We start from the raw sequence: 58687 nt of genomic DNA, 5'->3' as shown, positions 1-58687 counted from the left end.
TCATCTCCTTGTGCAGCAGAGTGTGCCCCCACCTCCAAGCTAAAGAGCTCAGCTGCTGTTGCAATGCAGTGTGCTGATTACCTGCATAGGTGAGATGAGTATGAAAGGCGAACACTAATGTAAGCAAGAATGGTAGAAGTCCAGATACCATTACTCGGCTGAGGAAAGCCAGCTTGAGGTGCTGTGAATTGAATACAATATGAATTAATAACTGCAGCAGTACTATGAATAAATAAATAATCATCAGGTTTTGTTCGATTATTTCAAACCCAATTTTAAGTCATTAAAGGACCCAAATGAAAAACAATACAAATAATAGAATACATATGTATGTAAAAAGCTGTCAAGAGGTAATCAACTTACTGCAGCTCCACCAAGGACGTTCAAGGCAAGGGAAAAGCAGGGTGGTTTTTCTTTGTCTTTCTCTGCAAAGCTTTCTCTGGAAGTCTCCCATCCAAGAACTGACCCTGCTTAGCTTCTGAGATCTGACGATATCAGGCTACCATATTGCCTTCCCTCCCATCATAGAATATACTGGTGATATAGAATGAATATGCACCAGCATATTCAGGGGGAAAAAAGGTAATTTCTAAAAAGGAAACGATGTGGACAGGAAATTTCTAAAAAGGAAACAACTGGACCTTAGAAAGATTTTTTTCTACAGTAACAGTTGTTTGGTGGTGGAATTGGCTACCTGGAGAGGTGGTGAGCTCTCCCTCACTGGCAGTCTTCAGGCAGCAACTGGATAACACTTTTCCAGGATGCTCCAGGCTGATCCTGCATTGAGTAGGGGGTTGGACTAGATGGCGTGTACGGCCTTTTCTAACTCTATGATTCAGTAGTTTATGAAGAAGTGCAGAATGACAGAATGGATTAAATAGGTTGTCATTTATCATGCAGAAGTTAGAATTCAAATGACTGTGATCTGCTCCACACTTTAGGGATAGGATATGACAGTATCAGAATCACACTAACCCACAAATACTGGGAATTCCTCCCCCCCCCCCCTTGAAGTATATTTAATACCACTCTGATATAGGTAGATATGGTTTTGTATGACTGTCCTGGGCAACTATTGGATAGTGCCCATGACATCGCCAATGGCATGCATGCTCGGGCTCGTACAAACCAGTGCCTATAGGGTTTGCATGTATTTTTATATGCACATATACCACAGCTTATCTTGACTGACCTTCAAGCAGTCTCAAGCACTGAAACTGGAGCGGATTCCGCATGGGTCCAAAACAGTGGTGTGAAAACGGTGTAAAATGGTTTAAAGTGGTGTAAAAGGGTTTACACTGTTTTCACACCATTTTCACACAGCTGTTTTTGGCCCATGCAGAATCCGCCTGGGATAATGGGCAAAATGAGCTATTTTGCTGCTCCGTGCAACAATAAAGGTCACATCTGGGTTAAACTGATTTACTCGGCCCCTGTGAAATCAGTAGGGCTGCTGGTGGTGCATGCACAACCCCTGCCAGCTGGTAGCTGAGGGAGGGTTTGAGCAGTGCTTTGCAAGTGACATTCAGAAAGGTGAACTTGGAGGAAAGATGGAACCTGACTCTCCCTCCCTTCTCCTTGCCGTCTTTCTCAGAAATATCAGAAAAGAGATCTGGAAAGAGATCAGTGGGAGAAATGCATTTCTGGATCCGGGGCATGCCTAAAAGATGGAAATCCTTGCTCTCTTCATATCACCACTAGAATTCCCATTGCTTTCTAGCTATATTTAGTGAAAAGAGAATACTTAGTCCAACCCTTTCCTTTCCAAAGGCCAAAGCAATGGTTTAAGATCTGCAGGGATGGACTGCCGTTCAAGTTTCCTATCTTTAACCATCTTGAGTGCTTTCAGGGACTGGTGCCTCCAACTTTCTAGAATTAGAGAACAGGCTTTACCCATGCACCCCCAGAACAGCACATCTCCCATCCTTTCCCACAACTGTTGCATTAATGTAGTGTGTCAAAGCAAAAAGTACTGGCTCCAATCCAGAGAAGCCAACAATCAGGACCGAATGCCACACACATGCATTCTCAAAGCGATGAGGGCTGAAGAGTGGACCCCGGCCCATGGTGCTGATCTGCTGCTGAAGGACAGAAGGAAGGGGCAGCTTTTTCTCCTCCTGCCTCACCCAGCAGCAAATGAACAAATGTGGTATTGGGATAGCTGCTAAATGGACTGTGCAGTCCTAAACAGAGCGACAACCTTCTCAGGCCATTGAAGTCAATGGGTTGGGAAGGATGGAACTCTTCATCAGATGGCATTGGAGCCACCTAGACAGCTGTGCCTAGTGTACATTGCCAGTTGTTCAATGGCCAGCTGAATTTTTCACACTTTGCAGGCTGGATACACGTGCAAAAATTGCTCACAGATACAGATGGCTATAGCTTGATTGGAAAGAGTGAATATATGTGATGTGTTCAGACTGTATCTAGTCTAAGCTACTTGGTTGATTTTAAAAATCTTACTAGTCTGAGAAATTCATAGCTGCAATCTCTACATTCTGTTTCTAACTTGTAACCTTTAGAAATGTAAAGGTTCATGTCCCCAGTTTCCCTCTCTGTAATGTTTACTTATCTATTATCTCATGGGCAAATTGCTGGGATAGATTACACTGATGAACGTGCATTCAGAGATCACAAACGTCACTCATTACATGCAAAATTAACTGATCTTGACTGAGTGCTTTATAACTGCAGCTATTTCCAAGTTGCCTAGATAATAACACTCCCTTATCAGTAGCAGTCCCTGAATAGTATTTAAGAAATTAAGATAGCAGAGAAGCTGAGTTGAGAAAGTGAGCTGGCAGCTGGGGCAAAGGAGACAGTATGATGTGGTGACCGGTGGAGGGCATTCAAGCAAGCCTTATCCAACCAGCGATTGTCAACTCAGCATGAACTCACTTAAGACATACATTGCTGGGTTGCACTGTCAATTGAACTGAACAGCAGGTCAACAACAAATACTTATTGCTAAAGAACTTCTCTACTTTTGCCAGCTGTAGGTTGGGAGATACTTGAATATTTTGGGGTATAATGCCATACAGTCCACTTTCCAAAGTGGTCATTTTTTCCAGGAGATCTAATCTCAGTCCCCTGGAGCTCCGTTGTAATTGCAGGAGATCTCTAGCCACCACCTGGAAGTTGGTGACCCTCCAGCTAATCCTGCAATGGGGCAGGGTGGAGGTGGGGAATGCTGCCCCAGTGAAAAGTATGTTGTGTGGTGGTAAGGCATGCCTACATTCAGTGTCCTCCATCTATCCATATTGGCTGGAGTGAAGAAGACTTGCTGCCTCAGCAACCTGCTGCTGGAGCTATCTGTTTCCTTCCCTCAAAAGCAGCAAGGACAACTGTCAAGGCTGACCATGCTTTGCAGAAGTAATGTAGCCAAACTTCATCTGAACTTGGTCTCAGTAACTCAGTAACATGCACCTTAAAGCAAAAGAAAACTTTATAGAATAAACTGAATAGAATATTAAAAGAAGGCACATAGTTTGGTGGCAATGAAATGTACAAAAATAATAAAACTGACTTGCTTTCTTACTTTCTGCAATCTCAGTACAATGTAGTTGGTTCTTAAAGTGAAGTGTTCCAGAGCATAATATAAATATCTTCTTGGCAGCAAGGAGGGGTAGTGAGGAAAAGGAAAAAGATCAGGATTCTTCTCTAACGATACTTACAGAAAAATGCTGGCTATAACCTGACTTCCTTAACCAATCACTGGGCAGTATCCTTGGTACTTTCCAGAGTGAAAGTAAGTTTTCCCTCCCATACTATATTCATAGCCGAACTGTGTGAGCTAATTAACAAGCCTGAATAGATGGTTTTTATAAGTACCACCACTATGGAGAATGTGTGTGTGTGTAAAGTTCCTTTTAAGATGGTTTCTCTCTTGACAAAAACCACTCACGCTCAAATAGGTTGACTGGGGAGAGAGTATTTTCCCATTAGAATGGTTAAAGGCCAAACTATATGATATATAGTTTGTTAAGGGGGGGAGGGGTGGCTGTGTTTGTAGTTTGTCTCTCTGTGTGAAATGTCATCAAGTTGCAGATGACTTATGGTTACGGCTACCAGCCTCCAGGTGGTGGCTGGAGATCGTCTGCTATTACAATTGATCCCCAGGTGACAAAGGTCCGTTCACTTGGAGAAAAATGGCACCTTTGGAAGATGAAGGTATTACACTGAACTGATGTCTCTGCCCTCCTTAAACCCTGTCTTTCTTAGGCTTCATCCCCAAAATCTCTATTTTCTCCCCCGGAGCTGGCAACCGTACTTATTGTGACCCCTGCAAGAGGCTTCCAAGACAAGTGATTAGGCAGAGGTGGTTTGCCATCGCCTTCCTCTGCAGAGCCTTCCTTGGAGGTCTCCCTTCCAAGTATTGACCTTGGAGGTCTCCCTTCCAAGATCTGACATGATCAAGCTATACTATGCTGCCAACAAAATCCACGAATACCTTAAAGACCAACAAACTGTTCTAGCTGAGATGAGTCAAAGCTCACTTCATTTGCACAAATTCACAAAGTGATCATTCTCACGAAAGCTTAAACTTTGGAAAATCTTGTTGATCTCTAAGATGCTGTTGGGCTCCAATATTGTTCTACTGCTCTGTAGAGGCATTTCATTCACAAGAAGATATAATAAGAGGCTCTTGGAAATTGCTCATTCATTTGTCCCCTGCAGCAAGGAAAAAGCATCCTAGATGAGCATCTTGGATCTTGAAATAGCTGAGAAAAATATTGCAAGGGTGGGGGAGGGGGAGGGTCCACGGAACCATGCTTATGGCATTAGATAACCAAAAGGAAAGAGATAACAGAGTATAGAAATTACAAAAGGCTGTGCAAATCATTCCAGAAAAATATAATTGAATGTCATCAAAATAGATGAGATATTCAATACCAAAACAACCAAGAGAAGAGCTGAGTTTTAAGAACTCAATCTACAACCAGAACTCTGCATCAATAATGCAAATTTCCACCTTTCCTGTCCTTAAATCAAGATCTGCAGAACCATCCTAATAGAGGCAGCTTTTCCAACTTACCACAGTGTTGGGTCCTGTCATTCATAAGCCTCCTCCCCAAAGCCTCTGAAGGCCTTGCAAGGTCTGAGGCTTTCTCCCAGCTGCCTTTCTTTTATTTGCTGGACTCTAAAGAGGCATTTTCAGAATGTTATCACCTTGCCAGAAGAAAACCCTTTTAAGGTGACTTCAAAGAGTTTTAATTAATTTCATAGAGCTTGGGGATATTCTATCTTCTTGCATTCCTCTCCCCCTCCCCCACATTGGAAGCAAAAATTCATGTCTCTTGGTAAAATAACACAAGGTCAAATACGAGGTTCTATAAAGACACAGATATTTGGAAAGGGTCAAAAACAATGTGTAAGCAGGAGTGAGCAGCAGAAGCTAGCAGGGGGAACTTCAGTCAGTGGGAGAATGTGGTGATGTAACCATATTACTGTTCCCCAAATATATTAGGACCATTTCTTAAAAATGGGTTCAGTCTTTTAATCTAGAATAATGATCATAATTCACTGAGCCCAGGGCTCTATTCCAGGATCCTCAGTGAACAATTTGAAAGCCAAGGAAAAGGTATTAATTACCAGTGCCGACAACTTTGTGAGAGATGGCTGATTTGAAAGACAGAGAAGTTGCTTATAAACTATTTTTCAAATATGTGGGTTGGATGCAGATTAAAGACTCACAAACCACTGGCACAGATTTAATGAACAAAAAGCCCCAAAAGCAGGTGTTGTGACCTGTAGTAGCCTCAACTAATACTCTCCCCTCTTTTCCAGTACCAACAGGGATTTTTTATTATGAGAGCATCTATCACCTCATCATACCTACAATAGAAGAATGATTCAAGAAGATACTGGAATTGGAGGAAATGTCTAAGTTTACTTCTTCGATTAGAGAAAATAACTTAGCTAAATTCATTGATAATTGGAAACCCCTGATAGACATTTTCTGTAAAATAGCAAAAAATGAACTGATGATTTGTGGAACTGAAGAATAAAAGAACAAAATATAGAAATAATGGAGACAAGAGTGGATTTTATTAATATAGACATAATGGAGAAAATGTAGACATAATGGAGAAAAGAGTGGATTTTATTAGTAATAATAATAATCAACTTTATAGTTGTAACTGGAGAGCAAATGGTAAAGTTTTAATTTTGTTTATATTTGGTGGGAAGGGAGGAGTCCTTCCTGTAGTATGATTTTTGTTATTGTTTGTTGGTTTTTGTTTGTATGTCTTTTAAAAGTCTTAACAATAACAATTATTCATTGAGGATTGTACAGCATGGTAGCTTTCATTGGCAGTCCTGGTGAGAGTCCCAGGAGGCAGTTAAGGGGAGAACATGCCATGTAATATACTCAATTACAAACTAAAGTTTAAAGGAGGATGCTGAACTGAACAATTGGTGCAACACCTAAACAGCCACATCTGACAACTTTGTTTGAATTTAGAAGCCTATATGGTGTTCCAGAGCTGATTACTGAGATGCAAAAAAACTGGGAGTGTGCTGTGAAATTACAGTTAAAGCTGAGGTTTTCTGTACATCTTAACTCTGATGAATACAGTGGGACTTCTGCTGATTATAGGACCAAGACAAGGTAGGCTCCTGTACACCAAAATGCTTCTCCCCCCCACAGAAGGCTGCTCACTGCCTTTCAACATCTGTCACAGTTTTGGCTCCCCATCTTTTCAAGCCTCAGCCACATGTGGCTGATGATTCTGGCACATCTCTGAAATCACTGGATTGTTAAAACTCTTTTGATGCAGAGATGTAGCATAGCAGTATTTCCTGTCTTCATAGGAGACCTGTTCAGAACTGTGGCTCATATGGAAGAAACATCAGTAGTATAACAGGTACCTTGTGAAAAGAGTCTGTTTTTACTGACAAAAGGGATTTTTTTTTTACTGACAAAGAAGGAATGAGGAATGTACTCCCCAGCCACCATGCTTTTCCTTGGATGAGCTCTGCCTAGGGAATTGTACTTATACTGTAGAAAGGATCTTGCTGGGTGTAGGACTTTTGCAGTTAAAAATGGCCCTCTGTCTTCACATTTCTGCAGAACTATATTTAAATACCCGTATCTGCAAACGTCAACGCTACTTTGACCATAAAATCATCCATAAAATAAGAGAGAAGCATGTCTGAGTTTAAGTGGGAAAAGAACATGTTCCAGAGATATCAGAAGACTGGAAAAGTGTTTGTTTATTTTGCTCAGTGGCCAGCAGGCAAAACCAAGAGACACTGCTGCTTTGCTTTTTTTCAACTTTAGTAAACTAATCCTCTTTCCCTACCATAAAGAATATTCTTATCAAGATTTCTCACTAGGATTAGACTTATTTGTATTGTGAATCATGTCTTCTACCACCTCCACTGCCCAGCACAACACTTCTTAAGGAGAAAGCTGACAGTGCAATTTTTTTAAAAAATAATCTTCTTAACAGAATAATTAGTCTTCCCTCTTTTCTCCCTGGGAGCAGTTTTTATATACACTGTAAGGGATCACGTGTCCTTTTAAGAGGATTACAGGGACCAGATGCACAAAAGGACCATGTACCTTTAACGAGGAAGTGTAGTCAGTTCCCGTGAAGAACCTATCTGAACAGCATTTTTAACAATATATTTTACTGGGTTGGTTCTCTTATTAGAAAGTTATAGTTAAATACTCCTTCTGAGGTTGCTTTAGCGTGAAGGTGAGTCCTCATTTCCCATTCATCACCACCACCATGAATGCAAAAGCATCTGTGATGGTGGTTCAGTGTAGAGATTTTTTTCCTTCTGCCCACCATCCAGTATAAGAGGGCTTTTTGCATTTACTGCTCACTAATATGTTCTTCTATCAATAATTTTGAACAGGCAAAAAATTGCAGCAGAAAGGCAGCAGGGTAATGGAAGTGACATCGGAATGTTGGTTAACACCAAAGAAACCTGCACCTTTCCTTCCAATGAGGGTATAATCTCTGGATACCCTCAGTTTGCTTCTGTGGTATGAGTAGGGGTTGGGTTTCCCAGCTCATGGTCCAACACCTTAACAACGAAGGCACGCTTGATGTCATACCTTACTTGTTACATCTTGTTAAACCTTAATACCCACCTATCTTTATCACAAGTAGTGTTACCAGCTGTGAACTGAGAAATAGCTGAATATGTTGGGGGTGGAGCCTGAGAAGGGCAGGGTTTGGGGGAAGGGAAGGACTTCAGTGGGATATAATGCCAAAAAGTTCATTTTCCAAAGCTGCCATTTTCAGCAGGTAAACTTTGCTTCCTGAAAACCAGTTGTTAGCTCAGGAAATCTCTAGCCACCACCTAGAAGATGGCACCACTAAAAGTGATTTGTTCTTAGATATCCTAGTATAAACCTAAAAAAACAGCATCTGGCAAGAATTTCAGCCCTGAAAGTAGTGGCTGGTAGCTGACACTAATCCTCTAGAATGATCTTGGCTGCCCAGGCTGCCTCCTCTCAATGATGCTGAGGATTTGAATAGATTCTAAAGCAGGCAAGCTCTATTAAGTAGGTCAAGTTGTCCCTGGAGACGCAGACCGGAGATCTGTGTTACAGAAAAGCTTGGGATTTATTGTACAGTAAAAGTGGGAATAATCAGAAAGAGGAATGAGTAGCATTTGCTGCTGCTAAACATGAAGGCCAGGGGCTATATTTGTTTTAAATTTTGACAAATCACTTATCCTTAGATTAACAGTGCAATCAAGTGCAAAATCTTAGCCTTCAAACTCCATTACTTCATCAAATTCCTGAAATCTGCTTGGGAATATATTACAAGTCACCCTAGTTTAGATCTTAACTTTGTGACTGTAGAGAAAATGTGATGCTGGTTTTCCCTAGACCAGCAGTCTACAACCCGCAGCTCTGGAGCCGCATGCAGCTCTTTCAGCCTTATACTGCAGCTCTGCATGGCCTGGAGGTCAGAAGGTAGTGTGGACGTGTCCCTCCAGCCCTCCAGAGCAGCACTGGAAGGAAAGGTGAGTGGAGGGGCTGAACCGGAGGCTGCTCCATGTGGATCTCTCTGGCTCAGTAGATTTTTGGGGCCATGGAAAATGGATCCAAATGTCTCTTTGGGTGGTAAAGGTTGCCGACCCCTGCCCTAGACAGATCTATGGAACAGGAATGCCCATCCATTGAGTCCTCACAATCTACTTTGTTCTACAGAAAGGAGTGCTCTCAGGTACTGGAAGCATCTTGAGATCATAGTGTAATATACACAATATGAAAGAGACACATAAACTTCAAAAGCTTTTTTCTTCCTTGAGTGGGATCACAGGCAATTTTTTTTAATATATCCAGATTCAAATCTGGTAGGATCATTAGGCCAAGATAAATAAAAATTGTTCACAGGCAATCCCTGATGTGGAAAGGTACTTTTAGTTTGAAACTGAACTCGGCTTTATTTTTATATTTTTAATAGATTAAAAAAAACTTTATTAATGGAAATTACGCAAGCCCAAATCAAGACAAACCCAGTTTTAATTTCAGGATAAATTATGAAAAATGATGGTTTATCATTCTGTGGATGTAATACTAAACACTCCAACCTACCTGCCCATGGAAAGTTAAAAAGTGATTCAATGAACAAGTTCAGAGGGTGTCACCAAGTAAGAAGGCTGAACATTAACAATATCATGTTTTGAAAAGAAAGTTAAAGTGTGATCAGCAGTGCAGTCCTAAACAGAGTTACATTCTTCTAGGGCCAATGGGATCCGAATAATATAACTCTTCTTAGGGTTGCACTGTAAATCATCTCACATGCCTGGGTTGTTGATGAGACAGGAAGTGGAAAATGGGATTTCCCTTTCCATTACTGAGATTTGTTGAATACGTGTGGCACCCAACCATCAGACTGAATTGTAATGAAAACCTGGGCAGTAATGCCAGGAAGCAGTAGTGTCCTGTGAAAAGAGAGTGCTTTGGCACACTTGCCCCTATGTTTGGTGTAATTGTCATGTAAAAGGTTTATGAACCATGAATCTAGCTCAGCCGAGACATTAGCCAAGGATATTTCCAGAATTTGTATTGCAGCCAGATGATTGAAAGCCCTTATTAGCTATTTTGCTTGGATTAGAAGGTTAGACTGGAAACATTTCACAGTTTCCTAATAACTGAGACATGATTGCCTGGCAAATCTGGAAATGGCTATGAGCATGCTTTGTTTTTGTGATACCAGAGTTCCCTCCAGGTTGTGATCATGAAGATGTGCTTTCTTCTTAAATGAAATTAGAGGTTACTTAATTGTCACAGTTCTGCATCGCCACCCTAAGCTATGTTTTTTTTGTGTGTGTGCAAAGTGCTGTCCCATCACAGCCGACTTTTGGCAATCCTTTAATGTTTACAAGGCAAGAGTCCACTGATGGCAATGAACTGCAAACAATGTGATTGTTTAGGATGGCAATTAAGAATATGAGAACATAAGAATAACTGTCCTTTGGAGGAGTCCATCCATAGCGGGGAGCTGGTGATGGGAGCCCCTACGCAACAGCGGGTACCTTTTTGGCGGCAAATACAATTTTGCTATGGTGAGGAGCTGGTGGTAGGAGTCCCCTCCAATAGAAGAACGGAGCCGCCATGTGCAGTCTGCGATGAGAGCCCCATCTACGATTAGCTCTCGTTGGAAACAGAGGGGGATGCGGGCACCCCTTTTGCGGGTCCATAACTTTGGATCCTCTGAACCAAACTCCAGAAAACCTGGGCAATATCAGCAGGAGTCTCTTCTGATGAAACCACCCAGGTTTAGTGAAGTTTGATTCAGGGGGTCCAAAGTTATGGACCCTCAAAAGGGTAGCCCCATCTACTATTAGCTCCCATTGGAAACAATGTAGATAGGGGCACCCCCTTTGGAGGTCCATAACTTTGGACCCCCTGAACCAAACTTCACCAAACTTGGCTGGTATCATCAGGAGTGTCATCTGATGATAGCCTGAAATTTTGCCGCTATCCTAAAAACTGCACCCCCTGCTGGCTGACAAAATAAAAACACTAAAAATACCCCCCAAAAAGAAATGAGCCCAAATTTTTCTGCACCCCCAATGGTGGGTGCCTGGTACATTTGTCCCCGGATGTCCCCATTGTAGCTACACCTCTGGGTTGGAGGATCCCTGTGTACAGAAGATTGCAACAGAGAGTGGGTAAGATTATTCATTGCTCCTGCAGGAGCAGAGCTAGCTAGTTCGACCTAACCCAGCAACTATTGCAGCAACTTTTAAATTTTTATTTTATTTGTCCTTGTATTTATAATCTGTCCCAGGGCACAGAATGGGTAACAACAATTTAAAATACACTAAGTAAATACACAGATTAAAACTAAATTAAAACAGAACAATAGATGGCGCTAAAAAAGCAGCAGTGTGCAGAGTCTAGTAGTACTCCCAGCCCAAATACAACGGCCAGTTCAGACACTGGAAGCAAATGTGTTGGGATTTTGCAGGTGTCTGTCACAACTCAGTTATAAAAGGATTAACTGTTCATATGTAAACAAGTTGCTGAAGTCATTGTTTATGACCTGGTCATTGATTAGCTATTGGTCAGTCAGATAGCCATTGCTTATATGTAGGTGAGCACATGCATCTGAAGTTATAAAGCTAACTCTGTTTCTTTGTTTGAGCAGACATGGCACCAGAGAGGAGACACAAGGTACACAACATCATGTGAGACAGCAGATGGGTAGCAAGATGTAACCAAACATACAGTAATGCAGATATGTAACAGGAAATGGTTATTATCCTTTACTGTACTATAATTGTGCCTTGGAATAGGCTGCAGATTAGAAGACCAAGCATACACATATCCCCTTTCCCTTCTATATCCATATCTGCTCCCGCTGCCATCTCTCTCACATCCCCTAATCACTGGGATGTTGTTCTGGGGACGTGTATCACCCACCTCCACTCACATATAGCCAAATAGCCATGCATATTATTCTACAATAAATGCTCCACTATTTTTACTGAGCTTACACTATCATCCCTTCCCTTTCTAATCCTGTCTTATCATAAAACCCACCCCATATGCAATGGCTATAAAACAAAATGGTCAAAGACCAACAAACGAATAAAAAGTAAGAACAGGAAAAAGCAAACAGGGGAAGGAAGGAAGGTTGAGCAACCAATCTACAGGAGCCTCACAGTGACCAGCAGGTCCAAAGAGTGTCATCCAGGATCAACTCTACTACAAAATATTAATACCAAGATGTCCAGAGGTGAACAGGAGACCTGCCCCAGTGTTAATTGACCTTGACAGAACTGTTCCACTCTCCAGTGGAAGGGTCTTCCCAACCAAGGCCCCAGTCCTGTCACACTCAGAAGATGTCCCCAAAGTATGAACCAACATTTCATATTGCAAATCAAGACTTGCATAATTTAACAGTTCAGTGCAACAGCTTTCTAATTGCTCTACAGGCTTCCACAGCTTTCAGGATTTCCACAGCTTCTGTAGCTTCATAATTGCCAGTAATGCTAAATGAATTCTCATTAACTCACTCCCAGCTGTTTTCAATAGCTTACTACAGGTCCCCACAGGGTTCAGCAGGGTTTGATAGTATTCAGTAGGATTCAGGCCATTTAAGAATTTCATATCACTTCCCAGAGGCTTTCCAGAGCCATCCCAAACTTTTCACTATGCCAGCTGCACAAGTGAAAGTGAGCAGTCAGAACAGTCAGAGCTGTTGGACACCATACCATGAAAACCCCTGCAGCACTGTAGGCTCTTTTAGCACTGAAGGATCCAATAAATCATGCTTGTCACACACCAAAGAAACGAGAGAGGTCTCTCAATCACAGTGAGGGGGAGGCAAAATCCAAACAAAGGTAAGCAGTGAAGTTCAATAATTCACTAGTTCTCAGTGAAGCATAGTGTTAAATTTAGTTACAGCTCTGGGGCAACTAGCAGCAGCATTTCCCATTTCAGCCACTCAATGGTCTTTTTCTTATGAGGCAGGGCAAACAGAATTTTAATTTTATTCCAAAAGGGGAGAGAGAGACAGACAGGACAGCTACAAGAGTATCCAAACTGTTCAAATAGTGGGGTATGTCATGAGCTGGAATAGCAACTCCTCTTCACCAGGCAAAGAGGCAGATGATGATGAGGAGATTGAGGTCCAGGGACTATCCCTGAAGGAAGGATCCAAGGCTTCTAGAATATGCCTTGGATGTTCAGGAGGAGGAATTGTCCTGAGAGGCTGTGCACTGTCTTTCTCTTACACTGGGATACAGCTGTGCCTTCCTCCCTGGGCTCAGATTCTGAGCCTCCAGACAGGATTAATGTCTCTGGGTTGGGAAATTCCTGGAAATGTGGGTGTGGAGTTTGGGGAGGGCAATGCAGTCTACTATCCCAAACTCCCGTTTTCTCCAGGGGAACTGCTTTTCATTATCAGCAGTGAACTTCAGATACTACTACCACCTGGAGAACGGGAACCCTACTCTCAAAGCCTGCTCCTGAGGTCTCTCTCCAACTAACCTGTTAAGCCCCAGAAGGCCAAAAAACATCCCAACCCCATCAGAATATTCACCATGGTAACCAGACATCTTTAACTGCTGCCAGCATTTTTGAGTGCTGGTAGCCTGTTCCTAAAGGATTGGTTCTAGCATCTCCACCTCTTTTCTGTAGTTCTTATGGTCTCAGTCCACCTGTAGCCGTTTCTGTTGGCTTTTGGGCACAAGTTTGGGGAGAGGAAGGGAGTCTCCAGGACATCACCAGAATCTGATGCCCAGGCCAGAGGATTATGATGGACATGGGCTAGCAGCCTTAATAGCAATACCCCACTGAAGGCTAGGAGACCAGGAAAGTACAAGTCTATGTCATTGCCTAGTACCATTCTAATGGTACTGTTCCTTGTCCCATCATCTGCTTGAGCAAGAGATCAGTGAGGTGTTTAAACAAGAGCTATTGAGTTATTTATCTAGCAGATAAAAGACTGATAAGACACTACTGAAATGGAGAGGTCATCCTACCTATCAAGGCAGCTGGACTTTGGGCTATCGCATAACAGTTCTCTAAAAGGCCGAAGTCAATGGTTAAAGTTGAACAGGGATTTATGTAAATGTGCAGTCACTCCACCAAAACCAGCCAACGGCACCTTTGGAAGAGGAAAAAAATCCCTTGAGCCATAGTAACCTTCACATCAAGATAATCTTTACATTGCTGCAAATAAGCCACCTGCTTACAGCTATTTCCCAAGAGTTGGGGAATTTGGAATTGGCAACAGTGTGTATTTGCTCTTTCTAGGTAACTTCTGTTTTTTCTCAGATGAGAGATCAAAGAAGGTTACTTTCCAAAAGGAAAACAGTACAGCCAATCCATCAGCAGTAATGGAACAAATTAGAATCTGTAAGATGAGAGATAGTAGCATTTACAGTGAGTTATGGATCCAAAGTCCTTGTTAAACCCTGTCCTGAATTATTTGTGAAACACCTTTAAAAAACCCATGCTGTATGAAACGTGTGAAGAACAGACTGTGTCCAAACTTGAGGTTACTGTTCTCCTTCTAAAGAACTTAACTAATAAGATCTGGCAGTGAATAGTAGCACAAGAAAGAGTACCACTATGTGAAGAGTTCCAAAATAAGGAACACATGAAATAAGGGCTTGCCTCAGGAGGCCAGAAAGGTTCCAACTCTTCGGTTGTCCCAGATGACGTGTAAAATGATGTTTTCCAAGAGGATACTTTTGTAAAAGTAATAAGGTGTAGGTAATGTCTATGGAATTTTAAACAGTCTTAATTGTATAGATGTTGCTGCATTTAGTGTGTTTTATCTAATATCATAATCAGCTTTATTTCAAAATTAGAGAACAAAGTGAGTTCTCTGATTTTGTTGGTTACACATACTATACTGTGACTACTGCATTGTTTTAAAATGCAATCTGCCTTGAATCTCAGAAAGAAAGGTATAAAAGGTATTAAAAAATAAAGAAGGAAATGATGTATTGGCCTACAAGAAATCTTTATCTAACAGTTTGTGATCAAAGCTGCATCCCCTATTACTGCAGTCCCTACACAGCATTGGAAATGGGCAAATTATTATTACTATTTTGGACAGAAAATGTTTGCAGAGTATGTGCCTAATTCTGGGTTGGTTTTTCCTGTAGCTCTTATATACCTCCACCTGTAAACTTCCTTCCTGAAAGGCCAGAGATAAATGTAGCTGAGGAGAAGTCTCCTTTGTTTTACAGTTCCCTTCTTTACAGAGAGATAATCTACCTTAATCATATTATCATATTAACCTTGATATTCCTTCTCAGTGGAAATGTCAGTTAGGATTTTGACAATCCTCATCTCACTCCATCAGCATGCCAAGTACATCCATTGTTCCTGTCAGGGACCATTTTAACTGGGAAGGTAAATACAATTATTATGTATATGTATGTTTTAATAAATTGGATACATTTTTGGCATAGATACAATTTAACTCTTTAACTTCAGCTGCTGTTGTTGACATGAGTGGCAAAATACTCCTTCACTGTGACATAATTTGAAACTTAGAGTCTAGTATTTCATACCATGTTTAGATATGTGTGCAAATGTAGCTTATGGTTTGCTGCCAGACCAAGCTGAGCTGTCTGTCTCCATAAAGAACCTATGAGGTAGGCCAGTGGGAATGGCAGATATCATTTATCAGGCCTATCTTCCCAGTGGGTGCAGTGTCATGTGTTGGCAATGACATGTGGTCCCACTCTACTGAGGAGCCCACAGTGGCTGCACAGAAGTGGGAACTGTGACTGAGCAAGCCAGAAAAATTGTCTGTTCAGTGGGCATCTCTTTTTCACTACTCCCCTTCCCTACAAAACTTGGCAGGGACCTATGGATCATGTAGCAGATTGTTGGTCTGATGAAAAAAGACGGGGTATGGACTTTCTTCAAGAATTAATATTTCAATCAGAAGTCTTGAAATGTATTTTGGATCCACATTATGCATGCATCAATCAGTCACTGATGAAACAACTAAACAATTTCTCCTCTGCAAATATGTGTGTCGTGACTAAAATTTATGAAGCAAGGTTTAACGTTCCAACTGTTTATTTCTGGATATAATTGTGCAAGTTTGATTTCCCTCCACATATGTGAGGAAGTGACTCACACAAGCTCAAACTGAAATAAATGTAGTTAGTGTTTCAGGACTTCTGTTTCATTTTGCTATCATTTTAACCCATTTTAACTTTGTACAAAAATGGATAACCATTTGCAGGGATTTCAGTGCACTCAGACAGTGCACTCTGTATAAGGTTGCCCTGTAAAACTAGTGCTTATCTACCTGTCATTTAAAACAATGCATAATGCAGGAGGAAAAGGTGGCATTTTGTACCCCCTGGGTTTTCAGTGAACAACATCATTTAAAATCATATGCCACTTTTTAATTGCAAAGGGGAAAGTATCTATTCTAAATCCTGTTTTTTAAAAATTTGGTAGGCATATTGACATGTTTATTCTTTTGATGTATCTGACCCAAGTTGCACCTTATATTCTAACAGAAAAATGAGAGCCTTTCTGTGGATACTTATACCCACAGATCAGGCCTATATTTTGCTAGAATAGAGATTTTCTCTATTCTCTACACTTGCAGAAAAATAAAAAATGACAAAAAGAAGGGAGTAGAAAAAAACCAAAAATACATAGCAGTTGACATTGCAAACATGGAGAACAGTTCTCTTAATGCAGGCACACACATGATGAAGTGGCAGGCAGAGGAAGAGAGTGAGAGCCACAGCTACCCTACCGCTCCTGGGTGGCAGGACAGGTGACCAGGCAGTGGAGCTGCCACTGGAGTTTTTAAGCAGCCATCCAAACAGGGGAGCTGCCACTGATGTCGAGGCTTGAAGCAACCAGGCATGTGGGGGAGCTGTCACTGCTGAGATGGCAAACCAGCAAGACTGGGCAAGCAACTGGTTGGGTGGGAAAGTTCCTGCTGCTGTCAAGGCAGACAACAGGCAGGATTGATAGCTGGGCAAACGGCCAGGTTTGCAGGGGAGCCACCACTGCTAGGTAAGCCAGCTGGGCAGGTGGCTGGGGAGCCATTACCACTGCCATGGAAGTGACTGTGGCTGGGAAAATTGGGAAGCTGCTGCAGCTGAAGCAGCAAACTGGCCTGCTGGCCTCCTTGTGAGATAAATAAGGCTAAGAGGCAATCAGTACCATTCTAGGTATAATGTATTGTCAAAGGCTTTCACGGACAGAATCACTGGGGTGTTGTGTGGTTTCCGGGCTGTATGGCCGTGTTCTAGTAGCATTTTCTCCTGATGTTTCGCCTGCATCTGTGGCTGGCATCTTCAGAGGATCTGATGGTAGAAAAACAAGTGGAATATATATGCCTGTGGGATGTCCAGGGTGGGAGAAAGAACCATTTGTTAATTCCAATTAATTATTGGGGAAATTCTTCAATTTGTTGTTATAATTGTTTCTAATACAGGCAGAGCATACATAGGATGCCTTTGTATAGGGCTGGCCCAAAACATTTTACTACCTGAAGCAGAACCTCCCCCCTCCCCGGCAATCTTTCTAATACCTTTGGATATGTACTTTAAAATGGCCACTGTACTTTTAAAACACATATTGGAGACTAATAGCAATTAAACTAACAGAAGATTACACGCTTACAATTAAACTATAAAAAAGTACAATTGCTACTAAGAGAAGCTCTTTATAGAGCAGAGAAATCTTTGCTAATGTTGTTTTTACAGGGCAGCCAAAATGCATGTGTACATCCAGGCTTCAGTGTGGGCAATATGTATTCTAATGTGGGCAATTAAGACACAGAGCACTTTTTATTGAATGAACAGTTATGATTTTATTGAAGAGTAGAAAATAGGTCACTTGTTCCCCTCAAGACAAGTTCAATTAAATATTGAGACAATGTGAACCCTTTTTGTGATAACAAAAGTCTCTACTTCTTTTAGGTTGCACACATTAAGGGCTTCATTATTGTCTTTCTTTTAATGTTGCCAAATACAGGGTAAGTATAGCAAATTTCTACAGAATAAGGAGCTCTTTTGCTTTAATTTCTGTAGATTTGGTAGCAAACAGTGGAGGTGAGACTAATTTTACAGTGCAATTGAACACATTCAATGGACTTAGAAGGCTGTAACTGCTTAGAATCACACTGCTAAAGTTCAAAACCCCTTTCAGAATCTGTCAAGCCAGGTGTTTAAAATTGAGGTAATCTTCTCAATGAAAGATGATGTAACTGGAGATTTGGTACTGAAAGCAGAGATGAATTTGAGCACCAAAATCATTAATCATACAGATCATGTCGATGATACATTTGCAGCCTGTTAAGCGCCTTCAGATTCCAACTATATCACATTTTTAGAGTATCACATCTGACAATCAGTGCAAATACATCTGTCAGTGACAGCTTTTGCTTTGGTATGTTCCTTCACAAACACTGGTCATTGATATCATAAATTTTATTGACAGAATAGGATGCTGCACAGGTTTGATAATGCCGCTCCATTTGGGGGTTGGGGAAGGAATTGAGCTCATTTACTTATTGGTGGAAGTGGGCATCTGTTATACTTTTACATTAAAGTATTTCTGCAGTTAGGCCAGAGTATGGCACATATATGTTCTGGTGTTGTTGAGATTTCTCTTCATTTTTGAGAGTATGCCTCCTGGTACATCCTTGCAGTATTATAATTCAAATATTATTGAAATAACCTTCTTAGGCCAGAATATGAAGCAGCTGGGTCTTGGGTGATTTCCTCCAGTCCAGTTTCTCTTATGCCTGTAAATATTTTCATTGTGTTTTTTTCTCACTCATATCACATCTTCTAACCATCCGTCTCATAGGCTTCTGACATGAGGAGTTATATATTTAACATTAACTTAATGAGGAAGAGCACATTAGTGGGATCCCATAAATCAGGGGTAAGGAACCTGCGGCTCTCCAGATGTTCAGGAACTACAATTCCCATCAGCCCCTTTCAGCATGGCCAATTGGCCATGCTGAAAGGCTTGATAGAGGGTCCTGAAATCTGGAAAAGCTCCTATGCCATAAATGGATCTTCCCAATGCTTTCAAAGCAAATGGCAGCTATGTGAGACTCTGATGTATATCAGGGCCATAACAGAGTGGACAGAGGCATTTAACCCTCCCCAGTATGGTTATGCCATGTGAAGGTGACCTATATTAGAAGCAGTTGGCCCTGGAATAGCCTGGGAGATCACTTTTGTTCAATTGTGTGGTGGGACAAGAGTCAATCCTCCTCTCCCTACACCAAAGTCCCAGTTTGGGCTTTGTGTTTCTTTTTCTTATTAAAAAAACTTTGGCAGGATCCAATCACAGATCTTCCAGCATCTCATCTAGCTTTTACTTTAGCCCCATTTCCCCACACTTCCTTTTTCTTGCTTTTGTGTGTTCCAACGTCCTCACTTCTTTAGCTTTGAAACTCTCCAACTGCCAGAGTTCTCAAAATATGTCCTTTATTTTGCTATTAGGATAACCAGAAACACTTCATTGTCCAACAAAATGGGCAGCATGCAGCAAAAATATATTGTATTTCTTATCTTTCCTTAAAATTGTTTTAAAGGGAAGTATTCAATATAACAACACAGTATGCCTTGACTGGAGAGAATGAAATTTCTCAGGCCTGTGTATTTTGCTTCTATGTAAATACACTTTTCACAGAATGTCAGTGTTTAGAAATGCATCCTCTAACTCAGTGAAAATCTTAATGACAAAGCCAAAGCATTGACTTTCTAAACAGGATTGATACCAAAAAGGTATACAACTGCCTGATCATATTATCCCAATCATTCTGGCAAACCTCATAGACAATCTAGTTAAAATGTGAAATTCAGTGTGGAATATATATTAATCTGCTGGACTTCTGCTCCTCAGAACGCCATTTTGTCCTAGTGGCAGACTTTGGGAGAAAGTACAGAAATAGATTTCATTAAAATTTGTAAAATTCACCAGATTCCTCCAAACCTGTAGGTGAACATGGACAAGAACTCCTTATGCTTTCAGAGCGTAATTTCATTGAGAGCCATATGAAAGGCAAACCTGGCATAAAAATGCATAATCAACACAACTGTATTAACCAACCAACACATCCACAAAATTACAGAGGCAGTGATTTCTAGGATGAAAAGGAGAAAAAAACAGAACACTCAGATATCTCCTAAATGCAAAAACTAACATTTATTTTAATGACTAAGATCCACTGCACTATGAACAAGTAGATATCTATGATTCGGCGGGTGGAAACAGCCATTGGAGTTGTCTTAGTTAAGGGAGGAAGAGTTTTTTCTGAGTAACTTTCCTATCCCCATATTGTTCCCTTTAGGACATTTCACTAAAAGAATTGCTTACTATAGCTACATATTGGCTCCTAATTCTATGGATTGTCCCAGCAACGTAGTTGTTTGTGTCACACAGTAATGCCTGGAATTTCTACAGCCATCAGGAGATCAAGTGTCACTTCCTAGAATCAGTGGTCCTGCACAATCTCCTATGGACATGAAAAACTTTTAATGGTACTCATTGTAAACTTTCACATGAACTGATGAGAATAAGGCTACTGACTGGAGAAAGACTGGCTGAATCCCAGGTTTTCTGGGGGTCTTTGGGGCATACCTAAGTATTAAAAATCCCAACAAGATGGACTGCAAGGAAGTTGGATGGCTAGGGTGCCCCAAAATCTGATATAAAGCTGCAACCACAATAATTTGTTCTGGAACCACTATTTGGAAGAAATGGGAGAAACAGCAAAGAGACTTTAGGCTGTGAGCTGCCTACTTGGAAGATTGCATAGGAGATGCTACAGTACTTTTTTTTTGTGCTCCTTCCCTGCTGAGCAGAGAAACCAAAATACATTCACAGAACCAGAGAGAACCTGAGGGCATGACTTGGCCAAAATTAAGTGCTTGTATGTCCCATTGATTTCAATTGAGCAGGTGCTGATGAGTTAGACCCCACCTCTATCCCACGTGGCTTTTGTCTATGAAGGTCTTATTTCTGATTGCGACCAGCATAGCCTTATGTTAGTTAAACGGAATTCCCATCTCCCTTTTTATCAGCGGAAAAGCTGATTGGATTCAATCATATGTATTTAACAGAGGAATCCTAAATGTGAGTTACATGTTTCTAAACTTATTGATTTCAATGGATTTATAAGGTTATGCAGTGGTGGGATTCAAATAGTTTAACAACTGGTTGTTTACAAGCACCATTTTAACAACTGGTTCTGCCAAAGTGGTGTGAACCTGCTGAATCCCACCACTGAGGGTATGTCTGTTTAGGTTAGTATTGTACACCTTTGCATTTAAATCAGTGGGATTTAACAGTATTTAGTTTTGGTTGAGTCATGCCTAGAAAGATTAAGGCAATATGTAATTGTTTTTACCACAGTCATATTAACTGGTCATTTCCTATGTTGTCTAAGTAGGTTACCAAATATGGAATGTTTTTATTAATTCTGCAACCGGAGGTCCACAAGCTGCAGTAGGAACAATGAGAGGGAAAAGTATAATCAAAAGTCACCACTGTGATATCAATGTATATAATGTCAAGTAATATTGATAATTACCTGTCAAACATTTAGAGGCACTGAATAGGCAATAGTAGCAAATTCAGTAGCTATCTCATTTATTAACCCCTAGATGTTAATGATCCAAAACTGCACTGTATTCACTGTTCATCAGGGGCTTCAACTTGGTAATTACTTGTGTAAATTGATGTCTGTTGGATTTAATAGCCTCCAAGCAGTCAGACAGAAGTATAAGATACACAAAGAAGGTCCCAGAAACCTTGTAAAACTGCATGTCTCTAGCATAATCTAATTGTTCTTATACACCAAAGGTCTGTCTCCCCAGATATATATTTTTGGTCCTTGTGAACATTCCCAGCATGCTCTCATACCACAGACCAGGTGATCGGGAGCAACAGCCGCAGAAGGCCATTGCTTTCACATCCTGCATGTGAGCTCCCAAAGGCACCTGGTGGGCCACTGCGAGTAGCAGAGAGCTGGACCATATAGACTCTGGTCTGATCCAGCTGGCTTGTTCTTATGTTCTTATTCATTTAATTTGTATCTTGCCCTTCTCCAAAAAGCTCAGGTTAGTATGCATGAGATTATTCTATTTTTTTCCCATTAGAACCACCATGCTAGACAAGTTAGATCAGGATCACCCAGAAACTACATGACTGAATAAGATTTGAACCCACATCTGCTCTAATTCAAGGTCAGCATTCATCATGCTTGATCCGGGCAACTACAGGAATGTCCAACAGCCCTACTTGTGATCACCAAGACCACACATTTGGCCATAGTTTGTACTCCAATAAGATGGAATTCTATGTACAAAAATATATTATATGAAATGGCCTGATGAAGTACATTGTCAACCATTTCAGGACAGCTTTCCTGTTTAAAGGGAAATGTGGTATCAGAAGCAGCACTAGTGAACCATGTCAATTGGGATACAGTCTTCAGAAGTATCAGACTAGGACACCTGAGTTCAAGTCCCTATCAATAACAATCTCAGTCTAACCCACCTCTTAGAGTTGTTGAGAATATACTATGAAAGGGAGAAGCATACCTGCCACCCTGAACTTCTTGAAGAGAAACAGGATAAAAAAAATGTGCTAGGTTTATAGCTGGCTAGATTGAAAGGAGCCTTTCAAGAATATCTGAGTAAACCACTTGGTCCACATTTAAAAGTGCCCCAAGGAACTACTTTCTCAAATGACATGCGGTTTGGGTTGGACAGATGAAGGCCGTTTTTTGAATAAATTCTGCAATCAGGATGTAAAACCAACATTGGCAAATAGATTTGTTTGCTTTACAAATGCTTCCTCTCCAGTTTTTGTACTACATTCACAACGTATTAACATAAACAGTACAAGAGCGACTCTAAAGGCCATTAAGCCTCAAGTATAAAGAAATTCTAACAGTACAATCATAAGCACAGTTACATTTTTCTAAGAAAGGCATAGCTCTGCTTAGCATGTTACTGTCAGTTTAAGATCAAAAACCTAGCAAGAAAGCAACTAGAAAGAGAAACCCTGCTGTTGTAACCAAAAAGAGTGAGCTCTCCCGAACAGCTGGTTTATTTGGCCCATTTTTTATCTGTTGCTGGGACTGTTAAATGTATCTCTTCTGTTGAAATGCTGATTATTCTGAGCAATAAAATGCCAGCTAGGTGGAAAAGATGCCCTAGCCTGCTATGGTCATTTCCATCTTTGCATAAATTTGGCAAATTTTGCGGCAAGTGAGCCATACATATGATTTACTAAAAATTCTATCACTGTTAATGGTTCCAGAAACAATTCTTAATCTTTAAAGCAAGCCCCTCGCTGCAGCAAAGATCACATTCTGATCCATTCTAGACATTTATAATTTGGGGCTACAAACAAACTTTGATATGGGTTCCCAAATGACCTCAGTGACCTCAATCTGAACCTACAGCTACATAGCCCTGATTAAGGATTCTGTAAAACATTTAGTCAACTGTTCAGGCAAGTGAGAGAAGAGAAGAACTACATTTGGTCCCTGTTCCACATCCTGAACAGTTGGTTGTGAATAACAACAGTCTATAAAGAGGCAGCATAAGTGCTGCCTGGCTGGTGATTCATATTATGTAGGAGCCATTTGTCTACACATTTCTGCCATCTAGTTAGAGATACGAAAATGAAAGCCTGCTTCCACTCATGTCTAGACCCTAGCTGGACTAAGGTGACTGATCCAGGGTGAATGAAGGGGAAGGGAGGCAGAGAGAGTGCGCGCGCACGCACACACACACATACAGACACACACACACAACTCCAGCAGCATTCTCAGCATATTCTCAGTTACATTACATGCCCTTTGGACACAGTCTGTTCTTCACACGTTTCATACAGCATGGGTTTTTTAAAGGTGTTTCACAAATAATAAATATTGTATGAATATTATTAAATGTCCTTTCCCCTACTGTACCAACATTATGACAGATAGGACAGCTGATTTAAGTTGTCATTTTAAAGGACACAGAGATGCTTCTTGGGTTTTCCTCCAGTTCACACATGGAGCCACTGATTGAAATGGGCCTGTTCCTGTGCATGTGAACCAAGTGCCTTAGAGGCTGGGATGGGGCCACTGCTACGAGACTTAAGAAGAGGAAAGGGAAAACCACCCTGGCTTCCTGCTCCTTCAACTTCCTCATCTGCCCTCCACAAAATAGAAGACCCCAAAGAACTGGTACAGTTTTTAGCCTCCAGTGTGTTCAATTAATCCTCAAAAGACATATCTGAAACCCTCTCTGGTTTCAAACTGGTCCCCTGAACCCACCCCAGCACCATTCTCACAAGAAAGGAAATTCCCCCTCAAAATGTGCACACAGATACAGACTGAAATTGGACATTAAGAATACACATGTGAACCCACAGCCCTCCCCTTTGCTAGCACCACCCCCACTGAAATCCAGCTTCATTTATGGAGGTAGGCATCCAACCAGAGTGCTCCAGATTTCTTGAGGGACCTACAGAGTAAGAACAGAAACATGAGATTAGTTATAACATAGTCTGTATGCTGGAAAATCCACATAAAGATCCAGCACTGAAGTCTTCTGGGAGCTCATGTATTCTAAAATGCTATACTTGGGTCCAGCATAGAGTCCCTCCACTTACTGATTTTGTCATGGTTGTATCCTGCCTCACCTCCATGGATTTTGGCATGTGGCACACTATCTTTCATATTATCTTCACATCAATAGATAGACTGAGAAACAGTGGTGTATATTCAATATTCAGACCTTCCCATTTCTTCCTTCTGCTGTAAACAACACTGACCTTCCAAATTCTGTTTCTGGGATTCAGCAGATGCTCAGAACAACATAAGATAAAAGTGAGAGTCTACAGTTGGAGGGGGAAATTGGTGGGAATTGCTCCCCTCATTTCAGCAGACAGATGTCCACTGGGCAAGCTATGTGGTTGGATACAGAACAAGCTGAATGGAGATAATCCTTTAGAAGGACAGAAAGCATACGACTCACAGGCCATATCTGGATCATGAATGTCTTAGGGTCATCTGATGTCAGATGTAAGCACTAAGCAGAATGTGTTTTCACAGATGTCAACTATGTGTTATTTTCTTTTTTATACACATTTCATCCTCTCTTTTCTTGATTATGGAACTCAAAGTATATGCAGGAGATCTCCTATCAAGGAAATGATTAGAGCTAAACCTGATTGAGATTCAGCAAGTTTGCTGTATCATGTGCCCTCCCAACATACCCCAAGATTCCATTTGGGCATGTGGATGCATTTGTCCATTGACCATGTTCCATTTTAGTGCAGTATAGCACAGGCAGGCATGCTACCCCAATCACATACAGAGGAGACTCAGATCAATAAAGTTAACTGTCTATGCTGTGTGTGAAGAAGATTGGGCTGGACTGTTAGCCATTTCCTCTAGCTTTCCTAGAACAGGTGAACAGACTGTCAATCTTTATCAAATTTCTTACCCAACGATGTCAGCAAATGCTCTCATCAGAGGTTTTTCTTCATAAGCAACTCCATACTTTGCACACAGTGACTTCACTAGTGGGGCAATCTTGTGGTAGTTATGGCGTGGCATTGTAGGGAACAAACTTAAATAAAGCAGAAAATAAAGGAACTCTAGTAGCAGAAGTCTTTGTGGGAAACGCACTCCTTTGTACTTCCCTTAGCAAGAATAAAGTTTGGTTTGCACATACAGCAAATTAAGGAAACAACCCTGTAGTGATGCACTGCTGACCCAGCAGCACCGTGGTAGAACGTTGGAGATGTGGACCCTCACGGCCTTGCTGAGGTGCGCAGCACCCCCCACTCCTCATCCCCCTGAGTCCGCGGGTCGCCCAGACTGTCTGGCTCCAGTCCTCACCGGGCAGGGACAATGGTCTTGCCCCCAGGTGAGGATTAGGCTCCAGCAGCTGCAGCTCCTCTCCATACGTAGCCAGGTGAGATCATGCATCACATGATGATGATCTCCAGGTCTCAGTCTCCCGCTCATCTCCTACCCACCTCCTTCGCCCACAATAGAGCCTATAAAGGTCGAGAGACCAGCACAGGAGGTTGTCACGGATCAGAAAACCAGCTGCATTTGCTGGCGGCTCGCCAGATGAAACCTCCTCAGTCACCGCTATTCCTTAAGCGGCGACCCTCACGGGGGGGGTTGACTACAAGCTGGTGCGAGCCGGGAATCCTCGAACCTCCACCCTGCTCACGTCGCCTGGGGAAGGGCAGCGATACGAGAGATCCGCTGGATCCCGGTAGCATCAGGGACCACCGTTTGGTATCGCCTGTCTCTGGATCGAAGCATCCAGAGCCGATCCTGGACCTCTCGTCCGGCCGGAACACCCGGTGAGTATGGGAGCTTACAAAAGCAGGGCTTATGACAAGCCGTTGTAACAAGCGTTAGCAATCTGGCAGAGTCCCGTAAAGAGAGAGAGCTGCATAGAAGTGGTTGAGGAGATTGAAGCTCAGTGTCCATGGTACCCAGAGGGGGGACATGAATCTTAAGGACTAGAGGCTATCAGGCGCACTCTTAAGCACAGAGCCTGTGGCGCCCGGTCTGGCTACTACTGGCGTGGAGACAATGTTTTGTAGCCATCGGCCTGCAGACCTATGGCTCCCCTTGCTGTAGGCTGCACCCTCGCTTCGATCTTTCCTTCAATTTCAGCGAATTTTCTCTATCCGCTTCGTTGGGCCTGTCTCCTTCTGCCCCCTAAGCTCCTTCACCCAATTCAAACTCTCAGCGGCTCAGCGCCCCCCTCTGCTCGCCTTCATTTTCGAAGCCACTGCACCTCCGTCAATACGTAATGAAGCGAGGGTTTCGCTCATAGAGCGTATTAGCCCGCGATCTGCAGAGAAACCCCTGACGGAGAGCGATGCCGAATTCTTGCATTGTGCCCCGTCCCTTCACGGAATGCAGGGGAAGTGCGTCATTGGCCGGAGTTGTCAGTACCCCATGCTGGCTGCTTATCCTCACTGAGCTCCATAGCTGATGCGGGGCCAGTAGGAGTCACCAGCCCTATGTGAGAGGCATGCTAGAAGGCGGTCGCGAGGAATCATAATGGTTCGGGCGGCTGGAAGACCACCTTCCGCGTGCTCCTGAGCCCTGCTGTGATCTGGGAGGCGGGGATTCCGCCCGGCAATGCTTTGCTTGGGCAGCCGCCTCAGCGGCGCCCTACGCAACCCGCTCAACTGCGGCTTTGATGCCTTCCAGTAACCCAACAATCAGATGCGTCCTGCGGTGGCCACGCTACAGTGCGCCTCTGAATGCGCCTGGCGTTTTTGAAAGTCCCAATGCCCGGACAGCCAACCCAAAGTTTTCTAGCACCCGGCAGAAGCCTCAAGGACCCTATGCTGGAAGAGTTTGTGAACAGGCTCAGGAGGCCCTCAGAACGAGTTGACAGGGAGGCCAGAGGCCGAGAACTCCTTAAAGCTGCTGCCAAGAGCAGCCTCCGCTGAGTGCATAAGCGTCCGCGGGCCTAGGAAGGAACCCGAGCTGGCGACATGCTCAAAGCTTGCCAGGATATGGGGTCTTTCGCCCATCAAGCCAGCCTTCTAGTGGCATCTCCGGCTGCCATGAGGCAGCCCGAGACAGTGTTTCAATTGCGGCAAGCCAGGACATTTCGGAGGAATTGTAGGGCGCTGCCGGCGGGGAGCCTACAACCCCTGGCGGAGGTCTCCCCAGAGGCGAAGACCCCCAGGAAAGTCTGGGCGAGCTCCCAATACCAGCTGGGAGGCCCGGCGCCCGGGCATCTCAACCCGGAACCAAGATCCGCACCTCAAACCCTTCCCAGACTCCCCATGAGATCTTCGCTGCTCCAGTTCCCAGTATGGTGATCCCATCCCCCACTACCCGGAGACCATTAGGCTGGTCTTGCCGAAACTCACGCTGCTGAACGGGGGTTGTTCATCATCCAGGGTCGCCGACCCCATGCGCGAGGAGCCATCCCACATCCAAGAAATTGTGGACAAAACATCCTTAGAAACTGCCAAGTTCACGGAACACCCTGCCTCTATGCTCTCGCGAGTCTAATCTAGGATTCAGCTAATCTAAATCTTGTTGCTTTCGCTCCCCCCCTCTCGTCTATACTTCCTGCTCTACTAGCCCCTTCTACTTCCAGTCACACCCATGTCACCTCCGCTTAGGTGCCCCAAGAATGGCCGCATTTCAAAATCTCTGGAGTCCACAGTCCCTTGAATTGCAGCAGAAAGGAGATGCTGGCCAGGAAGAGGACTGCCGTTTGAGCCCTCCTCAGAGAATGCCCCATAGCCAATCTACAGGACAATGAGGCATGGAAAGGGGAAGATGCTCGCTGTGGCCTTAAGCCAAAGTCCTTGATGAAGAAGAAGCCCCCTTGGCCCTCTCAGCTGTAAGGTTCAAACCAGATCTCATAGCCTCTGAGCCTGTGCAAAGCCCTAAGCTCAAAGCTCCCAGTGGCAGCAAAGTGCGTCAGCACCTCAGAGAGAGCAAAATCTCAAATCAGAGTTGCAATCCTCCTCGTTACTTTATATGGTGCTCTGTATGCCTATGTATGTTCGTATGTCTTGCCCCTTTCAGAGACCCCTAAAGTTTTCCCCTCATGGGGATTTTTTCCATTAGCTTCTAGCTATGCTCTTGTGCTTCAATTAAAGTTTTCTCCTTCTGATTATGTGTGCCAATGCCTTGAAAGGCTTAAGCCCATTACAGCATCCGCCTTAAAGCGGGACACAGCACAAATGGAGTGCTCCCCTGGATACCGATGGGACCTGCTTCAAACGCCTCCATCTTAGTTTAAACTAAAACTTTTCTTCAAACCTCTCGCGAGAACCTTTTCCTTAGTCCATCTGTGAGCCTACACTGCCACATTGGCATTAGTAAGGGTGATTTATATGAGCCAAAATCATTTTCATGCTCCCATTCTCTGCTGAGGGGCTCCTGGCTGTCCACGGTGCCAAGGGGGTCTCTCATTACCCTATCTTACACAGCCTCCGCTGTGAAGGGTGGGAAGCGGCTCAAACGGCCAAAGTCCCCTTACCGGGAGGGAAGGTAGAGCTGACTTCCAAACCCTTCCCCCCCCCCCCTGCCTTCCCTTTCTGCACCCCACTCCCTCTCTTCTGTGGGCTGGCGCACCCCACCTCTGAATCTAGGATCTGATAGGGTTTTTGCAAACCCCTCTCAATTTTGCTCCTGTGATCAAACCTCCAAGCCCAGGAACTGTTTTTCTTTGCATCTTCTCTATATCTTTCCTATAGGCGGCTATATTACGATACTTGACTATAATTGTGAATTGTTCAAGTTGCTTTGCAAAAAACCCACACCTTAGGCGGTGATTGGGTTGTTTTACAAACAAACATCCGACCTGGATATGACCTCTCCCTTCTCCTAAGCCGGGCAATTCCTGCCTTGTATCTCTGCGCCTTGAATGTTGAAATTGATACGTTGTGGGAATGGGCCAACTGCGCCCTAGCAGCTTAGCCCGACAAAGCGAAAAAAAAGGAGTAGTTCCCAACGCGGTAATCAAGGTCTCATCCAGCCAGACCATATCAAGTACTCTTCTCTATTCTCTATCAAAATTGCCGCTTCACTCAGAACCGGAGAAAACTCCATTGTCATCTATAAGGCAGTGCTTTCAGCCAGCCACGCCAAAACCTGGGGCATTAAACGACCTCTTCTATACAGGAGTCCAGCTACAGCCATGCCAGGCCAGCCCATCCGGAGATGGGCGGGGCCTCCCTGGAGGATCGACCCTTGCGCCCTGTTGAGAGAGCCCGATCACCCTCCAGCTTGGGCCAAGATGGAGGACACCCATTCTTCCGCGAGGATGCATGGCCAGGCTGCCATTGAGACCAGCTATGGCTCAAAAGGTTAGCTAGCTGTGTGTGCTTTACTCCTCATCTACAACCCGCCATTCTCTCTCCCTCTCTGCCGCCCTGGCTGGGGAAGCCTTGCGGCCAGGAACATTCCTGATGAATTAACCCTTGGAACTCTCCGCTTTGTTTTCAGCCGCTTGAATAATTGTTGGAACAAGCCTTCTCTCACAGCCTTGCTTTCGTGAGAATCACTGAACCACAATGCTAGAGACTATCAGTAGCTCCTCCTAGCTCTTGAAATCATGGACTCCGTCAGCCGGCTCTACTGTAGCGGTAGTCAAACAGCAAGAGCATGTACATTGAACAGATATGCAGCCACGGGTTTACCTTCCTTCCATACATCATCCAGCCTATGTATCGTTTGCTTATGTTTGTTGTTTAAATTTATTGCATGCTGGATTTTTTGAGAAGTTATGTTATTTGTTATTGCTGCATTTCCGCCTGTCTGTCTGCCGGGACTCTCTGCTACCCAGGCTCCACCCAGGAGCCCGGACGCCCGCCGCCGCCGCTCAGCTCTGCCTTCGATCCCTCCTGTGAAGCGGCGGTACGCCCTCTCAAAAGCGGAGCCTGTCCCCTCGCAACTTCCCGCGGCCAGGAGCCGGACTTGTTTCCTGTAACACCAAGACTATTGGCCGGCTGGCCTGTGCCCTTGAAGCCCATCAATTCTACCTCCATTGCTCGGGACGCTCTGGCCTCCGGGCAGCAGGAACTAGATCAAGCGACCCTAGACAATGCGTGCCGCTATTGATTACTTATTGTTATTACATCCTGGGTTGTGAGAATGTACATAATATGTGTTGTTTTAATCTTTCCTGATAATTCCCAATTGATTCATATGAAATGCATTGAGCTGCAAAGTTGTATCTAATCTGAAGTATGATGTTTTTGCCCATTGGTGGTCAGCCCTCTGGAGCTGGCTGCGGAGATGGTTGAGTGTTATTGTACAGCTCTGCATTGGTTTAATTGTGCCTGCGTTATGGGATCTTGTTTTACGTTCAATGTGTGTCTAATATTGCCTGCGTGTGCAAAAGAAGCCCCTCCGAATTTCCCTTACCCATAGCCAAGTTCTAATGTTACACAAGCAACGGTAAACTGACCAGATGGCGAGGAGGAGACAAAGCGTCCTTCAATCCCACCCTTAGCATTCCGGTCCCCTTTTTCCTAAAATGTAAAAAAAGGAGGAGATGTAGTGATCACTGCTGACCAACTTAGCTTTGCATTAGGTAGAAACGTTGGAATATTAATGGACCCTACGGCCTTGCTGGTCGCACCGCTCCCCCTCCTCATCCCCTATGAGTCCGCGGGTCGCAGACACAATGCTGGCTCAGTCACGGTATGGGGACAATGGTCTTGCCCAAGGTGAGGATTAGGCTCCAGAGCAGCTTAAGCTCCTCTCCATACGTAACCAGGTGAGATCATGCATCACATGATGATCTCCAGGTCTCCCGCTCATCTCCCTACCCACCTCCTTTACACGCCCACAATGAAACCCTAATAAAAGGTGCGAGACCAGCACAGGGAGGGTTGTCAAGATCACGAAAACCCGCGCTTCCTGTTGCTGACGCTCTCCGCCAGATGAAACCTCCTCCGCGTCTCGCCTATTCCTTAGCGACGACCCTGCGGGGTTGACTACAAGCCCTAAGGTGGTACAATGGACTATGCAATTTCAGATTGCAGGTGGGTGATCACGTTTTTAAATATTCTATTTTTTTAAAAAAACACTTCCTGCTGGTAGAAAATCACCTCAAGCAAGTTACAAGCTGAATTAAAATCTTTCTTGCCAAGGTTTTTTTTATTTAAAAAATCTGGAAGAGTATTCAGAAAATGAAACTGTCCTCCTGCAGACTGAAACAGAAGAGCTCTCTGGACCACCTTCCAACTATGCCATCTTATGCTGCAGCACATGTAGTCTGGCAAGCCAGTAAAGATGTGCCCAAATGAAGCACTGCTAAGTCAGCAATGCAGAGATGCCAGAATCGTGATATTAAAAGCCTTAATGTCCCAAGTTGTTCTTTTCACTTTTTATGGTAAACTTCAGGACTATGCTGTCTTCTTACTCTTCTCTTTCCATATGTCACTCTGATAATTCTCTCAACTGCTGAGACAAAATTGTTTTTGATCCAAGGACTGAATACTTACTGGTGCTCAATTTGAAAGTTCAGATGCCCACTGAACCAGTCATTGAAAAAGGACTGTTCGATATTGCAGGTAGCTGCCAACTGCAAAAGACAAGGAGACAGTGGTGGCTTTCAATGATATCAGTCTTGGAAATAAATGAAATGGAATTGAACTGCTTTTCTGGCAACGTCTGTTGATCTAGCCCAGGGGTCGGGAACCTGCGGCTCGAGAGCCACATATGGCTCTTCTGCCCTTGCACTGTGGCTCCATGAGCTGAGCTGGTCCCATCCTTGCCCGCCCTGCAGGCAGCAGGGCGGGCGCATCCATGTGCTTCTCAGAATGAGTGGAGTAAAAGGTAAAAACCCCCAATATATACAGTGTTATCTTTATTTTAAATGTCAAAAATTATTTGCGGCTCCAAGTGTTTTCTTTTCCCATGGCTCTTTGAGTGTTAAAGGTTCCCTACCCCTGATCTACCCCCCCAATCTGCAATCTGTCACTGAAGGACACAACCAAAATACATCTTCTGCACATGTGAGTTTCTTGTTCTTTTGTTGCCAATCAGAGTCTTTTTAGTGCATCAAAATATATTAAAAGATTTCCATGGGTTTATACAGCAGGTTGTTATCTGTGGAAATGTAATTATAGCAGTTATGTCAAAGGTCAGGCTTTCTAGCTTCCTGGTTCAATAAAGGCACTTCAAGGTCAGATAACTTATCTACTGTCCCATATAAACGCTAAACATATCTCCTGTCTGGATGAAACTAAGGATACTAAAGATACTAATAATTCAATTATTCAAGTGATTTTATGTCCAAAAATTGTATTACAGAACATCATGATGTTTATTCAGGATTTATTCCCAAGCCGTTGTGCATAAGAATGCAACCTTACTAACTTAGACTGGAAATTTACCTGAGTGCTAAGCCAGTCTCTGTGCTTCTCACGGTCAATTTCCATTGGAATGTGATTCATCTGTGTGACCCAAACAAACCAGTGGCTTTCCATAAACCTTCATGAAAAGCAAACAAACAGTTTTAGCTGTGAGGATGTGGACAAGTTCCGCCAGGGCAGTGTTGGGCAAAGCAATAGCCAAGGACATTGTACATACATTTACCAGTTTATGGCAGGTCATCTATGGTCCTGGGAACCATATTTGATTGAAAATGCAGCATATAAGTGTTTTAAATAAATAAATAAATTCTACAGTCCTGTTATCAGGACATTCTCATAATGCACCAATGCTCTAGGACCGCACAGCTATCACTTCGGTCAGGCCCAGCTCTCTGAAGTCTCTTCTTAAGCAGGAAATGGGAATGGCACATTGCTTTACATGTACAGAAAATACTTCTCTCAACCTATCTTAATAATCTAATTTGCACAGTTGAGGCAGCTATCTAGAGGAGTTAAAATGTAAAATAATAATGAGCCTTTTCGAAAGTTCCATAGAAAAGCCTTGAATTTGAGAGCCACTTCATGCTCTAATCCCCCACTTCTCTGTGAGATTTGGAATATGGACCTGCTTGCACAACCTCTGAATCAGGCTTCATTGCTGGTCATCCCTTATTATAGCTCCTCCAGAAAAGAGGGCTTGTCAGAGATGCGTGAAGTACCTTCAGACCCTGTGAATTTGGCATTCTTCTAAAAGAGGGGGTTTTTTTTATTCACGTAAGATTTCAAAGATCTTCTAATCAACTTTATTAACCGCAGGTACCACTCTCATCTCACTGAGCGCTTTCAGTGAACTGCATATTTTACCACCTCTATCAAAGACAATTACTCTGATGTTTTATTGTTGAAGGCTTTCACAGCCAGAATCAACTGGCTATTGTGGGCTGTCTGGCCATTTTTTGCTCCTAGAGTTTTGCCCACGTCTATGGCTGGCATCTTCATAGGTGAGATGTGCCACACAAAGAAAGATGCCAACCATAGATGTGGGTGAAACGTTAGGAGTAAAAACTACCAGATCACAGCCATGCAGTCCAGAAAATTCACAACAGACAGTACTCTGAAATTGTTCTTTGTGGTTAAAGATCCTGAAATGAAACAGAGCCAAGTATAGTCTTTAATGAGCCTGGGGCTCTTTCTCTCAGTTTCAGTCTCTGATTAATTCCGTGATCATAAACAGAAATTAGATAATGACGTTATTTAAGTGATCATTACTTCACAGTAGCTAGTGTAAATGGTTCCTTAAAGGATTCTGGGAAGACCTATATGCACAATAATGTAGGAATGCTACAGAATGGCCAATACTCTCTATTTTAACCAGAGTTTGAGAATTACTCAGCTCAGTGAAGAAACACCACAGCTATTATTTCTTGATCATATTTTATGAAGCTGCCTTATACTGTGTCAGACCATTAGTCTATCAAGGTTGTATTGTTTGCTCCAACTAGAGGCAGCTCACCCACAGTCCAAGGAAGATGTCTTTCACATCATCTGCTATTTGATCCTTTCAACCAATGACGGGAACAGAACCTGGGATCAATTGCATGTATAGTAGATTTCTACCACTGTGTCAGGAGATCAGGGTGCTATATGTGGCTCCCCTATCTCTTTTTATCAAAACAGAAACAAAAAACTGTGAAGTGGACAGGGTTAGTGATCCAGGATCGCCCACTGAGCTTCACAGCTGATCAAGAATTTCAACCAGATTACACTGGTTTTCTTGCACTGGCTATGCAAATCTGCATCAAAAAATACACCCCAGCTTTATAGTGCACTGTACTTATGACATCTTCCTCTGACAACAATGGAGGCAAGAGATGGCTTAAATCTTTTGCAGAGTACACCGTTTTCTTCTCTCTTCACTCAAAGTATGATAAATGCTAATTAGGCCAACATTAAAATGGCTCACACATTTTGTCATCACCCTTGGCTTCATGGCTTAATATGAATTTGAAGCTGGGTCTCCCTTACCCTAGTGTGACACTCTGGCCACAATACCACACTGGATCTATTTATCCTACCTGACAAAAGTGAGGAGAAACAAGGACCCCAGGACTCCATAGAATGGGATATATGTGATGAAGTAGCGCATGTAATAACTGAAGGCCCAGGCCAGGTCCTAGGGAGAAAAGAAAGAAACTGTACAACAAATGATAACCTCCTTCCTTATGCTGCTGCTCACTTAAACACAGTATACAGGAATGCCTCTCCTTCCCCCACTCCCTTTGGAGTAGCTGAGAGCACCCAACTGGAATAGAATGCTGCTTAATAAAAGCACAGAAAGACCCAGAGAAATGTTCACTTACCGCCCAGAATCTGCGTCTGACCATGGTTGCAAAGATTTGCATTTGGAAATAAACTGGAATGAGGAGAGGTGGGAAAACTGAAAGAAAAACCAGCACTGTTAGTGGAGGCAGAGAGTTGAGAAATGTAAAATGAAGTGGTATCTTAGGTAATTATTTAAGCTTAATAGGAAAAATCAGGACAGGAATGAGGTACTCTGTCTCTTGTACAATCAAAATGCTGACAAAGGAAAGTAAGTATGTATTCTCCCTCAGGAAAAAGAAGCCACATTTCTAGGTGGAGTTTCAAAAAAGGAATGGAAAGATAATCATTTCCTCATTACCTTCAGAGCCTCTATAAACCTTTTAACTACCCTATGGATCTAATATTTTAGTATCGATGAGTTCTTCGTATCAGAAACATATAAGGTGAAAAACAGAATTTGGTTCAGCATTTGCCCCTCCCAAGCAAACTCTAGCAAAGTTGGCTGGTTCCTTTCAGGAGACTGACACCAGCAGCGCTGCAGGAAATTAGATGCCCCTACCCAGAACAGCACCCTCCCCAAGTCTCCAGCATACAGCCAGCTGGGCATAACAGCAAGCCCACCATAGAACTTGCTGAAGAGCCTGGCAGATTCTGTGTTCTGCATTGGCTCCATTGTACCCAATGGAGAATTTCTGTGCAGGCTGCACATTTTTGAAGATAGAGGCACCAGACTCTCAAGGTGGCTCCAGGAGGCCCTCCTAGTAATAGCATCCAGTCTTGGTGAACTTTGCTTCTGGGGGTGGTGGAAGGGGCAGGGGAAACAAAATAAGCCTTTGGGGGGCCCATAAAATTGAACCCCCAGAAGCAAAGTTTACCAAGCCTACATGCTATTACTAGGAGGGCCTCCTGGTACAACCTTGAAAGTCTGGTGCCTCTAACTTCAAAAATGTGCAGCCTGCTTACACACGCAGAAATTCAACATTGGCTACTTCTGTTCACTGGAAGTAGAACCTAGTCTTTCCTGGAATTTTGCATAAATGTTCAGCTGGGTTTTTTCCAGCATTCTGCTGCTGCCTGCACATTTTACCAAATGGCCTGTCTTTTAGCTTTTGTTGGAATTCTTTCCACAAGATGGTAGTTGCTATGGGTTCTTTGCACCATTTTTCTTGCTCTTCCAGAAAACCATAATTAGATTTTGGAGGGTTTCCCTCTTTGTTCTGCAACTGCTTTCTGACCCGGTTCAACTTTTTCCTGTCAATAATTCTGCTCTCTTCTGGGTGACTTCTACAGTTTGGGTCAGTTTGGTGGTCTTTGTTAATGTAAGATCTTTTGTTACTAGAAATGTGCCTCTTTTGTTGCAATCTGGGATAATCTGATAATTAAGATCTCCAAGGAGTACCAGGGGCCGTATGCAGATGGCGAACAACTTCCAAAAGTCTCTTGCCTTGAAAACCTCATGGTGCCTGACCGCTCCAAAGATGAAGGCAGCAGGGCCACAGCCAATGGAGGTTGAACTGGGGTGGGGGGGCACGCAGCAGCCAGTGGCAAGCCGCGGGCGGGCCATCTGGCTGCTGCCCCCTCTGTCCCACCTCAACCAGAATGGGTTGTTAAATTATTTAAATTCCACCACTGTACACAAGGATACTAAGATCTATCAACAAGATCCACCACTAACTCTCAGATAACGCATCCCAAATTCAGAATTTGAACAAAATATTTTAGTAGAATAGGCACACTCCTCAAATCTCATTTGGAGCCCCATTATTCCCACTATTTTGTATACTTAATCTCCCCTCAGCACTCCAGGATATAGATTGTAGCTATGTTTAAGAAAAATAGCCATAAACGCTATCTTCTCTTAGCTTCTCCACATGTATGGAAATAGAAGAAGGAATTGAAGATTCATACCGAAAAAGAAGTATTGGTGTTGATGGTTATAAGGGAAATACTTCAGTTTCTTTTCTCCATACTGGAAAAGAAGGGGACCGGGGAGGATAGATAGAGAGAGAAAAGAAAGGGTTATCTTAAATGTTTATACTCATAGAGTGGAATAATTGCATAATGGAAAATTTATTCTTATATTATCTTTCTTTAATTATCTCATGCATTCCACTTAAAATTTAAAACCAGGCTTGTAAATGTCATTTTGGCAACAGAGAATTGACTCCAGGCAGCCAGATGGAACAGTTTACTAAAAAGTTTTTTTCCTCCATTAAGCACATAAAAAGTATGTGTGGGCACGGGGGCTAGTCAGGATTCTGGAAGGCTAGTAATTTCCACAGGGCTGTTTGTAAGGCTGCTTTAAAATGTTTCTGAGGTCAGTCAACATTCCTACTCCTTTGACAATTGATAGGCATACATTGCACATAGAAAAGTTTCAAGGGAGTGACAATGAAGTCTGGTTCAGACACACAGGGGGTGAGATGGCAGAACACTGCACTACTTCAGTCTGTAGGCTGCATATCATGAAGAATCAAATTCTAGAATCCTTCCTATGTTAAATATTTCCTGAAAATAGAAAATGGGCTCACCAAGCAGTGATTGGGTAGATCCTTGCTGTATTTCTATTTGAACATAATATTTTGTACAAAAGAACATTCAAAACTGGGATCCACCACCAGCAGTTCATTCCATTACTTCATAACTTTGATACCTTATTATTGTTTTATTTTCCCAAAGAAAATTCTTTCAAATTCTTATGCATGAAGCTGTCTGGGTAATCCAAGATCAGTCATTACTATTCTGTCTCACCTGCCCCACAGGGTTGGTTTTAAAAATTAAAGTACACAATAAAATATGTTAGCTATAGTATTTCAGAACACCAACATCTGATTGTATGTTTGAGAGCTACAGGTGCAGTGATCCTTACTATGGTGGCCATCAATTTGTTCCTTGGCATCCACTTGCTTCAGTGGGCATCTCCTTTGTTCCTGCTGCCCATATAAAAGCAAGTACCTTAATCAAGAGGAGGGTGTTTGGCTTGGTACCTCTCAACATTTTGGTAACCTCTCACTATTTTGAGACTTAACTAAGCTCCCATGGCAATCATTTTGTAATTGGTCCCCCATATACCCATTTTAAGATGGTTCCTACTTCCTGATCTCAAAATTCCTAGAGTGCCCAAAGCGTCAACAAAATTGGGGACTTCTGAATAGTTTTAAAATCATATATCCTTATTGATAAGAAAAAGTATCCAAGCGTTAAGCAGTAATTGTATCACATCCAAGAAAAATAAAGTCACAACTATGAAAGGTGTCACACGCAGGTAAAAATTGATTAAGAACACCTGAGAATTTAACAGAATAGTTGCTTGATAATCTCTTGTAATACATAAGCAATATACTGGCTTGTTTCCTAACTATGTTTCTGACTGGCAGCCAGCAGAAAAAAGTTCTTGCTGACCCCCGCCCCCACTAGCACAGGCCTCCATTTTGCTACCCATGTTGGGTTCTAGAATCAATCAACATCTAGGAACATGAATTTGAGGGCACAGTGGGCTTCAGTGTGACAAGGAGACTAGAAATGTTGCTTCTACAAGATAAATAAACTCAGCCTGACTTCATATCTTACCTCAACTGGCTGTGTATTCCCCAGGACAAAGAGATGCAGCATGTTCACATCTGGGTCTTTTTTGAAGATGTTTGGCTTTGCATGGTGCTGGAAGTGCCGGTGATTCCACCAGTTTGCCGAGGCACCCTGTTGAAGGAGAAAAACAGAGGCGGTTCACAGTGAACTCTGATTTCTGTTTGTGCATCACCTGCATGTTGTAGAAGCCACTCATGCCCATAACAAAGCAACTTAATATAACTCATGTCCAGTGTGGTAAAACATGCTGAAAACCCTTGTACTGGATCAGTCTCTGCCCAAAAGCTCCAATGGCATATCCAATGTCTTGGTCAAGCAATCAAATGCAAAGAAAAAAGCAGAGAATACCTCTTCCTTGGAAGAAGTATCACAAAAGAAAAAATCCTTCCATCTATCTTCATGAATGAAGGGGAAAAATTGGAAGTAAAGAAATATATGTATTTCTAAGGGATAATCAAAACGTTTGGTGGGAACCTCAACAATAGTGAGAGGTTCCTAGTTATGTTAAGTAAGCAAAAGCATCTGGGCTGCAGGGGAAAGCAGAAGCTGTATGATGTCTCAGGAAATTAAGGACCTGCATGCTAGTTGCTCTCTGCATATTGTTCACCAACAGAAATGGAATTGCTAGCCCCATATTTGGTACTGAATAGTTATATAGGAGATAAGGAGATACCTTAATGGACAGTAAAAATACTTTAAAAGGGGGGATAAAGTACAATGCTCAGTTGTCTCCCTGTAGTCCTCGTCCTCCTGCTTTTTCATGAGATCTGAGTACCGGATTCTATTCTGACACAGAAGTACCCAACCAGGGCAGAAAGCCAACTTGATGGACATCACAGGCATAACTGTCTCTTTGTGCTGTTCCAGACTTCTTCCAAGAAGTCCAAGAGGCCAGAGAGCTTTCTCTTACAAAGAGGCCTTCAGTCAAGGCTGTGGCACCCTTCTCACATATTACTGGATGCTGGTTATCCTTAGATAAAAGTGAGGAAAGGCTTGTGCTTGAAGCAAACAATGGGGTCATTGTTGAGCAGCTGGCACTTACGAGCATAGCAAGCCACAAATGTGTGAGGCTTCTGTTGTAACATGGAGAGGGTAACACTGCCCAAAGTTTCCCTGATGCTGTTAGTTTTCAAATGACCACCCAAAACTGGTCACTTAGGACAGTGCAAGAGAGTTAAAGATCCATGACTATCCATCATGTGTTAATTTCATCAGAGGATGCCAATGTTATTTATGTTACAGATTTTGCTCCTTAAACAGCAGCCTGGCATGCCAACATTAAGCAGGGAAATCGTTTCCTGCCACTTCTAGCCCCATGGCAGAGAATATGTCATCTTCTTAATTCTTGTATTAGACTTTTGTTGTAGGCACAAGCGTAAGCACTAGGAGAGATGGGACCTGGCTATCTCAAGAGATAACCTACTAGTTTGATTAGAATATTCCCAATCATTGCTTTTTAGCAGTGGCTATTCAAAACCAACTCAGGGCACATGTTGAGTTTTTGCCTACAAAACAGTCTCAGCTGCATAAAATGATAGTAAATCTTATTGACTGGGTTGCCAACAACTGGGAGAAAAAAGTCCTGTCTTTTTAACAGAGGCTTAATGGGATGCTGTGTTCTCCATGCCATGAAAGCTTCAGCTTCTCACGACCATGCATTAAACCTCCACTAAAGGGAAGGGAGACCCAACGTAGTATAGTGGTTAGGAGTGGTGGACTTCAATTTGAAGAACTGGGTTCAATTTCCCACACCACTATATGAAGCCTGCTGAGTAACCTTGGGTCCTTCATTTCTCTCAGAACTCTCTCAGCCCACTCAGAGGCAGGCAATGGCAAACCATCTCCAAACCTCTCTTGCCTTGAAAACCCTACAGGGTCTCTATAAAATGGCTGTGACTAGGCAACACTTTATACACACACAAAGTGATAGGACATTTTTTTCAAGGTCCGTTTTAAACTCTACGTTATTGACTCTGTTCTGTTTTTTTGCCTTAGGACAGAATTATTAAGGTTAACAATGGTCTGTGAATCTATCTTCCTGTCTTGAGCTCTGAACAGTTTGGCTCAATTTCATGAATATTACTGCAAATTTCCTTGGATTTAATGAGATCTAATATATGACATAGTCTGTTTCTGAGTTAAACAATTTGACCCTATTCTCCATAAATGCAATATAAGCTTTGATCCCCAACAAGATTGCCAATGTATTGTCGAAGGCTTTCACGGCCGGAATCACTGGGGTGCTGTGTGGTTTCCGGGCTGTATGGCTATGTAGAGAATGGTGCTAGAACACGGCCATACCGCCCAGAAACCACACAGCACCCCAAGATTGCCAATGTTATGATTCTGACTAGATTTAATAGTAATAAGAATAGTTAATCTTATGTTTAACTGGATGTAGCAGTCCTGCTGTTGCATGAAGAGGGGTTTTCTTTAATATTTCTTGAGGCACAGTAATAGTCTCTCACAATCAATACTCCACTATAGACATTACAACAAGCCCTTCTAGCATTTCATTCATGTCCCTAATTGGAGACTAGGATTTACTATTTTTATAATTCATGCTATAGTATTCCCTATTACCACATATGGGCATGCAAGTAGGACAATGCAGAAAGCGGACTGGAATAAAGTGGATTCATTTGGAATGTTGTGTCGGAGGAGAATTTTATGGATACTGTGGACTGCCAAAAAGACAAATAAGAAGGTTCTGGATCAGATCACACCTGAACTGTCCCTAGAAGCTAAAAATATAACACTGAGACTATCATACTTTGGTCATATTATGGGAAGACAAGAGTCACTGGAAAAGCCAATAATGCTAGGAAAAGTTGAAGGCAGCCATAAAAGAGGAAGACACAACATGAAATGGATTGGATCTATAATGGAAACCATGGCCCTCACTTTACAAGACCCAAGCAAGGCTGTTAAAGACTTTGATTCATAGGGTTGCCATGAGTAGGAAGCGACTTGACTGCACTTAACACACACATATTTATAGAATAAAATAAGACCAAACAAGGTTCTAGGCAAGATAGTTTTGTATCTTTTGTCCTGTACCTTAAGAGGAGGTAAAGCATTGTCAGTGACAAGGAATGCATTCGTTCTTAGATTTCTGCCTATTATCTATTAAGAATGCAGGATCCTTGCCAAGAAAAAAGATCAATTAGCTTTGTCACCTATTCCTACAACTATTTCCTTAATGCTTAATGGAAATGAGCCTTACCTTCAAGTGACCAATCACAAACTTATGGACTAAATGGTTCCATACAGACTTCTTGAATACAGAGAGATGTCCAAAGTCATGTTGTAGCCATCCAGCCTGGGCCTTGGAAAGAAAGAGAATGATCATAAGAATGATAAAGAATACAAGAGAAAGCATGAAACTATCTTAGAATCTCCCTTGCCTCAAGGGTTTTCACCGCTGAACAGATCTGGTAATATTTACACTGTTGATGTCAAGACACCAGAAACTGAAGCAGAAGACTTCCTCCGGATGTCCACATTCAAAGCCAAACTAATAGAAGGAGACATTGCAACTTCTGTGAAGTGCATTAGAAAGGAGAATGCTTGAAATGCAACCAAAAGTGATAGCCATAAAAGATTTTCCTGTACAGAAAAAAAAACTGTTTGAAATCTATTGAAGCTGGCTTTTTTTAAGTTTCTAGCCTGCCTTTTTATTTGATTGCTGCTGTTGGGATCTTGCGCTGCTTGTAGTCTATGCATAGATGCTATCAAGTGCTGTGGGACACCATCATCATGCCTTACGTTACAAGATGATTAGGCCTTTGTGGTTGAACTGCTAAACTAGGATCTGGAAGACCCAGGACTGGCACACTCTCTCGGCCTATGTACCTCATGGGATTGCTTTGAGGATTCAGTGGAGGAGAGGTGAACGAAGCAGGTCCCTTTGGGTCCCTATTTGGGGGAAAGCAGGGTAGATCAAAGTTCCAAAGAACCCCCCATTGTGCAAGTTTCTTTCTTCAAATTATTCAACTAAAGTGTTAGGATGCAAACCTGACAAGGTTTGGCACATATGTTTATAGATAAAATCAAGGCACAGGAGGATTTGTCGGAAGGGAAAGTACCGCCTTAAGAAAAAAATATCAACAACTGGCAATCTTTTATAATATACTGGCATAGAATTAAGTCTAATTAAAATTCTGAACTATATCTAAATGCATGCTAGTAAAAGCTTTATAGTATATACAAAATGTTTAATCATTTATTCTTATTCCCCTAGTAAGTTTAATAAACATATTCTTGTTTCCCTGTGGAATGTTCTGTTTATGTTTTCCAATTCCTTCTTTTGTACATTTGTATACAAATTACAACAACATATATTTAAAAACACCTGCTCTCTGCACATGGAAAACAGGGGACAGAAGATTTGAGAAAGGAACTGGGAGACTGACTGCTTTGTCCCCCTCTTCTATGTCCCTTCCTCTTCCTTACTAATCAGAAACAGTGGCAGTAAGTGAGAGACCCAGTTTCACAAACCCCTGTTAACAAAAGACACAAGGAAAGAAGGCAGCACAATGTGATGAAATGGGGAAGAACCCCTCCTACCTATCTTATTATCTTGGTTTCTTTCTTACTTGTCAAGCAGTATGTTACTTAGCTTCTGTTTTTTGTCACTGAGAAACAAGTAGTCCGTGCAGACAGCTTATAGCAAGTGCAGACAGGCATAGCAAGTGTAAGTGCAAGTGCAGACAGGCATAGCAAGTGTATGCAGGGCCGCTCTATATAGCCAAGGGCCTTGTGTTGCCAGGCTCCGGGTTGGGTGCAGTGCTGCATGCAGCCACAGGGTTGGTGCAGCCACACAAAAAGCAGGATTGTCAGTACCACTGTATGTGAAGTTGCATCCTTCTAAGCCCATTGACATCACTGAATTTAGAAGGGTGTATCTCTGTTGAGGATTGCATTACTGATTAATTCACTGGGACTAAACGTCAACACTGAGACTGAGAATCAAATAATTATTCGCAGATGGCATTTTGGTTTGAATCAGTTATTGCACTCGGGAATGAAGCATAAAATATTGAAGATAGGCTAACAGGAACGTGAGCAATTTAGTTATAAAACTATCTTATCTCATTGCTCTGAGCCTCAAAAACAAACTGCTGAGTTTGTGGTGATGCACATATTTATACAAATGGAACGAATGATTGAGAAGACAAACAATTGTTCACTCAACACCCCCTGAACAAGTCCTCACCTGAGAGACTGCAAGGATGACAGAAAGCATGATGGTTGTGATCCAGTTAGTACCACAGTAGAAAACCATTAGCCAAGCCAGAGCTTCCATCAAAATAATATGACCGAGGTATAGGGAAAAAAATACAGGACTGGCTTTAAATAAGTTCATATCCTCTGCTGTCTTTCTTAGGGCACGGAAATCTTCCACCAACTGGGGCTGCAAAATGAAAATGCAAGCAATTGACAGAAGTCCTTTTCAGCATCATCCAGAGCAATCCTAAGCAGTTCTGATCCCAGGAAAGTGCTCTTAGGACTGCACTGTAACCTTATTCAACCTCTCCATATAGTATTCAGATACTCTACTCCAGAAAAGATTAAGTGAGCACAAATTAAGGAAGACAGAACAGTGTCTGTGTCTACCGTCAGACTTTCAAATAATCCCAAAATACTTTTGGGTATTGTCAGGTGGCCAAACAATAATTGTGGAAGAAGGCCATTGAAGATGAGGGGAAATGGTCAACCGAATCTATTGAGGAGTAACTACAGAAAGGGAACTATACTGATATTTTAGTGATATGGATGTGTATTTAAGTTTAATTAATGAGTGAATTGGAAGACATTACTGCTTCTCAGCCTGATTAACTGAAGCCTTTCCTATGTTAGTTTTAATTTCTCAATCTTATTTCCATGTTTTACAACATCTGAACTTTATAACAATATCATGAGTTAGAAAAATCTCTCTCTCTTGATAACCCCCCCCCTCCCGATATTCTCAGGATGCCAAATTCTTCACTTATGCAATGATCCCACTGATAAGAGGAAGATATATGGTATATAAACACTGTCACTGGAACCACATGAACCTTACCTTCACTTATTTATATTAAGGGGTGTTCCAACATCATGCTAGGCAAAACTTGAAAAGGCCATAAAAGGCCATTTGACAGTGAGTTTAAGACAATTCTTGATCCCTGATGAACATTCATGGATTAAATGAGAATGTTCAAATACATGTTTGCTATACTTGCCTTATTTGGAAAAATGTATGAAGGGTACACTGAAAACATAATATGTGAAGATCCTCTAAACAAAATTCTTCCCAAGAAACAGAATTTAAGAATGTACTGGTGCCAGCCTTGATACAATTCTAATAGGGCAATATATGTTCCCCTAAACAGAACTGGGAGAGATGGGAGCAATAGGGGAATTGACTATTCATCAGGATAGTCCAAAAGTAAATGAAAAATAAGTGCCGCAGTATTCTACAGGGAGAACATATAGCCCTGGTCTACATTAAAAAAAAAAGTTTCATGAACTTGCCAGGGATTCCTGAGCAAGGGGAAATGGCATTGCTGGTATTAGCCAGCTGTATTTTTCTGTCACAAAGCACAGAAAAGTTGGACATAACAGTCTCAGTGACTCCTTTAATAGTTCATAAAATGGCATTATATGGCAGGTGGAAAGAGAAGGGCAATACCACTTATCATCAATGGTAACAAAAGTATCTGCTAAAAGATACTCCAAAAATGTTGCACCCACACTCAGCAAAATACTGGAAACTGAAATTCATACATTAGCTTGATTATCGAAGAAATCCAAAGTTGCAATAGAATTCTCATGTACAATGAAATTTGAGATAAAGTTCAAGTGAAATGTCTTTAGGAATTTTTGAGGGAGGTAAAATAATTTTTATATGGTTATATAAATTATCAGAATAGTTTTGCACATTTCTAGTTTTATTTTTCAATTCCATTTTCACTGTGATAAAATAATACAGATTCCATGCTGGAACAAAGCTGAGGATGAGGGAGCATCTGGATCCCCTACACACTGCATCATAAGACAAGTTTCTGGAAAGACTCCTAGTATACCCTACAGAAGCTCTACTGAAATCAAAAGAGATGTTACACTTCTAACTTAGGATATGGGAGTGTGTGTCTCAGTTCATCAGAGGTCTCTTATGCTTGTCTATATCCCTCCCTAATTGGTCTCATGAGGGCTACAGGAGTCAATTAAAGCCACTTAAGCATTAGCCTTTCCTCAGATAAGTGTTCCCCTTGGGAGGCAAAATACACTGCTCCACAGAGTAACAGCGGGTGAATGGTTAGGCACTGGCTAGCTGTCATAAGCTCAGTCATCCATGAGCAACTGGGAACAGAAAGAGCTTCCTTTATAATTCAGCCAAGCAGTACAGAGTTTCTGAATAATTGATCCCTTGAACATCTGGGATTCAGGGGTCCTGAGTGGCAGGTTGTCATAGGGTGGAAAAGAAAGATGCAATGAATCTGCTCCCAGTCCAGAAACTGGAATAAATGGCTGATTCTGTAATCTCAATAAATTAGCTGATACTCGTTTGCTATTTCCTACCAGTGCAAAGAAATTAGGTCTGGTTCTGGTGGTGGGGTGAGGGGGATGGGAAGAGAATACAGTGAAATTTGTACACAGCCAATGTTCAGCAGGTTGGGAACAGGATCCTTACAGGTGGAACAGAAACCCATGAATAATTCTCTGAAAGGTTTATTCTAGTTGGTTAATCTACATGTGGAACAATATCTCTTCTTACTACATCCTTCCAGATGCACACAGCCCTTTCTGTCCCAAAGACTCTGGGAGGATTCCTTTCAGAGACTTCTATGTCAGCCCAGCTAATATGTCTGAGGAAAGGGATTCTCAGTCATATTTCCAGTACCAGTAATTCCCTTCCTCTTCTGCTGACCCATAAGCATCCTAGCGTTTTCTGTTTCAGTAATTCAATTAATGGTGAAGGAGGGAATGCAAGACAGGTATTAGCTAGCTATATCAGGATTCATCCTTTTTTAGTATGCATGGCTTCTATGTAGAAATATAATTACTGTTGTTCCAACAAATCCACATATTCTACATTTCATTATGAGATTTTATTTATCTCTCTGTAACAAAGCAGAATCCACTTGACCTTAGAAACCTTGACTTTGGCAATATGATAATAATTGTGCAGACTGTTTTGTAGAATATACAGCGCAAACCTGGGGCCCTTTTCCAATTTGCAGAAAGATCTGAATTGCTCGTTTACACCTCCAGTCATCAGAATTAAGCATCCAAAACTTGACAAACTTCACTGTTAGAATATGACATGTGATAACCCACCAGAAAATTGTAGGAGTGATCATTGTATTCCCTCTAGTTTTGCGTCCTCCCACTCCCCCATCCCTTTCTCACTTTTTCTCTGCTCCTCCCTCCCCAATGCCTTTGCTTTTCTTGTTACCTGTCCCTCTAACCCCCACTATCTCTTTCTCTATCCCCAAATGCCTCCTGAAGCGCACACACACACTTTTTCATCCTGCAATGCCCAGTATATGTATTGATTGTGTGTGTGTATATGACAGAAACCTACATACAGACACAGTATCCTAAATTTCTCTCTCCTCCATTCCTCTCCCTTCCCCCAAACACATGCACACTGTCCCCAACTTCTCTTTCTCAGTTCCTCTGGTCTCTCTCACACACACTTGTTAATTTTTCCCATGGCCTTCCAGCCAAATTTGAAGAAGTATTTGTCTGGAGCAAGAGTGCATCCTTTCTGCGCATTTAGGAATCTACAGATAGGAGGCACACTTGGGTAACATACAAGAATGTAGAAGTCATCTAATATGTAATTCACAAGAAAAGAAGCCGCTACTCACATTCTTGTCTCTGTCTTGACTGGGTTCTCCTGAGGCGAGCTCTCCGATTAACAAAGGTTTAAGAAATTTCCGCACAAAGCTGAGCTCAGGGTGAAAAGCTTGGAAAGCATCCTAGAATGAAGAAACAGAACATCACAATCATTGGCATAGGCAATAGGCCACGGCTCCCCTTGAGCAGATTTTTCAAAAGCGGCGCCTTTAAGCCCAAGCCCTGGGGTCTTCCAACCAAGACTCTGGCTAGCCCACACGTGCTGCTAAGCTTGCCACTTGAGTTCACACTTGTCTGCTGGGCCTCTGGCAGGTGCTGAGAATGTGCACCAGGGCAGCTTGGGGCAGGGCCACTGCTGAAAAGTGAACTGCTGCTTTTGCTGCTGCTGGCCTGCCTGGCAATGTGTGGCCACCTCTGTTGGCCCAGCCTGACCCTGCCAATGGCAGTACACCCTGCTAGAGAAGTCCTATGAAAGACAGTTGCACCTCGTGCCCCAAGTGCTGGGCCACAGCAAGGCACACTTTCCACCCCCTTTTCTGCCCCTTTTATTCACTCTCTCTTCTGTTTTCCCCTCCCACTTTCTCCTGTTCTTACTCCCACTCTGTTCTTTGACACCACCCTGCCCATCTCAGTTTCTTTGCTTTTAACTTCCTTTCCCATAGCCGGGGGAGAGCAGTTGCTGGGACTCCATGCTTTTAAAAGCACTGAGAACAGGGGGTGGACATTAGGGGTAGGGCCCTGCTCCCAAGCCTCCCCCAAGACCCGACCCCCCAATGGGTTCCCTGCAGCCCAGTTGCTGCTCTCCCCAGAGCCTGGGGGAGGGGCTTGAGGTGGGGCATAGCTCCCCCATGCATCCCTAGAGGCTGGCTCCTGCAGAAGCCAGACTGCAGGGAGGCTGGGAGGGGGGTGGGCCGCCAGTTGCAGGCGCACATCTTTGGTCACATGGGTGGCCCTCCAGCACCCCCCATGTGACTGAAAGGCATGCGCCCGGTGACATGGGTATCCTCATGTCCCTAGGTTGGTATGCCTCTGTACCAGATGCATCCAAGAAATGAATGATCCCTGCAAAGTGAGCTTAACATCTAGTAAAAACAACAGTTGCTCAGTCTTGACATTGTGAAGACATAAATGACAGATGGCTGGTCCAAACCTGCTGCCAGGCTTCCAACCTTCTCCCCAGAAGGAGCTGGTGGAAAGTGCTCCTAGTCACTGTTACCAGTGCAAATATCCAGGGGCATCCCTGAGTTGTCAGTTGTGTGCCCAGGGGAGACTAAACTTTATTAGTGACCGAGGATGTATTCCCTTCAGGTCATAAGTGTTGCCAACTATTATTATCTCTTTCATGACTAGATTCAATGTCAGTGGGCTTGCCTACTGGTTCTAGTCACCAACTGTAGCTAAGCATTATATAAAACTTTATGCTTTCAAATATAAGTTTCAGATACTCATCACCTTGTTGATGGCAACTCAGTCTAAATGTTTTTGTGGTTATACATATGCGATTCAGACCCACATTAATCATGTCTAGGATTCAAAAGCTCACATGGAAATTTTCATTCTTGAACAGGAATCTCTGAAATCTCATTTTTTAAAAAATTATTCCCTTGAGTCATATGCCAAACCACTCCCCATATGGGGAGCTTCCAGAGCATCCACCAGTATGAGGAGCTACAGCTGGCAAAATGGAGGAAGTCATGACATATGTTTGCCGAACATCCCAGCCTGTGATTTGTGGAAGCTGGGAGAAAGAAGCCAAGAAACCTCCTCTGCTGTTTGTGGTCATTGGGACTCTATCAGGAATTAAGAGTGCAAATCAGCAAAAAATCAACTACATTGATTTCAATTTTAATGCAGAATAAACTTTATTACAGATTTCAAACAAGTTATTGCCCAATCACTCACCTTTTGGGAGAGTATGAGGCTATTCTTTTAGTTTGGGTATGACAGGAACCTATACTTATGAGGAAATTATATTCTATTAATTTATTTTCATAATCTTCTTTACCATGAGATACTGGTGTGACACCAGTCAATTGTTAAGGGTTGTAGGGTAAATTATATATTCTATATTTATTTTAAACTTTGTACCATTACTGTATATACTCACATATAAGTCGAATTTTTCAGCACATTTTTGTGCTGAAAAAGCCCCCCTTGACTTATACGCGAGGGAGGTGTAGTTTTAAAAATATTTTAGGGTTTTTACTTTGTCGGTCGCCAGGGGGCACAGTTTTTAGGCTAGTGGCACCAAAATCTCAGCGTATCATCAGGTGACCCTCCTGATGATACCAGCCAGGTTTGGTGAAGTTTGGTTCAGGGGGTCCAAAGTTATGGACCCCCAAAGGGGGTACCCCATCCCCCATTGTTTCCAATGGGAGCTAATAATAGACGGGGCTACATTTTGAGAGTCCATAACTTTGGACCCCTTGAACCAAACTTTACTAAACCTTGGTAGTATCATCAGGATAATCTCATACTGATACCAGCCAGGTTTGGTGATGTTTGGTTCAGGGGGTCCAAAGTTATGGATCCCCAAAGTGGGTGCTCCCATCCCCCATTGTTTCCAATGGAAGCTAACAGTAGATGGGGCTACCCTTTTGAGGGTCCATAACTTTGGACCCCCTGAACCAAACTTCACCAAACCTGGGTGGTAACATCAGGAGGGTCTCCTAAAGATACTCTGAAATATTGGTACTGCTAACATAAACATTCCTTCCCTGACAGGCACCCTCATATTTTCCTCAGATTCTCCCTTTAAATCACTCCCCTTTCTGAGTGGATTTAAAGGGAGAATCAGGGCTTACAGAGCTAGTTTACTGTTTTTCTTTGAAATAAATATTCAAAAACATTTAACCCACTGATGCCTCAATTAATGTAATTTTATTGGTATCTATTTTTATGTTTGAAATTTAACAGTAGCTGCTGCATTTCCCACCCTCGACTTATATGCGAGTCAATAAGTTTTCCCAGTTTTTTGTGGTAAAATTAGGTGCCTCGACTTATATGCGGGTCGACTTATACACGAGTATATATGGGGTACTTTGTATGCGGTCAGCTAGACTTCTGTAGATAAATTATTTTAAATTCATAGTGTTAAACATTAAATGAATAAAAGTTCCTGAATTTAAGGTTGAACAAAAAAAAAATGTTACATCTGTTTAACTATGTGACACCGAAATCATGGCACTTTTATGTGCTCGCTCCCCCTAACTTCAGAACCTGGCTATGCCCCTGATCATAGTTATCAATTCTTCCCCAATGAAAATGCACTTGCTCTGAAATTTTTCACATTCACCTCCTTCTCTGATTCTCTACTCTACTTCCATGTGAGCTGGTGTAGCATACTGGCAAAAATAATGTGCTGTGCTTCCAGTTTGATTCTTGCCTTTGCAATGAACTCCCTTAGGCAAGCTGCTCTCTTTCCCTGTTGCCTCTACTTGCCTAGCTGTTACAAGGATTACAGTAAGATAATTCTATGTGAGGTGGTTTGGAAACCCTCGATAAATGCCAAGTATTACAAATCAGTAATGTTCTTTCCCACTTAATATCAGTAATGATTTATACCAACTGAAAAACAGAGTTGAAATAGGATTGTAAGAATTTAATTTGATCTGTGATTAAGCAATGGCTTAGTTGCTTCAATAAAGAACCTGAGTTCAGACTGTAAGTTACATGATTTAGGAGAAGACTTTTGGGCAAGTGAACAATCACCTTAAAAGGTGGTTATGCAAGCTGTTAATTCCAGGGGACTGACTGACAATACTGTCCTTGTGGCACGCTTCTGCTTTAGGACATCAACATTCCAAAAAGAATTAAGAAAAAGAGAAGTCCCCCCACCCCCGCAACAGGAATCTAACTAGCTCCTGAAAGTGCCTGATATTAGTTCTGCAGATAAAACATACCTCTTGAAGAATCTGAATTAATGGAATCATAATCAAATTTGCATTCATGTCTGTGTTGCATATATTTACACAGAACACTGCAGGCTGCTTATTATTATTCTGTTGAAGATCAATCAGTTTTTTACTCAACTGTTTGCTTTTCACTTTCATCATTAATGACTACAAATACATGGCAAGTTCATTTCCTCCTCCATCTATTGAATTGGTGTTGTGGTGGTCTGTCTGCACCCACATTAAAATCCATCATTACTCCAGTACAAAGAGAAGATGAGGAGATTCCTCACTGGATTTAAATAACTCTTATTAAAGTGAGATTCTCAGGGTTTCCTCTGCATCCCAAGTAATTCTGAATAGGTGGCCAGGAAAAGCCTGATGGATATAGAGTCACCTCTAGATTTAAAAAAATATTTTCTAGAAGACTAGACAGGCATTTTTTCACAATATTCTGGTGGGGAAGCAGAAAGGGGTTGGAGAGGTATTCCTGATAAAGGTGTAAAACTAGGCAAGTTGGTTAAATGCTGCGTCTCCCATGACAGATTGACTGCCTGTTGAGCCTGTTTTGCCACAAGTAGTGCAGATCAGAAAAGAGTCATCCTTGAAGCTCCAGTGGGCCTCAGGGTGGTAAATGTATGAACTATAGAGATTCCTGTAGTGGCAGGTTGGCCCTTCAAAGATAGAGCCAGAAGAAGGGCAAGGGAATGAAAAGAATGAAACCCCCTCTCTTTAAGAGCCCTCTTAAAGGGAAAGACTGGTGGTAGCAGGCAACTATGGAAAGCTTCTCTTGTGGTTGCCTCTCATATTGTCATAGTAGTCTGTTGTACCAAGCCAAAAGAAAGTCATCAGTATCTCTAAAATGACAATATAGAGAGTCAGTGTGGTGCCGTGGTTGAAGTGTCTAGGAACTGGGAAACCCAGGTTCAAATCCCCACTCACACCATGGAAGCTTGCTGGGTGACCTTTGGACAGCACATACTCTCAGGCCTGACCCATGGCTAGTATTTGGATGGGAGACCTCCAAGGAATATCAGGGTCATGGTGTAGAGGCAATGGCAAATCACCTCTGAACATCTCTTGCCTTGAAAAACCTACAAGTCAGCTGTGAGTTGATGGCAAAAAAAAGACAATATTGTGATAATTTGGATTTGTACAGCTAGAAAATTAAAACAGGCCTGGTTACAGTTAGCAGTTGCATGTGTGTGTATGGTCGATTTTGCATGGAGAGGCTCCTGTAACTTCAAAGAGAACTGGCTGAGAGTCTTTGTTTTGAGGCATGTTCGGCATTATTACTCACTGCCCTGTTTGCAGCAGGGCAGGCATTACCCATCAGTTGGCTTTTTGCTTGCATTGGGGAGGGGGCATGTTTCATGTGTTCTCTATTGTACGTGCGTGCTTTAATTTTTCATATAATCTTTGATTTTTATATTTAATCTTATCAACAGATCAATGGCGGCATGCAAACTGCAAAACAGCAAAAGGACAACATAAACTACTGTTTGCTAAGCTCCCCAGGTTTCCAGTTGTCTGTAACCCATGTATCAAGACTGATGGGCTTTTCCACAAAATTAAGTATTTATGGATCAGTATGAACGGACAAATCGATAACTTATTTAAAGATAATTATAGAACAATCTGGAAAAAAATACAGGAAAATCTCCAAAGATGGTCCAAACTCCAACTATCCTGGTTAGGAAAAATTGCTAGTATTAAAATGAATGTTTTGCCCAAGCTAAATTTCCTGCTTCAAATGTTGACCACATATATACAAGAAAAGACTTTGAATGCATGGTAAACACATATTAATAAATTTATCTGAAGCAACAAAACACCAAGAATAAATTTTAAAGTTCTACAAAATGAAAAAAGAAGAGGAGGCTTAGCTGTACCCAACATCAAATTCTACCACCAAGCAGCAGGACTTACCGGTATGTGGATTTCTGATTGGTTATTAAATCTGTTTCAGAGACTTATAAAATTAGAAACTGCAGATTTAACACCTGCAGATTTAACATAGTTACCTATGGTGGGGAAAAGCTGATAAAAAAACAGATTAGAAAAGACTCTTATGCAGAGGTGTAGCAAGGGGGGAAAGCCCTTGCCACACCCCCAGAATGCCCTCACCACACCCCCACAGGGGCACGCCCCCAGTGCGTCATGCCCCCATTCCCTTGGAGCTACGCCTCTTCTCTTATGTAATAAAAGAACTTTTTGAAATCTAGAAAAAAGTTTATTTATGACTTAGCCCTCCTACTTCACTTCTAAAATCTCCCATAGATTTCTATGATACAGAAACACAGAAGAAGGATGATAAAATGCTCTATAAGGAAATGATCAATAAGCAACGGAAAATTAAATTATGGCAAAAGATAAAGGAGAAGGGCAAGAGAATACAATGGCTGACATTTTCAGTTGACATTCAGACTTAGAAGAAAATTAAAATAACAGGGCGAAATCCTGTCAAATTTTGAAAAGAGATTACCTCACAGAAACAACATTTGATGGGAAGAATATATAAGATTCTGCTGAAATTCAAAACAGAAATGGAACAGGTAAAGGTATGCATGGTGAAATGGATGCAAAACCTAAAAGAAGAGATAACCTTTCAACAATGGGAAACATTATGGTCCATAAATATTAAACTTACTGCATGCCAAATGTTAAAAGAGAATTGGTATAAAATTAAATTGTTCTACAGATGGTATTTAACTCCTGAAATAATCAAGAGGATGATTAAACAAAGTGATGGTCTCTGCTGGAGATGTCTTTCTTCGATATGCAGTAGACTTGCAAAAAATCAGGAAGTGCTGGATGGAAGTACATATGAAAATGCAAAAAATAATTAAATTTTTTTTCTTTTACTGCCAAAACAATTTTACTGGGCATTTTGCTGGAAAATCTTTCAAAGAACCTTAATGAACTATGTTGACACTTACTAACAGCTGGAAGAGTAATAGTTGCATCCCACTGGAAAATTCAAAAAGATCTTAACACAGTATATTGGGAAGTTAAAGTTTGAGAATATGCTGCAATGGTTAAATTAACAAACACCATAAACAGTCAAAACAAGAATTTGATGAGAAATGGGAACCGTATTTCTTATTTGTGGCTGAATTGATCATGTAATAATAATAATAATAATAATACCAATTCGTTAATGATTAAGATACAAGAAATTGTTTATTAGTGATGTTTTAGAACTAATGATTAGATGGTAATGAACTTCAAATCTATATCATGTTCTCTCTGAATAATATTAGTTTTGTAACTTTGAGATCCAAAGTGTTAAGAGTCAATATTTATAGTTCATGGGTAACTGTACTATTTTTCTTTTCTGTTCTATATTTCCTATTTTGTTAAATAATATTTGAGAAAATTAATAAAGATATAAAAAGGCTGATGAGCCTTTTGTGGTGTGGTCTGGAATCACTGATTGTTTGTACATAAAACTATGACACTGAAGACGTCCCAGTTTGTTAATCAAATGCAGGGGCAAATCGAGCGTTTGGACAGATTGACTAGTCTTATTATTTTTATATGTTTTAGTGATAGTATCGATTTATTGATCTATCAATATGCTTAGTTTTTTAATCTAATGATCTAATGACTTGCAGGAGCGGGGAGGCCATGGGCAATAAAAATGATAGGGCAAGACAAGAAGCAGAAAGTAGTCAGCAATAGGGAGGAAGGTGAACTGTTCAAAGCAGTGCATGGGAGTGGGAGGGGTAAGACTAGGCGGGCGGACTGTGGGCAGTGGCAAATATGTCCTACTCTGGCAATGAAGCAAAATTTAAATTGTGATATAAGTGGATTTGCTTGCCACGAAGAGAGTGGAAAGTGGAAGTGGGGCTAGAGAAAATATGTCCATACAAAAAAATCTTGCTGTGGTGGAAATTTGCCTCCATCGTGCAGCAAACACCTTGTGCATAATCAGCCTATGTGTAAAGTGTAGTCAGGTTGCAGCCAACTTATGGTGACCCCTTATGGGACTTACAAGGAAACAGACCAATAGTAGTGGTTTGCCATTGCCTTTCTCTGCATAGCGACCATGATATTCCTTGCTAATATCCCATTCAAGTACTAACCACTCCCTGCTGTAGTTTCAGGCATATATCTTATTTCCACTACTAAAAAATCAAGCCTTGAGAATGCAAGGCTATTCTTCACATGTGTGACCACTGGCTGTGCCCCATATGACTGAACAAAAGGTACTCCTTGCTGCGAGCAAGCAACTGTTCACCCTCTTCATCCCAACTCACTGGGCATCTTGCCCCATTCCTTCATATTGCTGCCAAGAGTTCTCTTATCCTTTTTGGAAGTTGATTCTCTTCTTCCATCCTTTCTTTACCTCACCTTTTTCTTGAGTAGCAGACGTCTGTGAACCAGGGTAGTATCAGGAGGGGAGAAATACTGAGTGAAGTAGAACTAATTTATAATCAATATAGCTTTATAGTTTACCCCTGTCTTTACAGAGTACCAAAGAAGGGGATCAATTTATTTTACTATTTCACACAGAGAGTATAAGTTAGCAGATGTTCCTTATTTTACAGACATCTTATGTTTTCAAATGTCGCTCCTTCTTACCCTAATCCATGATCCATTTTACTTCCTAATAACAAATGTCATTTATTTTTAAAGCACAACTGTCTCACAGGATGCCGCATCTCAGTGTTACTCCTCCAGTTTTTTTAAATGTTGCTTTAGCAACCCTGACAGTGACATCAGAACAAAGACAAACAGAATCACTTCATGTTCAAATGTGAATACAAAATAGCTGTTTAAATCTGCAGATGTACATTGGTGGGAGATCTGGGCTAGTATCAATAAAGCATCAGCATGAGTTTTTTTCCAAAAAGAACGCCTGTAACTTGCTCCCTTCAACTAAGATGTAACTCCAGTGGTGGGCCACTGCGAGTAGCAGAGAGCTGGACTAGATGGACTCTGGTCTGATCCAGCTGGCTTGTTCTTATGTTCTTATGTTCTTCTTATTCCTGACAGATCTGAGAAGACATCCCCCATGTGAACTGTACAGAGTGTAGCACTTCAAGGATAATGGCCATAAGTAACCCCAGAGTCAACAGGCAGTTTGACAAAGCAGATCTTATTGATTCCTTCTCCCTGTGGCACACAGTGGAGAAGCTGCTGGAAGGCTTTAAAAGGAGCCAAGCCTCAGGGTGAATTCACTCTTATCTTTGTCTGCACCTGCTTTTGGTTTGTGTATTCACAGATTTGTGTCCAAAAATAACTGGTAACCTATCTGACAAGTGTAGGAGCATCTATATGCATGTACAAGGCAGAGAACACTGTAGGTATTACAAAGCTGTGGACTCTGAAACAAAACACAAATCTGTCCTTGGTCCTAGACTCTTATTGTGGGCATCAAGGTTTTTAGAACATGTAAAGCAGTGAAGGGCAGTCAAGGATTGATCTGTACCAGGGTTTAAGCCTGTTTTTCAAGGCTAAGCTGCAACCCAGAGGCAATAACAAGTAGGGCGTACTTCTGAGTAGAAGTAGAAGGCATTCCGGTCACCACAGGTAGAAGGCATTCCCGTCACCACAGAACACTTTTGGCGCCACATCGGCCACCATATCCCACTATATTTGGAGCTGGAGGTTGTGCTTTCCCTCTGTAAAGATTCTAGACAAGAGATTCCCCACGCTTGGTTGGGTAGAACCGTGCCTTCCAGGGCCACTTAATATGCACTTTGGCTGCTCACCTGGAGGCTGTGGGTTTGAAAACCGCAGACGCTAATTTTACAGAGCAACAGCAAATTTGCTCCTTTCGGCTGCGATTTTTCCCCTCTTTTGTTATAACTGAAACAGTAGCTCCATGTGTGTGCTAAGGCAGTAATAACCATTCGCTGCAGAAGCAGCAGCTGCTCGGACGAAAAGAAAATTCGATCTCCTTTTCCGTATCAAAATCGGCGCTTCAAAGAAGGGGGGGGGAGGTGCAGCTGCTTACTGTCACAGCTTCCCCCTCTTTGCATCTTATTTTTCTCCCTCCTTGGACCACCTAATCTAGCCTCTCCTTGCAGAACATAACCAATATTTAAAAAAAAAAAACAGAACAAAAGCCAAAGAGAGGCGTTCCCTGCACCGCACAATTCAATGCAATTCCCCCGGCCTCGTGGCTCAGTTCCACCAGAAGAGCAGTGCATCGCCTGGCCCTGAGGCGCCTCCCCCACCCCTTCTTAGCAAAAGCAGGTGATCGAAATAACCGGCGCCCCACAGCTCCCTGGCGAGGACGGCAGCCATTCGCGTCCCTTACCGTGGCGTCTTCGCCGGCATAGTGGCTGATCACCCGCAGTCCCCCCGGGTGCCGCTTGACCCACTGGGTGATGTTGTACACCTTCCGCTCGATCACCAGCCACTTGTCTGTGCGCAGGTTGTGCTTCTGGATCTCTTCCCAAGTGTAAGACGGCATTTGCGTCTCCCGCTCGCTGCTCTCCTCGCCTTGCTCCCCGCCTTTCCCCATGAGCGATCCGTGTTTCTTTGTCCGTCTCGTCGGATCGGCTCGCGCGTCGGGCTTTCTCTGGATCCTGCAAGGAGAGCGCGTCTCCTGCCGGCTTAATTCATCAGAGGCGCGCGCAACCACGCGCTCTCTTTGTCTTCCTTTCCGTGATCTGCCAGAGCTTGTGCAATGCCCCGGCTCCGCTGCCGCTACATAGACGGACTTTTCCCTCTCATATAATCCCTACGCCAGCCCCGGGGGCCTCCGGCTCTCTTGCTCCCTCCTTTCCGCTTTTAGCATCCCACTCCATGAATCACAGATGAGGTTTCCACAGTAATCAGCAGAGCTCCTCCGCCAATCCCTGCCGTCCCCGGACAAAATTGTGCCCTTCCATTGGCTGGCGCTGATCTTTCGAAGGTGAAGGCCAGCTGACTTCCAGCGTAAACTTGAAGAAACCCTGAGATGGTGGCGGTATAGCCCACGACCCATGTGATTTGATAGCAAATTAGCTCTAATCCCAGATGTAATTTGCCGGTAGACAGGGGGACCGTGCTCGCTGTCCCGAGGGAATGATACCGGTTTTATTTCCAGTTGGCACCAAAGAAAGGAAAGAAATTGTACTTTTTAAGAATTAGCTAGTAACTGTAGAAATGCAGTAGAAAATTTCTCTCCTGTTGTGTCTGTATTTTAGACAGCAGAAATAGACACATTCAGCCATTGTTTATTTTTGTCCTACACTGTATT

General features: G+C 42.4%; 1 protein-coding gene across 1 annotated transcript; it reads right to left on the bottom strand.

The window, feature by feature from the left end:
• Positions 1–20122: 20122 nt before the first annotated feature.
• LOC125427058 (acyl-CoA 6-desaturase-like) lies at positions 20123–58282 on the bottom strand. The gene is made up of 12 exons (XM_048486045.1): positions 57761–58282; positions 47608–47718; positions 43965–44162; positions 41973–42074; positions 38732–38857; positions 37070–37130; positions 35200–35276; positions 34915–35012; positions 32861–32957; positions 31967–32046; positions 25450–25575; positions 20123–24465 (listed from the first exon to the last, which is right to left on the bottom strand). Exons 1-12 carry the CDS (start codon positions 57965–57967, stop codon positions 24414–24416), a joined length of 1335 nt encoding a protein of 444 aa, XP_048342002.1. The 5' UTR covers positions 57968–58282; the 3' UTR covers positions 20123–24413.
• Positions 58283–58687: the final 405 nt, after the last annotated feature.

The sequence above is a fragment of the Sphaerodactylus townsendi genome, linkage group LG02, assembly GCF_021028975.2.
Source record: "Sphaerodactylus townsendi isolate TG3544 linkage group LG02, MPM_Stown_v2.3, whole genome shotgun sequence".
NCBI classification, from domain to species: Eukaryota; Metazoa; Chordata; class Lepidosauria; order Squamata; family Sphaerodactylidae; genus Sphaerodactylus; species Sphaerodactylus townsendi.
This window is presented reverse-complemented; position numbering and strand designations above follow the sequence as displayed.

Coding starts and splice junctions, on each gene's coding strand:
- LOC125427058 (XM_048486045.1), bottom strand. CDS start 57,967: ATGGGGAAAGGCGGGGAGCAAGGCGAGGAGAGCAGCGAGCGGGAGACG. Junction 35,277..37,069: donor ACACCAATACTTCTTTTTCG/GTATGAATCTTC, acceptor TTTTTCTTTCAG/TTTTCCCACCTCTCCTCATT. Junction 24,466..25,449: donor GCATTTGCTGACATCGTTGG/GTAAGAAATTTG, acceptor CTTACTCTGTAG/GTCCCTCAAGAAATCTGGAG.